The following is a 72,089-nucleotide window of genomic DNA, read 5'->3' on the forward strand; positions in this document are numbered from 1 at the left end:
ATAATTAAAGAAAAAGTGACATAAAGAATAACCGAATTAGTTAAATGTATATATATTTTCGATGTAAATAAAAACTGTTAGGGATAATGTTGCATGTACTCGTAAAATAATGGCATATATTAACAAAATATTCTCGCTTTATGAAACTGTTGAAGGAAAGTCTACGAAAACTATAAAAATGGCTTAAAACCCTGAGCAAAGGTAAGTTTTGTTGGGAACTCTATACTGAGACATCTTTTCTATTCAAATATTCATAGTTTGAATGCTCTCATTGACTTAATCGTTAGAGTGTAATCAACACGTGGAGCTCCCCTCGTTTTAGAGTACTAAGCGTCTCGTAACAACAACAACAAGTAAAGAAGCCAGTCCGGAGTCCACCAACAAATGCATAATAATATACAACAATTATATGCAATATCACAAAATACTATCATCAAAGGTGAGGAGAGAAGCCAAGGCAAGGTGGATCAAGTTCTTTCCGAAAGTGTTATGGTCTTAACACACGATAGTGTTGGAATTATAGGCCTTTAAACAAGGGCGGGGGGGTGAATTGTTTAATGAAAGATTTTCTAAAATTCTAGGCAAGAATGAATATTAATGCAAAATCACAGAAGAAGCAATCAGATAAGCCAATCAACAAAACGGTTTTAATTTGATTCCAGAAAATCAATCGATTGTTTATACGAATCAATCGATTGTTTTTATTAGCACTTTGAAAAATCACAGATCAAACAGTTTTATAAGTAGTGGGAGATAGAGAGATTGAACACAAGGATTATACTGGTTCACTCTTAACCTGAGCTACATCCAGTCCTCAGAAACCCCTGGGTATTTCACTAAGCAATCAAATACAGATTACACAACACAATCACCAAAGAGGTGATCTTGAACCCTTCAAGAACACTCACCTTCTTTGAAACACAACCACTACAGGTCAGAACACCCTCTGACTATAGACACCAGTTCCTTTCACTTTTACAAAATGAATTAAAGAACAACAAAGAATAGGAAGGATCACACCTGATACATAAATGAATACAACAGATCTTACTCCACTCTTAACCAATGCAAAACTTTTAACCATCTTGCAATCTTTGGAAAATCTCTTTGATCTTTTGAAATTTGATCTCTCTCATTAATTAGAGATTCAAAATCCAGTTATATAGCCTTAAAAATAGTTGTTTCAGACTATCAATCAGGGGCCAAAACATATTTGAAATAAGCAAAAACAATTTTAAGAGATTTAACCAATTATGTTATGTTTTCAAAAAAATCAATCGATTGAAAATGCGAATCAATCGATTGAAATGGCTTTGACTTTGAAGTCAACCAATTTCAGCTATTTCAAATCCTTTCCAAAAGTACTAAGTGTAAAACAACCGATTGAAACGAAAATCAACAGGTTCTTTTTCACTTACTTTAAAAAACACTTTTTCTTTAAAGAACATGATTGATTTAGTTTTGGATCAAGTTAAGAGTGGATTGAAAAATTCTAATATACCCATAACCCATGCCCATAAGCAATAACCTAGTCTTCAAGCAATCTTCATGGATTTGGAGATATCAAAGATTCAAGTTCAACAATCTCTCCCTAATTGATGAAGACAAATCCCTAGTTTGCTTGGGATGTTCTATTTGAATTTGACAATACCTACAAAACACAAAATTTGCAAATACCAAAGGTAATCCTTTTCAGATTTCATCAGCACCAAAGAACCACTTTTCACTTAGTGATTTCCACAAGGAAAAAGAACAAAATCAGTGTGAAAAGATAGTTAAAGAGAGGTGCAAATCATAATATTATGCAGCAGAGGTTTATGCAACAATTTTAATCAAAGTGAGAAGCATATAAATCAAGATAAAGAAGAAATAAGCACACAATACAAACAGACAAACCACATAAACTTTTCTCCTTATTTGTCTTCACAAATAGACTCAAAGGAGAGATAAAAAAAAAATATTTAAAATAGAGTTTGAGTCAAGAATTCCTAACTCATTTCTGAAAAAGAAGAACGTGTCCTTTGACAAAGGTTTAGTGAAAAAATCTCCCAGTTGCCTTTCAATTGCAATGAACTTCACCTCACAGTCTCCATTACTCACATGATCTCTTATGAAATGGTGTCGGATCTCAATATGTTTTGTCATAAAGTGCTGAACTTGATTTTTTGTGAAATAGATGACACTTGTGTTGTCACACAGTAGGGGTACTTTGCTGACTTTTAATCCAAAGTCTTCAAGTTGTTGTTTAATCCACAAAATTTGAGCACAACAGTTTCCTGCAACAATGTATTCTACTTCGGCAATGGAAAGTGCTACATAGGCTTGCTTCTTGTTATGGCAAGAGATAAGGCTGGAGCCAAGTAGATGGAAAATTCCATTTGTGCTTTTCCTATCCAGTTTGCATCCTGCAAAATTCGAATTAGAGTATCCAAGTAAATGTACAGGTGAATGAGAGGGATACCATAACCTAATAATGAATGTGCCTTTTTGATACTTCGGAATTCTTTTGGCAGCTTTAAGGTGTGATTCTTTCGGATTGGACTAGAATCTAGCACAAAGGCATACTGCAAACATAATATATGGTTTGTTGGCTGTAAGGTAGAGTAAAGAGCCAATCAAACCCCTATATTTGGATTGATCTACTGCAATTCCAGTTGCATCAGCATCCATGTAACAGCTTGTGGACATTGATGTAGTTGCCTCTTTACACTGCTCCATTTCAAACTTGTTGAGGATTTCCTTGCAATACTTGGATTGACTTAGAAAGATGTCATCCTTTGATTGTTGTTCCTACATTCCCTAGAAGAACGACAACTCTCCCATCATTGGCATTTCAAATTCTTCCTACATAGCTACCACAAATTCTTTACACAAGCTATCATTAGTAACACCAAAAATAATGTCATTAACATATATTTGGACTAAAATAATGGCAGAATTTGATTTTTTGATAAAGAGAGTTTTTTCAACTTTCCCTCTTTCATAGTCATGAGACAAGAGAAAGTTACTTAACCTCTCATACCACTGCCTTGGAGCTTGCTTAAGACCATACAAGGCCTTTTTCAGCTTGTATACATGTTTGGGATGTTGATGATCTACAAACCCGGGTGGTTGTGAGACAAAGACCTCTTTAATGATAAATCCGTTAAGGAAGGCACTCTTCACATCCATTTAGAACAATTTGAACCCGCTCATGCAAGCAAAGGATAACAGCAACCTTACAGCATCCAATCTGGCTATAGGTGCAAAGGTCTCGTGATAGTCTATCCCTTCTTCCTAATTGTACCCTTTTGCAACAAGTCTTGCTTTGTTCTTTGTTATTACCCCTTATTCATCTACCTTGTTTCTTAACACCCACTTGGTTCCAATGATGTTCATTTGATCTTTTTTGGGAACCAGGAGACACACATCATTCCTGATAAATTGGTTTAGCTCCTTATCCATAGCAGTAGTCCAATTCTCATCCTTGAGAGCTTCATCAACTGATTTGGGTTCAACTTGAGTGATGAAGGTCGTGTGTCTGCAGTAGTTTGCTATGGTTCTTCATGTAGAAACTCCCTTATGAATTTGCTCAATTATGTTTTCCACAAAGAGGTCTCTTGGAATCCTCCATTCCTTGGGTAGCTCTTCCTGTTATAGAATATCAATCGATTGATTCTACGAATCAATCGGTAATTTTTATTGACAAGTTTCCATATTCTTTAGAAAGATGTTATGTTCATCTTCTTTTGCACAATTCCTCTAGGAACTTTGTTCTGCAAGGTTAGTTTCATCAAACACAACATGTGTAGATTCCTCTACAGTCATGAGTCTTTTATTATAAATCCTATTAGCATGACTAGATAAAGAGTAACCAAGAAAAATACAATTGTCTGTTTTCTCATCAAATTTTCCAAGATTTTATTTACCATTATTCAGAATATAACACTTACATCCAAATACCTTTAGATGACCTATATTGGGTTTCCTTCCATTGAGTAGTTCATATGGAGTCTTCTTCAAGATAGGTCTGATGAGAACCCGATTCATCACATAGCACGCAATACTTACAGCATCTGCCTAAAAGTATTTTGGCAAGGATGATTCACTCAATATTGTCCTGGCCAATTCTTCAGCGATCTGTTCTTTTCCTTCCACCCCACCATTCTGCTGAGGTGTTCTTGGAGCAGAGAAATTGTGGAAGATACCAAGTTATTCATAAAAAGAGTTGAACCTTTCATTCTGGAATTCTCCTCCATGATCACTGTAGATAGCACATATGTTGTTGCAATATGTATTCTGCAACCTCTTAGCTAGCTTCTTGAATGTAAAGAAGGAATTGCTTTTTGACTCCAGAAACAGTGTCCATGTGAACCCTTTATCACACAGTTGGATTATACTGGAAAGATTATGCTTGAGTCCTTCCACATGTAGAACATCATGAATCAAGAAGTTGTTTTCATTTCCTATAGTGTCTTTCCCAAGAATGTTCCTTTGTTGTTATCCCCATAGGTAACATGACCTTCTTGTTTGAGGATGATGTTGACAAACTTGGATATATCTCATGTCATGTGTTTGGAACAACCATTGTCCAAGTACCACATATGATTACTTTTCATCAAGGAATCCTGCAAAAGACAACCTAACAAATTTGGGTCCATAGAGGTTAACTTGATTATTAGGAACCTTAGGATTCTTAGGAACCCATTTTAAAATACCCCTGGGAACATCGAATTTTACAGAACCTGACTGATTGACCCTTTCTCATACAGTAGAAGCAAGAAACAACCGGTTGTTTTGACTTTTCAATTGGTTATTTTTCTCCTATGGTTGAAAATGGTTTTGAAAAGCCACTGTTGTTCCTCTGTGGATTAAAACCAAGTCTAAATTTTCCAGAAACACAGTTTTGAGATGAAAGTACAGTCTCAAAGTTTGATTTTCCTTTAGAAATTTTATCCATAATTTTCACAAGATACAAAACTTTATTTTGAAGATATACACAGTTTTCACAAGAAGTAGAATCACACGTGCAAGAAGAATTTTGATAAATCATTTCCAAGTTTTCAAAATCAGTTTTTGAATTGTTTAATTCTTCTTCCAAGATTTTGACTCTGTTTTCCAACCAGTTGTTTTTACTTTTCAACTGATTGTTCAAAAGGGTCAACCTACAAGTTTCTTCATGAGTCTCCTTAAAAGCCTCAAGAAGTTTATAATAATTTTCATCATTAATGGAAGAGTTTGTACTTACACTGCTTGATGTAGATTTTGCCTTTGTCATCAGACACAGATTGGGTTTTGTAACTTTTGAAGATGAACCAGAAGAAGATGTCATTATCTTGCCAAACAGTTCCACTTGAACCTTCATGAGTGCTTTCAAGAGTGTCTCACATGTCCTTCGCTGAAACACACTTTGAAACTCTAAGAAACTCATTAGAATCAAGAGCAGATATTATGACATTTTTAGCAATGCAATCAAGTTTAACCTTTTTACTTTCGCTCTTAGTCCATTTGGACCAAGGTTTTCAGAAGAAACTTTATCTTTTCCACACATAGGCATAAAAGAGTCATTTGTGATAGCATCCCATATTTTTCTATCAATAGATTCAAAAAAAAATTTCATTCTCATTTTCCAGAGTTGATAGTTTCACAACAGAACAGAGGTGGTCTATTTACAGAAGCACCTTCCCCAAAAGTAGTTTGTTAGCAATGAAAAAAAGGGTTGAATCAAAACTTGAGTAACTTTCAAGAACCTACCTTTGATACCAATTGTTGGAATTATACACCTTTAAACAAGAGGGGGTGAATTGTTTAATGAAAGATTTTCGAAAATTCTAGGCAAGAATGAATATTAATGCAGAATCACAAAAGAAGCAATCAGATAAGCCAATCAAAAAACTGTTTTAATTTGATTCCAGAAAATCAATCAATTGTTTATACGAATCAATTGATTGTATTTATCAGCACTTTGAAAAATCATAGATCAAACAGTTTTATAAGCAGTGAGAGATAGAGAGATTGAACACACAAGGATTATATTGGTTCACTCTTAACCTGAGTTACATCCAGTCCCCAGAAACACCTAGGTATTTCACTAAGAAATCAAATACAAATTACACAACACAAGCACCAAAGAGGTGATCTTGAACCCTTCAAGAACACTCACCCTTTTTGAAACATAACCACTACAGGTCAGAACATACTCTATAATCTGATCTCTCTACATAAACTCACCCTTTGGAAAATCTCTTTGAACTTTTATAATCTGATCTCTCTCATTAATTAGATATTTAAAAACCAATTATATAGCCTTAAAAATAGTCGTTTCAGACTATCAGTCAAGGGATAAAACAAATTTAAAATAAGCAAAAACAGTTTTAACAAATTTAACCAATTTTGTTATGTTTTCAAAAAATCAATCGATTGAAAGTGCGAATCAATCGATTGAAATGGCTTTGGTTGTGAAGTCAGCCAATTTCATCTATTTCAAATCCTTTCCAAAACTACCAAGTGTAAAACAACCGATTAAAACGAAAAATCAACAGGTTGTTTTTCTCTTACTTTGAAAAACAATTTTTCTTTAAAGAACATGATTGAAGTAGTTTTGGATCAAGTTAAGAGTGGATTGACAAATTCTAATCTACCCAGAATCCATGACTACAAGCGAAAACCTAGTTTTCAAGCAATCTTCATGGATTTGGAGACATCAAAGCTTCAAGTTCAACAAAGAGAACAGTCAAGAACAAAAGAGACTGTTTTCATCCTGATCTACGGTAGTGACACGGTGTTACCCATCGAGGTAAAGTTACCTTCGAGAAGGATTTAGGATTTCTCGGAAAAAGGGGCAAGGGAAGGAATACTATTTCACTAAGATATAAACAAGAAATTAAGAAACAAAGCTAAAGTGCGAGAAATGACACTGAAGAGGAGGACAGAGGCAAAATACTTGAGTAGGGTAGAATCAATGGAATTCAGAGAGAAAGAGATGGTATTGAGGAAGTCGGGGGAAGCAAACATGGAAAGTAAACTGGCGCCAAAATGGATCGGACCTTATTGGATCAGGGAGGTAGTCAGAAAAGGGGCATATCGGCTAAAGATGGAAGGGTCCATATAGCAAGAAAATGGAACGTATACAATTTATGATTCTGTTACATCTAGTAACACATTCTAGTACTAGTTATTTTAAGCAACTTATATGCTTTTTTATTTTTTGGATTGATACAGTCCACTTTGGTTTTGGTTTATAAAGGAAGTTATTCAGGTTTTTTGATTATTTTTCAAATTTCAGTTTTGAATTTGTCTACAATGAAAAATCATGGAAGGGTCCTAACCCTCCCTGGTGTCGAGCATAACCTCAGTCCACTATATGAAGAAACAATCTTGGAAGGGTTTTAACCCTCCATGGTTCTGAGCATAACCTCAGTCCACTATATGAAGAAAAAACCATGAAACCCTCCATGGTGTCGAGCATAACCTCGGTCCACTATATGAAGAAAACCCCATGAAAGGGTTCTAACCCTCCACGATGCCGAGCATAACCGCAGACCACTATATGAAGACAAAACCATGGAAGGGTCCTAACCCTCCATGGTGTCGAGCATAACCTTGATCCATTAATGAAGAAAAAACCATGGAATGGTCCTAACCCTCCATGGTGTCGAGCATAACCTCGGTCCACTATATGAAAAAAAAAAATGGAATGGTCCTAACCCAAAATTCGTGCGGAGCATAACCTTGATCCACTATATGAAGGAAAAAAAAAACCATGTAAGGGTGTCCTAAAACTCCATGGTGTCGAGCAAAAACTAGGTGCACTATATGAAGAAAAAACCATGGAAGATTCCTAACACTCCTTGGTGCCAAGCATAACCGCAGTCCACTATATGAAGAAAAAAAACCATGGAAGGGTCCTAACCCTCCATGGTGTCGAGCATAACCTTGTTGAAAAAAGGTGCTTCGATGTCTCCAAATCCAAGTGGAATGCATGAATATCCTTACTTCTGGTTGTGTGTGTGTGTCTAAAAGTAGTTGAATTTTTTAATCCACTCCTTGTGATGATCCAAGGTCAAATGAATCTTAATCCTTTTGAAAAATATATGTTTTCTAAAGAAAGTGAAAATTGAACCTATTAAAATGTTGATTCAACCGGTTGTTTTACACTTAGTGGAATTTGTAAAGGATTTGAAAAGCTTGACTTTGTTTGACTTTGCTATCAATCCAATTCAACCAATTGATTTGTGATTTCAATCAATTTATTTTTGAAAACCTTAACAGAATTTTGTTAAGTTGTTTTAATCTGTTTTAAATGATTCAAAATGTTTTTGTTTCTTGAATTAAATGCTTTGACCATCTGATTGGAGTTTAAATAAGTTGTTTTATGCTCTTGGTCATTAACTAAGCAAGAGAGCTTAATCAAAAACAGTTTTTCATGATTTTAAAGTGCTTTTTGATCATTTTCAAGTGTGGAATAGGATTCTATATATTCTCTATACTTTAATCTTTGATTGTACATAGGTGTAATCTATTCCTTTCTTATTTTTTTATCACTGTAATTATGTCTGACCTGGTGTAATGCAGTTTCAAAGGTTGTTCTGAAAACTGTGTGTTGTTTGCCAAAGGTGGTGTTTGTTCTTGAAGGGTTCAAGATCACCACTTTGGTGTGTTGTTTGTAATCAAGGTTTGATTACTTAGTGAATTCTCAGTGGTTTCAGAGAACTAGATGTAGCTCTTGGTAAAGAATGAACGAGTATAAACATTTTGTGTTAATCTCTCTATCCTTACTCTCTTTAAAACTACTTAAGTTTTGATTTTATAAACTGCAGGTATAAACAACTGGTTGTTTCACAAAAACAACAGTTTTATATTTTGCAATCAAACTAAAAACATTTTTCTATTGGATGAACTAATTTCTAATTGATTGATTCTTCATTGTCTTTCAATCTACCTTCAATATTTGCAAAAATTTGTCATAAAAAATTCAACCCCCCCCCCCCCCTCTTATTTAAGGCCTATATTTCTAACAATTGGCATCAATAGTTGAGTTCTTGAAAGTCATTCAAGTTTTCAATCCTTAAAACCTTATTCATGGCCACAAAACTACCCTTTGGGAAGGATGCTTAAGTAAACATGCCACTTCTGTTTTGTGGTCTGAATTATCAATTTTGGAAGGTCAGAATGAAAATCTTTGTGGAATCAATTGATAAAGGAATCTGGGATGCCATTGTAAATGGCCCTTTTGTTCCAAAATTTTAAAAAGATGATGTTTTCATAGAAAAACCTTGGTCCCAATGCAGTGAGTCTGAAAGCAAAAGAGCTCAATTTGATTGTATTGCTAAAAACATCACCACATATGCTCTATGATCCTGCCTGTTGACCAAAACGTAGGAGCTTGCCTCGTCACAGGATCGACTTGCGCACCGCTTCAAACGTCCGTCCCTCTCCAAGATCCACTTCAAGAACCTGCAAAAGAACAGAGCGGCGCCGCTGCGGCCGATCGCCCTCCAACGCCCAAGTCAGTAGCCGAACCACCAAATACTAAGAGAACAAGAACCGTGCAAATTCTCTCTCACAGTGTGCTCTAGAACTCGCAGGCGTAAAGAGTATAATCTGAACGTGCGTACCTCAGAAAGTTCGTTGAGAACTCTTATATACCTGGTCATTTTCTCTCTCCTGGCAGTTACAGACTTGGACACGTGGCTCGCATCTAGTCGTACACGTGCCTTCATCTGGAGCCTCCTTGACTTGGGCGCTGCTTCTACTCTTGTTTTGCTAAGTTACCTATGCATGGTACTGCCCAATACATAGCAAACTTGGGAGTGCGATCTCTACTGGAACTGGCGAGTTAGGGTGTCTTCGTACACCTTCCCTGTGGTCTCGTCGGCCGCCTTCATAATCTGCACCACCTTCATCTCTGGCGATGTGCTTTCTCTAGCGATCTCCAGTCATTAGGTCGCCTGAGTGTACATTTGGCGACTTCATCTCTAACCTGGTGATCGCCGGTTCTGGTATGCTGGAGATCGGAACACGCCAACTTAATAACTGGCGACTTCACGAACCCCCCGACTTCCTTCCCTTCTGCCAACCTGGCGCCTTGTCAACACGCCTATACTGTAGCTGGATGCCACGTCATCACCTCCGACTACCAGGGCGGTACACTCTAAATTCTGATGAGTTTTTCAGGGTCTCACAATGTGCTTCAGCAAAAGAGATGTGGGATATTCTTGAAGTTACACATGAAGGAACCATTGATGTGAAGAGTGCAAGAAAGCATGCTCTAATTCAGAAGTATGAGATTTTTAGAATGCTCAAAGGGGAGACCATTAGTGATGTACAAAAGAGATTCACGCACATTGTAAACCATCTCATCAGTCTTGGCAAGATCTTGAAAGGGAGGAACTTAGCATCAAGATCCTCAAATACTTGGACAGATCTTGGCAGCCTAAAGTCACTATTATCTCTGCATCCAAGGATTTGACTACCTTGACTACAACCTTCTTGTTTGATAAGCTTAGGGAACAAGAACTTGAGATGAACAGGCTGAATGATCAAGAGCATGAAGAGAAGCATGTGAGGAGCATTGCTTTGAAAGCTATTGGTCATAGAGATGGTTAAGAATCAAGTGAGGACAGTGATGGAGAAACTTTTAACTTGCTTACCTGAAAATTCAACAAGTTCTTGAAGAAAAACAGCAACAAAAACCAATCATCAAATAGGTATAACAGTAAGAAACTCAATGATTTTAATTCTAACAATTATACATGTTTTGGATGTGGTAAATTGGGTCATATCAAAGTTGATTGTCCCAACAATGAAAGCAAGGAGAGGGGAGCAAGCAAGAAATTTGAGAAGAAGGGAAAAGCTAAAAGAGCCTACATTGCTTGGCAAGATAATCACGTATCTTCATCTAGCTCATTGTCAAATGGAGATGAAGAGGAAAATTTGTGCTTGATGGCAAAGGGAGAGTCAGAAACAAGTAGTGTAAGTTCCAACACCTTAATAAAGTTTGAAAATTATAGTCAACTTTTTTATGCTTTTAAAGAGACTCATGAAGAAGCTAATAAGTTGTCCCTTTTGAATAACCGGTTGAAAGGCAAGAATAATTGGTTGGAAAATAGAGTCAAGACATTGGAAGAAGAGCTGAACAATTCAAAAAAATGATTTTGAAAATCTGGAAATGATTTACACAAACTCTTCTTGCAATTGTGACTCTAACTTTTTTGAAAATTGTGAATCACTTCAAAAGAAGGTTCACTATGTTGTAAAAACTGTGGATAAGTTTTCAAAAGGCCAATCAAACTTTGAAACTATTTTTGCATCTCCAAAATGTGTTTTTGGCAAAGCTGGATTGGGTTTTAGTCCACACAGCGAGAAAAGATCAGTTACAAAACCATTTTCAACCTTCTTTGAAAAACAACCGGTTGTTTCATGTTTTTACTGTATGAAAAAGGGTAACTCTATTAGATTCTGCAGAGTTAGGAAACTTTCTGTTCCAAGAAGTGTTTTGAAATGGGTTCCTAAGAATTCTAAGGTTCCTAATGATCCAGTTAATGCCCATGGACCCAAATTTACTAGGGGACCAAATCTTATCTCTTGAATCTTTCTTGTAGGTACTCATGAAAGCCAAGAATCATAGTAGTGTGAAGAATGAAGCCTCAAGGGAAAAGATCTGAAGTAAAATCTTATGTCAGCAGTTCTTAATTGCACTGAGAAGGATTTCTTGAAAGTCAATTGACATTCTTGGCTCATGCATAGTGGTTGATTAAATCAAAAGAATACCTAATTTTTTTATTTATTTCTTAATTTGTGTGTGTGCCTCATATTTCACGAAACAACCGATTGTTTTACCATTGGCAACTTTGTATTAAAGCTATTTTGAATTTTTGTGCATCAATACAACTGTTTCTTTTCATTCAAAATTTTTATAGGTCAAATTTACATTAATTGTGACTTTGAATACGATCTTATTAGAATATATTCTGGTCATAAAGGAATATATTCCATGATTTCTTGGAAATTTAAGTGCCTTTTATGGATGGTCAAATCTGGACTGGTGTTGTCATTGATATGTCTTTTTGGGGCTGACGTATGGCATATTCCCACTGCAACAGATTCTTTTTCTATTGAAAAACAACCCACTAAATGTCAATGTATCTTCATTGCTTTTTCTCCTTAAATACATGTGCTAGTTCAACTGAGTTTTTTCACAAGATCAACCCATTGTTTTCCTCTGTTACGTTTGTTGAATCTGCGGAGTTCTCTTCTTTCTTTGAAAATTCACCTCGGCCTCATGGACTCAACACCTCCCTCATCAAAAAGGATGAAGAGCCCTATTGTACTTTGTTGTTGTGGTTTCTGGTGTTGTACTCTACTTCCATACTCTATGGTTTCTTATGCTAATGCTATATCTGTGATATATCTCTGATTTGCACCTTAATTAACCACTGTTTTCACATTGTTTTTCTGGTTTTTCTACTTGAAAAGCTTAAGCAGAAAATTGGTCTTTGTATGCTTGTTAAAACTGGGTTATCCTACTGCTATGTATGCCTTGTATATGCACAATTTATGGTTTGCAAGATCTATCAAATTCAAAAACGACAACACAAGAAAACCAAGGATTTGTCTTCATCAAATAGGGGGAGATTTTTGAACAAGGTGCTTTAATGTCTCCAAATCCAAGTGGAATGCACGAAGATCCTTGCTGCTGGTTGTGTGTGTGTGTCTAGAAGTAGTTGAATTTTTTAATTCACTCATTGTGATGATCCAAGGTCAAATGAATCTTAATCCTTTTGAAAACTATATGTTTTCTAAAGAAAGTGGAAATTCAACCTGTTGAAATGTCGATTCAACCGGTTGTTTTACACTTAGTGGATTTTGAAAAGGATTTGAAAAGCTTGACTTTGTCTGACTTTGTTGTCACGCCAATTCAACCAATTGATTCGTGATTTCAATCAATTGATTTTCTGAAAACCTTAACATAATTTTGTTTAGTTGATTCAATCTATTTTAAATGATTCAACATGTTTTTGGTTCTTGAATTAAATGCTTTGGCCATCTAATTGGAGTTTAAATAAGTTGTTTTACGCTCTTGGTCATTAAAGCAAGAGAGTTTCATCAAAATCAGTTTTTCAAGATTTCAAAGTGTTTAGGATTTACTTTAATATTTGATTGTACCCTGGTGTATTCTATTCCTTTCTTTCTTGATAACTGTAATTCTGTGTGACTTGGTGTTGTGCAATTTCAGAGGTTTTCTTGAAAACTATGTATTGTATGCCAAAGGTGGTGTGTGTTCTTGAAGGGTTCAAGATCACCACTTTGGTGTGTTGTTTGTAATCAAGGTTTGATTACTTAGTGAATTCTCAGTGGTTTCTGAGGACTGGATGTAGCTCTTTGTAAAGAGTGAACCAGTATAAACATTTTTGTGTTAATCTTTCTATTCTTACTCTCTTTAAAACTGTTGGTATAAACAACCGGTTGTTTCGCAAAAACAACAGGTTGATTTTATGCAACTAAAAATAGTTTTCTAATTGGCTAAACTAATTTCTAATTGATTGATTCTTCATTGTCTTTCAATCTACCTTCAATATTTATGAAAATCTTTCATAAACAATTCACCCCCCTCTTCTTTAAGGCCTATATTTCTAACAAACCTCGGTCCACTATATGAAGAAAAAACCATGGAAGGGTCCTAACCCTCCATAGTGTCGAGCATAACCTCGATCCACTATATAAAAAAAAAAATCATGGAAGGGTCCTAACCCTCCATGGTGTCGAGCATAACCTCGGTCTACTATATAAAAAAAAAATGCATCAAGGTACGACCGTTACAAATCCTTTTATTATGAGTAATCCTTATTTTTGGTATGCACTCCACCATAGTAGTTGCAAGTCTCGGGTTAAGGAATCTATGAAAATGCTAAATGCTATAACTAAGCACAATCGATTTCATATACAGATCATATTTGGTGGTTTAGCTTCCAAGTCCGTTGTTAAGAGTTAATACCATTAGTGTTTTAGGAAAATACAAAGAAAAAACGACAATAACAAGGTATCGAGGGATGTTTAGGTGATTACCAAAATAGACATTACAACTAAATAAATAATGCAAAGCCAAAATAGATATTATAACAAAACAAATAGTGCAAGTGTTTAGAATAGACTACATGTGCATATTACAAATTAAACTTTTAAGTTTTTGCAAAAGATAGGACATCGAGCTATATGTCACTCCTCATCAACGATTTTCCCACAACGCTTTTGAATGGGTTAAAGAGTGAGGTATCCACATCAGATTGCGCCACCTTAAACTGCTTAATGGCCCTATTAAAACCTTCGACGAAGGATTTGGAAATCTCATCTTTGGCGGTCTCCAACGCTGCATCCTAGGTTGCGATTTTATTTTTAAGCATGTTTTTGGTCAATTCCCAGGCCCGATTGGCGGCTTGACACTCCTCCCTGTGGCGAGCGTAATCTTCAATAGTCCTCTGAAGTTTGCCGAGAGCATCGTCTCAGTCTTGTGCCAGTTCTACGAGTTTGCTTTCCAGTTGGGTGTATTTGAAGTTGGCAGCCTCGAGTTCTTTCTTAACCCTTTGAACTTATTCAACATCTAGCTGAATCTGTTTCTGCACCATATGGTCGATAGTGGAAAGAATCTCTAACCATGATAACTTCTGACTCTCCAGCAGTGAGGCGTTGTCACCATTTTTGCAAGAGCGGGATACCGACGAACCTTGATGGTGTGAAGAGTTTTCTTCCAAGTCAATAGGTTCAGCTTGGGGGCAAGTTCCGGTAGGACGTTTTTTTTTCATAGGCATGGTCGTCATATTTTCAGAATCTGCGTTGGTTGGAGCAATGTTAGGTTTCGCCTGAGAACCCCTGGTGCGGCGGGACATCTCTGTCTTAGTTAAAAGCACGGTGTTCTCTAATAGCAAGGCATGTAGTAAGACATTAAGGAAAGCAGGAGGAAAACAATAACGCGGTAAAGATATGTACCAATGTAGTGTTAACACGAGAGAGAATGAGTGGAGGCATAGAGAGATAAAAGAGTAAAATATTCATATATTCACTTATGTGTAAACTGATACAAAGGTTTGAAATATATAGGCAAAGATACACTTGGAGACTAACTGAAACTAACTTAAGTAATTTGCTTAACATCCCCGTAAACTTATGATGGCTTTTTTCATAACCATAAGTTTAGGACGCACTGAAGTAAAACTGAGACCAGAAATAGGCTTTGTGAACACATCAACAAGTTGAAAATGAGCAGGTATATGAATGAGAGAGACATGCTTCTGTTGTACATGGTCACGGACAAAGTGAATGTCTATTTCAAAGTGCTTGGACCTCGAGTGCATGACAGGGTTAGCTGAAAGTAGAACCGCTCCAAGGTTATCAAAGTAAATTTTGGGCATGGTACAGGAGATATGGAGTTCAGTTAATAAAGATTGAAGCCATATAATATCAGCCAGAACAGTAGCAATTCCGCGATACTCTGTTTCAGTTCTGCTTTGGGAAACAACTTTTTATTTATGAGAAGACCATGAGACAAGATTAGAGCCAAAATACATGCAGTATCCTGTTGTAGACTTTCTGTCATCTATATCACTAGCCCAGTCTGAGTAACAGAAGCCCTGGATTGTATTATTGGTGTTGTGTTTGATAAGAAGCCGTAGGATCCGTTTAACTGCCTTCCAATGATGCTCTTGAGGACTGTGCATGAACTGAGAGACTTTATTCACAGAAAAGGTGAGTTCTGGACGAGTGATGAGCACATATTGAAGAGCACCCACTGTGGATCTGAATAAAGAGGGATCCGAAAAGGATGCAGAAGCATTTTGTGAAAGCTTTAAGTTGGTAACCATAGGGGTAGGTTGTGCATGGGACTCAAGCATTTGCGTTCGTTGAAGAAGGCTTTGAACATAGTGACGCTGTGATAAGTACAAAGATCCATCTTGGAAGGTGGAGACATCAATACCAAGGAAGTGATGTAGATGGCCCAAGTCCTTTAGAGAAAAAGCAGAACTAAGAGTGGAAATAAGAGCAATAATATTTGTCCCGACCGGTCCTCGGGTAGACCCAAAGGCTGACCTCAGACATTGTGCACCGATGCTCGGTGATGGAAAGGGGATACAAGGTGGACCCCAGACGCACTCACCAGGGGATTGGTCAGTCTTTGGGCGTTGATATTTTAAACCCGATGTTGGAGATCGATATCGGACCTCGCCGTAGAGGGAGAAGATCGGACATCGGTCGCCTGGACATTGTAGAAGGCCAGATGAGACAGGCCAAAAGGTTACGATAAGTTAACAGTTAAAGACGTGAGACATGGGAAAATCCTAAGTTGTGGGGGATCCATGCATGTGAGATGTATGACGCATGAAGGCGCAACATCATGGATAATCCTAGGAGGCGTAAGGCCCCAGTAGAATTAGGGTTTCCATGAAAATTGCATGCATGGCACGTGGGTACTTAGGGCACCCGCAAACAGATGGGTCTGGACATTAGGTGCACCAAGTTGGGACCTAGGCAGCCACACTGATTATCCGTTGCACTCCAGTTAAGGGAAGTTCATGTGTCAGATACGCTAAGATTACACAATAGCGGCATAGGGACACTTCCCAAGGAACCCTAGACAGTGGTAACAGAACAGAGGTAAACCCTAGTTTCAACCTATATAAAGGGTGTTAAGAACCCTAGTAAGGTACGCAACTTTTGAGACTAAAGTTATTTGATACACTTTATGTTTTTTGCCCTAATACTGACTTGAGAGTCGGAGTGCAAACGGCCGCTAGGGCGCCCCTTTGTCTTTGGAGGTGAGAGGTCTCTTGATCAAGAAAGCACAATTATCAAGCAAGTTCGGAGGGCCGAAACAGCTATTAGAGTCAACTGGCGAAGGGAGTCAATCGGTCAGAACATTTGGCGCCCACCGTGGGGCCCGTTAAAACAAGGTCTCACCCATAATCACGTGAGGAGTCTTAACTAACAGAATGAGGAGTACGAGACGAGCGGCAGCTAGATCAGAAGAGAGGGCACCCCCCGAAGGGGACATTGTAACCACGCAGCAGGTCCTGGATACGATGCGCACTCTCCAAGCAAAAGTAGCGTCTTCCCGAGCGGACAACACATAATTACGCAGAGTCAACGAGGCATTACGAAGAGGCTTACAACATGTAGGGGAACGCGCGACAAACGAGCGCGCACCGTCGATACCGCTTAGGGCACGTCCCATGTCGTTCTCGCGAGCAAACATGAATGTTGTATTACCAACAACATCTCTGGGTCCAAAGGTCTCCTTCACAGGAGTAGAAAACCCGGAGGCCCACCTTACAGCATTCCATACCCAGATGATGCTCACCGAAGGATCTGATGTCGTCTATTGCAAGATGTTGATGAGCACCCTATCCGGCGCGGCACTAGAATGGTTCATCAGCCTCCCCGACGGACACATTACTAGTTTCAATCAGTTTGCCACACTGTTTAGGGAACAGTACCTTGTCAACAAGGCCCCCACCCGACTTTCCTACGACATCTTTAACGTCAAGCAGTACCAGGGGGAATTCATGAAAGATTATCTGGACAGATTTGCGATTCAGGTGGTCCGCTTGAAGCCCACCGATGAGGCCATTATAGTCTAGCCTTTGTCAAGGGAATGCTACCTGGGCCCTTCAGCGAATCGTTGCTAATGGTCTACCCGAGGACGTTCACAGAGATCTGACGCTGAGCGTTAACACACATTGTCGCAGATGATCGCGTAACACAGAAGCAAGGCTACGTGGCCCCTATTCGGCCACGGGCAACCACCCGACCTCCGCCTATGAGAGTCCACGAAGCAACAGCAGAAAAGAAGGGGGCGGAGAAACCTTAAGAACGAACCCCAAGGGGCGCGCGCACGAGACGGGATCCTCCCCCAAAGCATAATTTCCGGGTGGAGCTTAAGGAGTTAATCGCCATCCCTAACATAGCGGCAAGACTGAAGGTACCAGTGAAGACCGATAGAAAGATGGGGCCCAACAAGAACGCCTGGTGTGAATTCCATCAAGCGAATGGCCACCATATACGAAACTGCCTAGCCTTGGCACATCAATTAGACGAGTTAGTGAAGAGCGGATTCCTGAAGGACTACTTGCAAGAAGAAACGGACGGTCAGACATTGGTGGCAACGGGAGTGGATCAAGGGCACGAGGTACCTATTCATGGAGAGGTAAACACCATCTCAGGAGGTTTCCCAAGAGAAGAATGTGCCTCCCAGGTGGCGGCGGAGGCGCGACAGAAAGATTTCGCTCCTGACGTCGACCTTGTTTTCACGCGAGCCGACCTCTTAGATGTCGTACCTCACGACAATGACCCGGTAGTAATCTCCCTAATCACCGTCAGGAAGAGGGTACACCACATCCTCGTAGATCAAGGAAGTTCGGCCAATGTTATGTTCTTGACAACCTTCAACCGTCTACGGTTATCCATGGACCAGTTAAAACCCTCCGCTAGACGTTTGTATGGCTTCGCGGGAAATGAAGTAGAAGTCCATGGGTACATCGAGCTAAGTACCACATTCACAGACAACCTGTCTTTGTGGACTACTAAAATTAGGTACCTTGTTGTCGACGTGCCCTCGGCTTAAAACATACTACTGGGAAAACCAGCTTTGAACAAGCTGGGGGCAGTTCCCTCCGCAAGACACATGAAAGTGAAGTTACCCTCCCTTGAGGGGGGAGTAATCACCATCGCTTCCGATCAGGGAGAAGCTAAGAAGTGTTACGAAAACAGTTTGCAGACAAAGGGAGGGGTATTCTCTGTCACGTCCAGATCACCAAGGGAAGACGGAATGACCCGAGAAGAGATTGTCCGAGAAAATCGACCCGAGCCTGTCGGAGGTGTGGTAGAAAGGGAGATCGGGGGCAAAGTGTTCAAACTTGGGCAATCCCTAGGCGGAGAGTTGCGAGATCAAATCTCTGAGGTCATAGCGAGGCACATCAACGCCTTTGCATGGTCCGTCGCAGACATGCCTGGCATTGACCCTGATTTCCTATGTCATCACCTCACCATGGACCCCAGCGTCCGGCCTGTCCGCCAAAGAAGATGAAAGTTTAATGAAGAAAAGCGATAGGTCATTTGAGAAGAGACAAAGAAACTATTGAAGGTTGGCCACATCAGGGAAATTCAGTACACTGAATGGTTGGCCAATGTGGTACTAGTGAAGAAAGCAAATGGGAAGTGGAGAATGTGCGTCGACTTCACAGATCTCAACAAGGCCTGCCGGAAGGATTCTTACCCGCTACCCAGTATCGATGCCTTGGTAGACAGCACTTCGGGGTGCAGGTTGCTCAGCTTCCTGGATGCCTTCTCCGGTTAACACCAGATCATGATGCATCCCAGGGACGAGTGTAAGACCGCATTCATGACTGAATCATCCTGCTATTGTTATAGAGCCATGCCTTTTGGGTTGAAGAATGCAGGAGCCACCTACCAAAGGCTGATGGACAAGGTACTAGCACGCATATTGGGACGAAAGGTCCAAGCATATGTGGACGACATGGTGGTCACCACCCAGCAAAAAGAACAACATGCGACCAACTTGGAGGAGTTATTCACTACAATAGCGAAATACAGGTTAAAGTTAAACCTGGAGAAGTGCGTGTTTGGAGTAGAGGCAGGGAAATTCCTCGGTTTCTTGCTCACCGAACGAGGGATCGAGGCGAACCCTGAGAACTGTGCTGCCATAATAAATATGAGAAGCTCGGTCTCGGTAAAAGAAGTGCAACAATTGACAGGACGTATGGCCGCTCTGTCTAGGTTCGTGTCGGCAGGAGCGAACAAGGGTTACCCTTATTTCCAGTGTTTGAGAAGAAACAGTAGGTTCATCTGGACCCATGAATGTGAGGAGGCTTTCGAAAATTTGAAGAAGTACCTAGCCAGCCCTCCGGTATTGTGCAAGCCAGAGTTAGGTACCCCACTCCATTTATACTTTGCAGTTATAGAAAGGGTGATCAGTTCAGTCCTATTACAGGAGCAAGACCAGGTACAGAGGCCAATCTACTTTGTCAGCAAGGTATTGCAGGGACCGGAGGTCAGATATCAGGCCTTAGAAAAGGAAGCCTTAGCAGTGGTATTCTCAGCAAGAAGACTCTGCCACTACTTCCAGAGCTTCATTGTGATAGCGATGACAGACCTTCCAATCCGCAAGGTTTTACAAAAACCAGATGTGGCGGGAAGAATGGCACGATGGGCGGTAGAATTATCTGAGTTTGATAAACGTTATGAACCCAGGGGCCCCATTAAGGACCAGATTTATGCCGACTTTGTAGTGGAACTCTTCTCAGCAGCCACCCATCAAAAAGGGGCAGATTTCAAATGGGTACTCTCGATAGATGGTTCATCGAACCAACAAGGTAGTGGGGCAGGTGTCATTTTGGAAGGCCCGGATGGGTTGCTAATCGAACAGGCCCTCTATTTCGCTTTCAAAGCCAGTAACAACCAAGCGGAGTATGAGGCCCTAATAGCAGGTATGCTGCTAGCAAAGGAAATGGGAGCAAAAGGATTGTTTGCAAAAAGTGATTCTTTGTTAGTTACGGGACAGATCACGGGGGAGTACCAAGCTAAGGATCCTCAAATGGCCGCGTATTTGGAATACGTCCAGGTATTGAAAGAATCATTCGAGGTGTTCAAGTTAGTCTATGTACCCAGAGAGCAAAATGCCCGAGCTGACTTGCTTGCTAAACTCGCCAGTTCGAGCAAGGGGGGACGACAGAGGACGGTGATTCAGGAAACTCTGAAGACACCTCGAACGATCACGGACAAAACGGCAGAGATCCAGCACGTTGGCACCTCGGAAGGAACGAGGAGGAATCATCGATCGTTGACGCAGGAGACAAGGAAGACACCTAGAGTAAGCAGGTACCCAGTTGCTGGAGTAATAATACCACAGGTACACCAGATCGAAGAAGGGGAAACTTGGATGACAACTTACCAGTGTTACTTGGCCGACAGAAGACTCCCAGTAGATACCGCAGAAGCCCGGAAAGTAAAGAAAAATTCAAGCAAGTACACCTTAATCGATGGAAAGTTATTCAGGCACGGGTTCACCCATCCCATACTAGTGTGTGTGGACGGTGAACAATGCACACGCATCATGGCAGAGCAACACGAAGGAATATGCGGTAGCCACATCGGTGGCCGATCTCTTTCGTCAAAAGTCCTCTGTGCAGGTTATTACTGGCCAACCATGAGAGAAGACTGCACAAGATACGCCCAACAATGCAAGCAGTGTCAACAACATGTTGATTGGCACAACGTGCCCCCAGAAGAGTTGAAATCGATATACAGCCCATGGCCATTCCATACGTGGGGAATTGATATTTTGGGCCCTTTTCCCTTGGCAATAAGTCTGATGAAGTACCTCGTGGTTGCCATAGAGTGCTTCACGAAGTGGATCGAAGCCGAACCAGTAGCACAGATCACGGCCCACAAGATCCAGCATTTCGTGTGGAAAAACATAGTGTGTCGTTTCGAGATCCCAAAGAGGTTAGTATCTGATAATGGTACCCAGTTCGCAAGCCAGCAATTGGGTAAGTTATGTACAGAGTTTGGAATAAAACAAGTGTTCGCGTCAGTAGAACACCCCCAGACGAACGGACAGGTCGAGTCGGCCAACCGAGTTCTGCTCAGAGGTCTGAAAAGAAGATTGGACAAAGCCAAAGGGACCTAGACAGAAGAAGTTCCTAGAGTCATGTGGGCCTACCACACTACCCCTCAATCCACAACTAAGGAAACACCATTCAATTTGGTGTATGGTTCAGACGCTATGATCCTAGTGGAAATCCAGGAGAACTCACCGCGTTTCCAGAACTTCGTGGTCAAAGAATCGAACGAAGAAAGAAAGGTGAACTTGGACCTACTGAACGAAGTGAGGGAAGAAGCAAAGATCAAGGCTGAAGCCTTGAAAATGAGGGTGGAGTACAAGTACGGCTCCAAGCTGAGACCTCGACAATTCCAGGTCGCCGACCTGGTGATGAGGAAGGCTCACCCGTACTAGTTAGAAAACAAGTTATCCCCCAAGTGGATCGGTCCTTTCCGAATAACGGAGGCCCTCGAAAACGGGGCGTATAGACTCGAGAAATTAGAAGGTGGCGCGATTCCTCGCACTTGGAATGCGACCAACTTAAAGTTTTACTTTAGTTAAATTTATAGGGACACTCTTTTTCCCGTGAAAGGGTTTTTTATTGAGGTCACCCGAATAAAGGTTATTCAGTTAAAGTACATTGCGAAATAAAAGAACCACTCCCGTGTAGTGATAAAGTAAAGAGCGGAAGAAATATGGTCTCCCGAGTAGACCTACCTCTTACCTAAGTTCACCAAGTCCGAGAATAATACGGTTCGCAGAAATAAAAGAACCTCTCCCTTGTAGTGATAAAGTAAAGAACGGAAGCAATATGGTCTCCCGAGTAGACCCCCCTCTTACGTTAGTTCACCAATTCCGAGAATAATACGGTTCGCAGAAATAAAAGAGCCTCTCCTTTGTAGTCATAAAGTAAAGAGCGGAAACAATATGGTCTCCCGAGTAGACCTCCCTCTTACGTAAGTTCACCAAGTCCGAGAATAATACGGTTCGCAGAAATAAAAGAACCACTCCCTTGTAGTGATAAAGTAAAGAGCGGAAGCAATATGGTCTGCCGAGTAGACCTCCCTCTTACGTAAGTTCACCATGTCCGAGAATAGTACGGTTCGTGAAAATAAATAAAACTCTCCCATGTGGTGGTAGTTAAGGGCAGAAGCAGTATGGTTCCCCGAGGGAATTTCCTTCTTGTGAGAAATCACCCTGTCCGAGAGCAATATGGGTCGTTAACGATAAAAGAAACCCTTTCCTCGTGGTGATGCTCAGAAAAGTGAAGGCAGTATGGACCTCCCACTCCGACAAATAACTAAGCAAGACAATAGCAGTTATAAAAGAATAAATGTTCGTAAAGTATCCACCCGAAGAAGTATGGTTGATTGTAAAATAAAATTACAAAGAGAAAAATCATCCTCGTGGCACGATTTGACCGTCCACGACGCATTTGGATTCATGAAAGAGGGAAGGGTCTGTTTCAGGATACGCGCAGCAAAATTGAGCGACAGCGTCTTGGAACCCCTTGTCGTAGGCCGCAGCAACTTCATTCATGAGTTCCTCTTCAACCCCCCACCCCCCCCTTGAAAGACTCAGTCTTCTCGGCCAGCTCGTTCTTCAGTTCGGCCAACTCACCCTCGACCTTCCCTAGAAGGACCTCGCGTCGTGTGCTCCTGCTCTCCAGGTCAGCCATCTTCCCTCTAAGCTCGGCCACCAGGTTATCCAGCTCGACATTGCGGGTACGTAGAGGAAGAATCTTGGCCTCCAATTCGACCGCCGCCAGGCTCTTGTCTTGAAGGGCCTTCTTAACATCTTTTTCAATCTGACGAAGGTTGACCACCTCCAAGTACAGAGCAGTCTCGCGGTTGGCAAAGACTTTGGCCCTGGCAGCAGAATCTTCGTCAAGCCTCGAGACTTTGGCCTCAAGGTCCCTAAAGGCTTGCGTTCTGGCGAGAGCCCAATTGGAAGCAAACAAAAGCGACCCCACAAACTCAGCCATGTGATCCTGGAGGAGATTCTCGTCTACACCTTCGATCTCGCAGCCTTAGAAATAATTAAGCGCCTATCTGAACAACGGAGGGAGGGTCGTGGGGGAGTCAGTCTCCTGACTTCTAGTACAACTCCCTCCCCCACCCTCTGAGGCAGTAGGAAGAGAGGAGGCACTAGGAGGATGGTCTATGAAATCCGGAGCGCCAACCGAAACTGAAGCTAAGGGCACTAAAGATACGCCCTCCCTCGGTCGCTTACGGACCAGGCCAGTACAGGTGTCCTCGTCGTCCGATTCTATCGCCAGTACCCCCTTGAGATCACTGGCGATAGGGGCTGAAGTGATAGGCTGCGGGGCCGGGATAGTTTACGTAGACGGAGCCAAGGGTATCAGAAGACACGTCCCAGTGGCGACCGCCCTTTGTTTGGCCAGAAGATCTGCCAACTTTCTCTTTTTATCGTCGTTGAGACGCATACCTGTGTAGCAGAAGCAGGTCAATAAAATTAAATAAGACAAGGGTGCATGCAAAGACCGAGAACAGAATGAGAGGCTTAAAGCGAAGGAGTACCGATATTGCTCTCAAGACCTTCGGGGTTATACTCTCGTTTGAGCAGCTCCGAGCTGCTCAGAGGGGCGGTAAACCTGGACAAAAACTCACAAACGTTTCTCTCCAAGGCAGAAAGATCTTCATGACACCGGACCCTCCGGAGATTCGGCTTCTCCGTCCAGTACAAAGGGAACCCATCCAAAAGAGAGGGGTCCCTCTGGTTACAGCGAACCTTGAAGAAGTTTTTCTTAAAACCCTTATACGATTGTTAGGGTAAAGTTGGGCGGGGGCCACATTTAATTCCGTCAGCAAAGATCGCTCAAAGGGGGTAAAGGGCAACCGGAACCCTAGCCTTCGGAAGAGGGTTGAATATGCAAAGCATAAGGGACCCCCGGGGTCAGAGGCCTCGTCAGCGCATACCGGTTCCCCCAAGCGGCAAGCCACCACTCGCACAAATTTGTCGTGGTCTTTGCCAAAGACGTGCGACAGGTGACACGATTGTCTCTTCCTGTAAGCAGCTATGCTTTTTAAGGTAGTAAAGACAGACGTCTCTCCCAAGAGGTCCGCTGGAGCCCAACAGTATAAAGACTCATAGAAAGAAGCCGGAGGGGGGGGGGGGGAACTGAGGAAAGTGGAGATGCGGAGGATGAAGAGGAGGTTGAAGCCAAGTCCGAAGGAGAAGCTGGTTCGGAGAGTCACCTCGTTTAGTCATCTTGACAAAGGAAGCTAAAGAGGGAAAAGGGAGAAGAAGCTTTAGGGGAAAGGCAGTGTAACTTGACGACGCCAGAAGAAACCCAGAAAAATGAAACCCGAAAAAATATGAACAGGAAAAATAAATGCAACAGAGATGCAGAAATCATAAACAGACCCAGGCAGATGTAACCGTGACAAGAACGATAAGCGGCAAGGTAATCGGAAAGTAAAAATCATACCTTTCGAGAACAGAATCCAAAGACCTGAACAAGGGATAGGAGAAGAGAGTGCTTTCCGCACAGAGAGCTGAAAGGAGGCTCGTTGAAATGAAAGTGATGAAACGATAGGCGGAGCGTAGGGGTTAAGATGTTCGAACCGTGCGTGGGGAAGTTCAAGCACCAACGAGTCCCAGCCATTGATCTTGACACGTGTACATAGATTACGCAGAGAATGATGGAATGTCACTTTGGTGTACTATTGACACTCGATACCCAGTGACACGTAGGTCGCGCAGCGCGATCACTTAGTCTCTTTAGTAGAACGAGTTACAGCTCAAGACTGGGGGGTTTGTGTCCCGACCGGTCCTCGGGTAGACCTAAAGGCTGACCTCAGACATCGTGCACCGATGCTCGATGATGGAAAGGGGATACAAGGTGGACCCCAGACGCACTCACCAGGGGATTGGTCAGTCTTTGGGCGTTGATATTTTAAACCCGATGTTGGAGATCGATATCGGACCTCGCCGTAGAGGGAGAAGATCGGACATCGGTCACCTGGACATTGTAGAAGGCCAGATGAGACAGGTCAAAAGGTTACGATAAGTTAATAGTTAAAGACATGAGACATGGGAAAAGCCTAAGCTGCGGGGGATCCATGCAAGTGAGATGTATGACGCATGAAGGCCCAAAATCATGGATAATCCTAGGAGGCATAAGGCCCCAATAGAATTAGGGTTTCCAGGGAAATTGCATGCATGGCACGTGGGTACTTAGGGCACCCGCAAACATAATAAATATGGACATTAGGTGCACCAAGTAGGGACCTAGGCGGCCACACTGATTATCCGTTGCACTCCAGTTAAGGGAAGTTCATGTGCCAGATACGCTAAGATTACACAATAGCGGCACAGGGACACTTCCCAAGGAACCCTAGACAGTGGTAACAGAACAGAGGTAAACCCTAGTTTCAACCTATATAAAGGGTGTTAAAAACCCTAGTAAGGTACGCAGCTTTTGACCTAAAGCTATTTGATACACTTTATGTTCTTTTCCCTAATACTGACTTGAGCGTCGGAGTGCAAACGGCCACTAGGGCGCCCCTTTGTCTTTGTAGGTGAGAGGTTTCTTGATCAAGAAGGCACAATTCTCAAGCAAGTTCGGAGGGTCGAAGCAGTTGTTAGAGTCAACCGGCGAAGGGAGTCAATCGGTCAGAACAATATCAGTAGGTACAAATCCATTAATAATTATATCATCTACATAGATGAGAACAAACAAAGAAGAAGAATGAGTAAACCTAACAAACAATGATGGATCACTAGTATTGGAATTAAAGCCAAGACTTTGAAGAGTGATACCATGAACGAGGTGCTTGTTTGAGACTATAAATAGCTTTGTTAAGCTTACACACTAGCGGTGGATTGGTAGAGATAAAGCCTGGTGGTTGTTGCATGTAGACATCATCATGCAGATCACCATTTAAAAAGGCATTATTGATTTCGATTTGATGAATGTTCCATTAAGCAAACACTGCATGAGCAAGCACCACTCTGATAGTAGTATGTTTGATTACAGAACTAAATGTCTCTGAATAGTCAAGACCTTCAGTTTGACTATATTCCTTGGCCACAAGTCGTGCTTTGTGTCACTGAAACGTGCCATTTGCATTATACTTATTCTTGAAGATCCATTTACAGCCAACAATGTTTGCTCTTGGTGGTAAAGGAGTCAAAGTCCAGGTTCTATTTTCAATCAGAGCACGATATTCATCTTGCATGGCTTGATTCCATTGAGGAGATTGGAGTGCAGCTTTGAAATTGACAGGTTCAGAAGGCACAGACACAAGAGATGCAGTATATATTTTGGGCTTGGAAATACCAGACTTAGCCTGAGTAGTCATAGGATGGACATTTTGATTAGATAAAGGAACCAAACAATCAGTAGTGGTGACAGCAGGTGAGGATGTGTGATTGTGTAAAGGTGATGTGGGTCGAGTAGTGGAATCAGAAATAGGAATGGAAGAAGGAGAGGAAGAGATCACAGTTAAAACAGGAGGAGTAATTTGAGACACAGGGGCAGCATCAGTGTTAGGTAAAAAACCATATTTTGGAATAGAATGTGGAAAAATATCTTCATTAAAAAATACATGCCTAAAGATATATATTCTACCATCAGGTGAACGACAGATGTAGCCTTTATTACATTGACTATAGCCAAGAAATAAACAACAAGTAGACCTGAAATTTAATTTATTAAGATTGTGGGAACGAATGAGAGGATAACATGCATAACCAAAACTTTTAAAAGTAGTATAATCAGGTTTCTTGTGAAAAAGAAGTTCATGAGGAGTCTTACCTTGTATGACAGAAGATGGAAGAACATTGATAATCTGACTAGCAGTGAGAAAAGCTTCACCCCAAAAATTCATAGGAAGAGAAGTCGTAGAGAGCATAGACAGGCCCATGTCAACTATATGACGATGCTTCCTTTTAATGGCACCATTTTGCTCGTGTGTATGTGGACAAGTGAAGCGGTGTTGTATACCAGATTCATTAATAAAAGATTTAAAATAGTGAAATTCTTTTGCATTATCAGTCTGAATAGTTTTAATTTTAAGACCAGTTTGATTTTCAATCAATAATTTGAAGGCAGCAAGCGCTTGTGATTTAGAGTGTAACAAATACAACCAAGTGAATTTGGAATAAGCATCTAAAAACGAAATATAATATTTTTCACCATTCGTAGCATGCATAGAAGCAGGACCCCATATATCAATGTATATCAATTGTAAAGGATAAGTATAAACAGTTGTAGAAGAGGAAAAAGGAAGTTTATGAGCTTTCCCTTGAACACACTCATTACAGAAACCAGATTTAGAAGTACAAGCAATATTACATTGATTTAAAATGTTCTTGACTACATTAAAACTGCAATGACCAAGTCTGTTGTGCCACAACTGCAGAGCAGGTTTTTCAGATTTAAAGGATGTGTAATTAGCAGAGTAAGGAGTGGATCTTAGAGCAGGAAAAACGTATAGACCATCTTTAATGATGCCTTGAAACAGAATTTGCTTGGTTACCTGATGTTTAACATAACAAGAATCAAAGTAGAACTCAAATAAAACATTATTATCTTTGGCAAATTTGGAAACGCTTAACAAGTTTTTATTGAGAGTAGGAACATGTAAAAGGTTTTGTAAAGAAAGAGCAGTGTTAGTAACAGGAGAAACACAAGATGCAGAACCAATATGAGAGATAGACATACATGCACCATTACCAAGTTTAACATTTGCAGAGCCTTGATATTCTTGATTATCAGTAAATAGAGTTGAGTCATGTGTCATATGGTGAGAGGCCCCACTGTCCGGATACCATAGTGGGTCTTCGATAGTGGAAGGTGTGCCAAGAATCGATGGTTCACCATCATCAAGAGATAGAGTAGAAAACTGGGATTTGTTGGCAGTGACCGTGGAAGAAGATGGCTTACCAGTCCAATGCCAACATTGAAGCGCATGATGACCACTTTTTGAACACAATTGACAGCGAACCCGATTAGGTTTCCAGGATCCAGAAGGAGAGAAGGTCCAAGAATCACGGTGAAAAGGGCGAGGTCCATTAGATCGAGAATACATGCTTGAGGGTTTATGCAGAAAACGACCACCACGGGAGTATTGATTGAACGATGGACGAAAGGATGGGATTTGATTATATTGAGAATGAACAGAAGTAGCATTAGCTTGAAAAGAGGAGTGAGCAAGTTTATACCTCTGAAACTGTTCTTCTTGAGCAAGTAAGAGGGATTCAATCTCATTGATTGAGTAAGGATCTGTGTGTGACGTAACAACAACAATAAATGCATTGTATTCTTCTGGTAACCCTTCAAGAATACTTTCAATGTGATCTTTAGTAGTAATTGGGGAGCCGATTGCAGCAAGCATGTTGACAGCCTTTTTAATGTCATGAAGGTAAACAGAAATCGTTTTTTCATTCTTGGGAGTCTTGAGCAGCAACTTCATCTTCTGAATTTGAGCATGCGTATGAGAGGCAAATTTTTCTTAAGACATTTCCAAATTTGCGCCGAAGAATCCAAGCCCACGACTTTTGTAAGAATCGGTGTAGTCATTGAAGCAAGAAGCCAGGCGATGATAAGTTGATCTTGTTGTTGATATTGAAGAACTTCCTCTGATGGTTAAGAATGAGAAGATGAAGGGGACAAAGAAGGAACCTGATCTCCTTCAAGAAACTTCAAGAGTTTGAGACCACGTATAGTGGCAAGAACTTGATGACGCTAGAGAACAAAGTTGTCTTCATCAAGTTTGAGGTTTATGAGAGTGGTGAATTGCTGAACAGAGGCCATCGGAGAAGAAGATGAAAGGAAAATAGAAGAGGAAGAAGAGGAGGTTGGGGATGAAGACATGTGTCAAAAAAATAGGCTCATGATACCATGTTAGCAGGAAAGAGAATGAGTGGAGGCATAGAGAGATAAAAGAGTAAAATATTCATATATTCACTTATGTGTAAACTGATACAGAGGTATGAAATATATAGGCAAAGATACACTTGGAGACTAACTGAAACTAACTTAAGTAATATGCTTAACATGTAGACTTTAAGGTCACGGGATCAGTACTCTAGCTCTAAAAGGGTTGGAGTTTCAAATACGACTCCTAGTTCATCGAGTTTTTTTGCAGTCATTAAGTTCACTACTATCAAGATCGTTGGGGGATCGAGAAGGTTGACATTGAGGAACGACTAGTATAAAGGATGCCCTTCTAGCAAGGTGGGATTATGGTCGGATTGTTGGAGTTTTATAAACTTGCCTTTAAAGGATTTGTACGATGATTGGAATAAACGTAGCAAACCTCGGCCTTTCACCCTGCTAACGAAAGCCCACGAGGTTCGTTTGAAGATTTTATATTCAAAAAAGTAAAAGAACATGTTAGAGCTCGGTAGAAAACCGAAGTCATTGTATAAAATATAAAAGGCTCATACGAAAGCCTAGCAATTAAGATGAAGTTGTGCAAGGGCAACATTCATAGTGTTCAAAATTTCTTTTTCAAAGGGACTTAAAGGCAGGCAAACACCTAGCCCGGTAAATAAAGTTTCGTAGAAAAAACAAAAAGGGGTTTCATTTATGCAATATTTACAAACAGGTTCCTCAAGCGTATAAGGCACAACCAAAATGTCTTTTTCAGAACCAGTGTGCTAAGAGATTGAGCATGACAAAGCTTTCAAATTCTTTTAACAGAAGTAAAGGTGGATACTTCACGAAGAATGTCAAGTTTGGCCCAAGGATACATGGAGTAATAATCCATGAGCATAGTTTAAAAGGGTAAACAAGAGATGATATAAGCAGAGGGAAATGTCGAAGGCATACCTAGGAGCGGGGTTTGTGTAGAATGAAGAAAAGTGAGGAGTGTTGTTGAACCGTTAGAAGCAAAGAAGAGACAGGGGTGTGAATGAAGAGGAGATAAGGAAAGAAGAAATGCCCACGAAGCCAAGTAGAGGAGAAGAAACATCACGGGAAAAGTGAATCGCCACATCCCAAGCATGACCAATGTAAGGAAGACATGTGGAAGGCCAGGTACGGGGAGGGACAGTTGATGCGACGCATAGTAGAAGATAATAAATGGGGTGTGTGTTCCCGTAAAGCAGTCAAAATTGGGAAGTGAACATAGTGTGAAAGTTTTCAAGCATGACTTCTCAGCCTCATAGGCGTGGGCCTAAGGCTAAGGGGTTGTAGCGTCATGCGTTGAGCCCGATGTTGTGTATAAGTGGGTCGTCTCCCCAAAGGTCTCCTAAACAATCAAGGTATTCAAGGTCAGAAGTTAATCTTAGAGATAGGAGGAATGTTTCAGAGCTCGATTTCTTAGTCTCATAGGCTTGAACCTAAGGTTAGGGGGTTGTAGCGTCATGGGCCGAACCCGATGTTGTGTACAAGTGTCAATTTTTTAGGATAATATCAAAGGCATTTATGCCGTATCAAGGCGAATCAAGGGATAGCAGACAATTAACCTAAGTAGGAAAACGCGCATTTATTATTGAATGAAGCCGATAACAAGATCGAATGCAGAGGAAGCAAGAGGGGTCTATAGTATATATCAGAGGACCGCATCAGGAAGAAGGACGAGACACATAAGCATAAAAGCACACTTGTTCTTGACTACTTTGAATATTCTAGGTTTGATGTCGCCTATACTCTTGTCTAGAACATTAATATTATTATTATTATTATAATTACTACTAATATTAATATTATTACTATTAATAATAATAATATTATTGTAATTATTATTATTGATATTATTATTTAATTTTTTTTAATATTTATTGTTATTATTATTTTTAATTTTAATAATAATATCAATAAAAAATAATAATAATATTATTAATAATAATAATAATAAAAAACTAAAATGAAATCAAATACAAAATAAACCTTACCACTACATAAAAAAAATTACAAATACAAATAGAAACTAAAAAAACAAAATAAAAACTACAAAAAAAATTATAAAAAAAATGATATTTTAACCACTCTTTTTAATGTGATGGATTTAAAAATAAATTTAGAATTAAATGATATGAAAAAGTATTAAAATAATAAATGTGATTGTATAAAAAAAATGAATTACATCATTATCATTATAAAAAATAATGTAAATAAAAAATAATGTTAATATCTTTGTAGGTCCACAAACTATTAAAATATTAATAGTTTGGATCCCACTCTTCCATTTGAAGTAACCGTAATGAAATACTTATTCCTATCCCTGGAAAGCTTATCACTGGGACAGTGTGTAGCCATTCATCAATATCTGCATATGGAGCTCTTCTCCTTCCTTTTCCTTGCCCTTCTCTTCACTCTCTATCTCTATTTTGCTACACAAAAACCCTGTAAAACCAACACCAAAGGCTTCAAAGACTACCCTCTCATTGGAACCTTACCGGAATTCCTCCAAAACCGCCATCGCTTCCTCGATTGGACCACCCAAGTCCTCCGCGACTGCCCAACCAACACCGCCGTCTTCTCCCGCCCCTACAGCTCCCATGGCGTCATAACGGCCAACCCTGACAACGTCGAGCACATGCTAAAAACCCGATTCGAAAACTACCCAAAGGGCGAACGCTTCATCAACCACCTTCAAGACTTCCTCGGCAACGGAATCTTCAACTCCGACAGTGAACTCTGGAAGTTGCAGCGAAAAATTGCCAGCCACGAGTTCAGCACCAAATCACTTCGTAACTTCATTGTCAACACCGTCACCACCGAACTCCAAACCCGGCTTCTTCCAATTCTCTCCAAAGCCTCCCAGACAAACGGGCTCCTCGATTTGCAGAACCTGTTCGAGCGCTTCGCCTTCGACAACGTCTGCAAGCTAGCTTTCAACGTCGACCCCGCCTGTCTCGGCGGTGACGGCACCGCCGGTGCAGAGTTCATGAGCGCATTCGAGGACGCCGCCGTACTGAGTTCAGGGAGATTCATGAGCGTGTTACCCTTCATGTGGAAAATAAAGCAGCTGCTGAACATCGGAACAGAACGGAGACTCAGAAAATCAATCACTACCGTGCACGTGTTCGCCGACTCCATCATACGGTCCCGATTGGAATCCAGGGAGCACACCAGCGACGACGAAGATTTACTTTCACGTTTCATCAGAACGCAGGAAAGCTCGCCGGAGTTTCTCCGCGACGTTGTGATAAGTTTCATTCTCGCTGGGCGTGACACGACGTCGTCCGCACTCACCTGGTTCTTCTGGATTCTTTCTTCCAGACCTGACGTTCGGAGAAAAATTCACGACGAAATCGCAAGGGTTCGGTTCGCGACGGGTGGCGTTGGCGCGTTCGGGTACGAGGAGCTGAAAGAGATGCATTACTTGCATGCGGCGCTTACGGAGACGATGAGGTTGTACCCGCCGGTGCCAGTTGACTCGAAGAAATGTGCGGACGACGACGTTTTACCGGATGGAACGAGGATTGGGAAGGGGTGGTTCCTATCGTACCACACCTACGCTATGGGGAGAATGGAGAGCGTATGGGGAAAAGACTGTGCCCAATATAATCCCGAAAGGTGGTTGGAGAATGGCGCATTCCGAACGGAGAGTCCGTTTCGTTTTCCGGTGTTTCACGCTGGTCCACGAATGTGTCTGGGAAAAGAAATGGCTTATATTCAGATGAAGTCCATTGCAGCTTCGGTGATGGAGAGCTTCGAGATCGAGGCAGTGGATAAGGACACGTGTCCAGAACATGTGCTTTCTTTGACGTTGAGGATCAAAGGAGGGTTGGCCGTCAGGTTAAGGACAAGGGATACGCAAAGTGTCCACCCTAACACCAGGGTCTAGGGCACAGGTTGCAATTTCTACTATTTTCGATTTAAGAAAAATTGCAATATAATATGTTTATTTTCCCCGTTAACTTTCTAAGGGGTCGTGGAATATTTATATATGGATGGAAAATATAGTTTAAAATTTTAGGAGTGTATACGTGAGTTTAAAAATAAATATATATAATAAAATATAAATTTGTAATTAAATAATATGAAAAATAATAAAATAATAGTATTAGAAGTTGTAATATGATTAAATAAAAAATTGAAATTGTGGATGTATCATTATCTTTTATTTATATAATGAGAAACCAAGTGAGAAGAGAAAGGAATTGAAATGGGTAGGGAAAGGAAAATGATATTTAAATAAAATTGTTTAAGAGAAAAAACATAAAAAAGGTACATTTATGCAATGGTATCTTGTACTCTGTCTTTTTTGTTTTCTAGTAATTGTCTTATATTTAATATGTATTAGGTAAACTTTTAAAATTCTATTTATAAAAAGGGTTTAAAATATTAACTATACGCTTTTTTCACTCTAAAATATCTTCTACTCTCAATGTTTTTATTTTTTTGGTTTTCAATTAATTCAAGAATCGTGATATCGAAACTTCTCCATTTTTTCTCTTTCTAACCATTTATATTTCTACTGTGTTCTATTATAAATAATTTTATTATTTGCTGATAAAAAAAAAACTTTTTTTATGGTCAGAAATTAGAAGAGGTATAAAACTAATTAGAGAGAGTTTCGTAAAATCTCTTACCAGTCCTAATAATTAATGATAAACATCAAGAAAATAATAACTTGCACAACCATAAGAGCTTGTTTAAGGTTGCCTATTGATAAAATAAATAATCAATGCTTCTCCTAATTATAGAAAAAAGGAGCGAAACTTGTTAATAATTAGAATTGATTTTAAGCATAAAAAACACTAGAATCAATTTTTCCTTTTAAAGGCTAGAATCCATTTATTTAAAGAAAATGCATGCCTTTGAACCAAAAGATTAAATATAAAAATAAAATTTGAGATTAATCTTTTAGCCAGAGATTTCTCATAATTATTTTTTTATCATTTATTTTCCAATATATTTTCTTGGACAAAACATGATTTTTAGTCCTCTTTAAAAAATGTGGTACTTTCATTTGTTATCTTTAAGATATTTTGTATTTTTAGCACAAATGTGTTATAAAACATGAAATAATTTATCAAGATTTAACGAAAAAATGTATAATATTGTTGCCTTAGAGTTAGTTAATATTGTGCTTTGTATGTTTTGCTTTCGCTCCAAAAGTTTATCAATAGAAATATCATTAATGTTGTGATTTGGAATATAACGTTCATTAATGTTAGCATCCCAAATGTTTATATTAATAGATTCAATAAAAAATTTCATCATCCTAACTTTTCAAAATATGTAATTAGTCTCATTAAACATAAGTGATATATTAATAAAAACACCTTTTAACAAAAGGTAACATTTTCTTAACCATTTTCTTGAAAAACAAATTAAGGAAATACCAATTGTTAAGAATATAATTTGAGTTCAAGAAAAGGTGAATTGAAGATTTTGCAAATGGATGACTATTTTTTGTTGAATCTAATGTACCAAGTAATAAAACAAGCTTCTTAAGAATTTGAGATATTATTTAATGTTCTTTAAGTTAAAAAATATGAAATGTGAGTAAGAAAATTAAAGAGATGAGAGAGAGAGAGAGAAATACTAAAATTTATATTGGTTTACTAATGGGAAAGAGTTATATTTAGTTCCTCATTTACCTTGACCATTTTTCAAAAATTTTACCAATCACAATAAAAAAAATAAGAAAAAAAAATACCATAATACTAAGATTTTAAACTCTTAACAATTCCTTGTAAAACCCTGTCACGAGAACATCTTGATCTCTCTAATAAAGCAATATTAACACACAAAAATACAAAAGAACTAGGAAAAGGTCACTTGAAAATTGAAAAACTGATATATGTAGAAGAGAAAGAAATATGATATCCTATGTGAGCTATTGAATCAATGATCATCCAAGAATGCTTCAAGAATTAGTGATTATTCTTTATTATATATTATCTAAAATATATATTCAAACAATCATTTATATATATGGTAATATATTAATAGAAAATTTGGGGATAAAGTGAGTCATTTGTATAAGAAGACGACCAAATAGTCTAACACCCATTATCCAATTGATAAAGGAAATCATTAAAACATAATTATCCTCATTTTTACTTACAAAATCAATTATTAATAATAATCTTTTTACTCTAGTAATGGGCATCTAAAAATAATATATCTTAATCAAATAAAGTGTTTATTTCATACAATGTTTATACATGTCATATTGTATATTGCACCTTGCTTGCATTAATTCATCATAGATAAAATAAAAATATAAAAAATATAAAAACAAAAAACAAGACCTCCTATATATAGATGTAAGCATAAACCCTTAAGATAATTAAAGTAATTTTACACATCAAGATTGAAGAGATACAATATCAAAATTACAAGAAAGAAATGAAATTTTAAGATTGCTCTATAGTAGTGATAATTTGAGCAACTATAAATATAAGATAAAGACACTCACAAAAATCACAACTACATTATATTCTATGGAAAGCTTTCAAGCCTACATTCTTTTCTTAGGAAAATATAATGACTTGATTAAACCAAGAGGGAGGGGTTGAATGATTTTTAAAATCTTTTTTCGAAAATCACACTTTCTTGAAATTCTTTTTCAAAACCCTTTTAAGACTTAAAAACATAATGCAAGTATTATGGATCAAGATTGATTCAAGAGTATGTTACAAAACTAGAATGCAGTTAACTTTGTGAAACAATATTGATACAAGATTAATAAAAGATATTTATAAGATTCATAGTTTCACAATTAAAGAAGATAAAACATGATCAAGAAAACACGAGAGGATTTATATTGGTTTAAATCCACCAATCCTACATCTAGTCTCGACAATTCAACTTTAGAATTGTTGGTACCACTATTAAATCAAGTTTGTACAAAGCAATTTGCTATTACAAACTTAAAAAAACAACAATCAAATCTTGAACATACTCAAGAGGATATCAGCTACTAGAAGATACCGACTTCTATCAACTCTTGCTCACAAAGAGAATATATGCTTACCAATTCTTAATAAACCTTTAGAGGATCTTAGCCTTTATCAAATCTTTAGTACTCAAGAAGATATATGCCTTATCAACTCTTGTTAAAAACAATAAAACAAACACTAGAAACACTCTAGCAATAACAATAATTACAAAAACACAACTAGAACACTTCAGCATAAACAATAAGAAAACATTTACCAATCTTTTTCATAGCAAAAACATATAAAAGATTCAACAACACAACCTTTGACAATCAAATCTTGAAAGTCCAAAAAGAATGAAATAAACTCTTTGAAAAACTCATATTATATTGCTTCAAAGTGTATATCAATACTTTTAAAATTTGTATAAAAATATTAATCCAAGTGCTCTATTTATAGAGTTTCAAAATCACAAATTAAAATTAAATGTGATGTTTTTAATCGATTATATCAAGTATTAATCCATTATTCTATGTAAATCTTTTGAAAATAGTTTTAATTAATCGATTATAAAGAGTGTTAAGTCGATTAAATCAGTTCAACAATTAATATTAAAGTATATTTAATCGATTATTTCACTAACAACTCTAAAAATATTTAAAATGGTTCTCTAATTTAATCTATTATTACTGAGATAATCGATTATCCTATTTTGATCATCATCAATAATAATTTAATTGATTAAGTTAAAATGTAATCGATTATTTTGTTCTAAAAATACTTTAAACAAATTTTCTCTTTTCAAAAAACATTTTAACTCATTTTAAAGGGAGTTATATGTTGATCTTATGAATAGTTTGTGTGGGAAAATCATATAACAATTACGCATAAAGCTAAAACATTCTAGACACGTCTACATCATCTTCATCTCCATCTTCATTATTCATCATCAAAACATCATCTCTTTGGGACTCGAGCAACTTCAAGTCTTCAAGTCTAATATCCTTATCCTTTATTTTTTGCCTAAGTAGCAAAGATAAACAATATTATGTCCCTCACCTTGTAAAGTCATACCCTTATAAAGGATACTTGATTGTATATCCTTCTAACTAGTTATTCTTAAGTTTCATCTTTCTTTATCTATAGCCAAAAAATGACAAAGAATATTTAAGATTCTTAATCTCAATGAGAGATTAGGGAGGGATGGCCAAGAGTGGTTAGATGTACTTCTGTTGTTGAGAGTGACACTATGTACTTAGTTGTAACTGAATTTTATTATAGTGGAACACTTTAAGAATTTCTTAAAAGCGATTTGGACATAACCCAAATATTGGATGAATAAGTATAAACATTTTATGTCCTTTTTGTTGTATAGACTGTTTGCTAGATGGTCTAGTATTATTTGTAAAAAAGTCTTGTGCTCTATTCAACCTCACTTCTAAAACCTATTTTTTACTTTGTTCGGTATTGAAGTTAACTTCTTGGGGTTAGTTCTTGAAAGAAGAAGAAGAGAATATCGTATGAGATTGATAGAAAGATAAATACACGTTATGAATAGACCACCCTGTTGAAGATGGGAGCTTTGATGTATCAAATCCATATGAAGCCTGAAGTTGTGCTGCTTTTTGGGTTTGGGTTTAGATTAGGGTGTTTAGAATATTTGTAAGATCAGTTCTAATTCCTATACAAAGCTTGATTAATCAATTTAAAAAGAAACAAAGTGTTTTTCCATGCAAAGAGAAAACAACTGGTTGAATTGTCGAGACAATCGGTTGTTTGTCACTTAGCTGGCAATGAGGTTTTGAAACTGTTTTTGAATTAGTTTTGCAACTGCCTAACCCATTCAACCGGTTAAATCATGGTTTCAACTAGTTAAATGAGTGTTGTGCTAACATTTTTTTGAAAACCTGTTTCAACTATTTTAAATGAGAACAAAACAGATTTGACTTTGTTATGTTGCCTTAAACGGCTAGATTTCAAATACTATAAATATAGCCTTCTTTCAAAATTTTTAGAGAAGTTTTTTTTACACTCTGATTTGAGATCAAAAAGAGAGTTTATGATCTGTTTGTGAAAGAAGTTTTCCAAGATTAGCAAGATTGCTTTTAAGCTTTGTTGTGGTTCAAGAATTGGTCATAGGGCCTCTGGTTTTCTATAATTCCAGGTATTTTCAACCCTTACTTAATTTCTTGTAATTGTATTATGATATTGTAAACGTGTTTGTAAAATCTTGTAAAGTCAGTGTGAGTCTGGCTTGAGGTGTGTGTTGGTGCAAAGAGGGTGAGTATAAATGCGGCTATGGTAAACAGTCGCATTCGTTGAATGTTAATTCTCAGTTAAATTGACCTATTCAATTATAACCCAGCCAGAGAAATACATAAATTCAGAGAATCAAATTTTATATATTGATCAGAATGTATTACAAACACTAATAACATATCTCTATCTATCTATCTAATTCCTACATTATTCATCAGTTATCCTAGAGTTATAAAAATTTATAAAATACGTGGACCAAGTATTTCTCACATATGCTAAGGCTTCAAAGACATTGGTCGCTCATCCGTGAAGTACTGCATTATAAAATAAGGCTCACATAAATTAGTTTTAAGATACATATATGTTAAAGAATTATAAAAATAATTAACAATCATGTTACCTCATGCCAATCACTTTTAAGGTCTAGTCTTACAATGGTAACCATCCATTGCATAATATAATAGCCACACTCTTAGCTTCCTGGTTGTTTATTACATTATAATTCAATAAAAAGTGAAAGTTAAAAATAAACAATGAAAAGAGAAAGAAAAAAAAATTACAAACCTTTAGTTTTATCTAGCTCAGATTTTGAAAATTTGAACTGGATCAACCTTTTAGGATGTTATATCCACGCCATGAGCTGATTAATACAAAAAAACGTGTTAGTATATGCTTAATTAGTAACATACGGAAGTTTATAATGTACTTACCTATCAATGATATTCTTAAGAGTTGGGGATATCTCCTTGTTTAGGGAACATAACCACACAATAGTTTTATCAACCATTGATAAGACAAGTAACTGCCAATGATCTCTATCATCCATTAAAAGAGTTGGTAAATATTTAAAACATGAAATAGTAATAATTGACGACTTATAATTAAACTTACTCATTAATATAAGGGCATAAATAAATTTCTTTTCCCTCTTTTTCTATGGTGTTAGTGTTGTATGATTGGGTTTCATTTTCCTTTATTCCAATGGGATTAGTATATGCAGAATCTAAGAATCCTTACACATTTTCCTTCCCCTTAGTGAGACAGACTCCATTAAAAAATCTACAAGTTATTAGTTAAAGCATAATCAATAATAATTTGACATAAAGTAAATTGAAATATATGTAAAGATACTTACATCATAAAAAATTGAATTATACTTATATTGAGCTCCTGATCCCCAACTACAAATTCTAAAAATTTTCCATGTGTATATGTACATGGCAGTTCAGTTTTTATTTCAAAAAGACGTATATCCCAGGGAACTTCCAAAGGTTCTCGACCAATCTTTCTAGTAGCTACAGCTAAGGAAGCTATAGGATTGTCAACCGGAACCTCATGCTTCTTTTTTGGACTTGGTTTCCGACAAGGTTTCTACAAAATAAAGAACAATTGTATTAAATTAGATGTAATATATAAATATAAATTAATATAATGAAATAAAATTATTACCGAAGGTTCAGGCATAGTTCGAATGAGGTTTCTGGCCAGGATATGAATGTCTGAAATGCATCGGCCACAGTTGTCACCTCATCTTAAAGTAGTGGAACACGAGCATCAGGTACTCGTACTTTTTCAACTATTACCTTCCGATCAATCTCCTTTCTCATCTCCTCCATTAATGTTTGACGTATCCTACTCGTCAGAATTGCCACAGTCATATCCTTGAAAAAGCAGAAACTCACTTAGTCTCTCATACCATTGTCTAGGTGCCTGTTTTAGTCCATATAATGCCTTCTTAAGCTTGTACACATGTTCTGGATTTTGGTAGTCTTCAAACCCTGGAGGCTGAGATACAAACACCTTTTCATTAATGTAACCATTCAGGAATGCACTCTTAACATCCATTTGAAATAACTTGAATCCTTGTATGCTGGAAAATGCTAAGAGTAATCTAACAGCTTCAAGACGTGCTACTGGTGCATAGGTTTCACCAAAATCTATTCCATCTTCTTGGTTGTAGCCTTTAGCAACCAGCCTTGCTTTATTTATGGTGATAGCCCCATGTTCATCCATTTTGTTCCTGTACACCCATTTAGTTCCTATGATATTCATCTCATGTGTTCTTGGAACTAACGACCATACTTCATTGTATTCAAACTGGTTCAGTTCTTCCTGCATTTCTGCTATCCAGTTGCTATCTTGTAGAGCTTCCTCCAGATTTTTAGGCTCTACTTGTGAGACAAACGCCATTGTCTTGCATAAATTGTTGAGAGAATTTCTGGTTGAGACTTCTTTATCAATTTTCCCAATCACATTGTCAAGTGTGAGATTCCTGGGAGTCTTCCATTCTTTAGGAAATCCTACATTCACAATAGATTCTTTGGCAACATTTGGATTAGTTGCATCAAGATCACTAAATTGATTCTTTTGCAGAATGGTTCTTAAATCATCCATACCAGGTTCATCCATAACAGATTTAGGCACAGTACAATCTGTTTCATCAAGAACAACATGTATAGACTCTTCCACAGCAAGCAATCTTTTGTTGTACACTCTATAAGCATGTCCATTTATAGCATATCCAATATGTATTCCTTCATCAGATTTAGGATCAAATTTGCCCATATTATCTTTACCATTATTCAGAATAAAACATTTGCAACCAAAGACCCTAAGATGACTAATGTTAGGCTTCCTACCTTTATACAATTCATAAGGAGTTTTCTTAAGAATAGGTCTAATCAAGGTTCTGTTAAGCACATAAGAGGCAATGTATACTGCATCTGCCCAAAAATATTTAGGTAAATCAGATTCATTTAACATGGTCCTAGCTAATTCCTCTATTCATCTATTCTTCCTTTCAACTACACCATTTTGTTGGGGTGTCCTAAGAGCATAATAGTTATGTGTGATCCCATGTTTTTCACAAAACCTATCAAACTTTGCATTTTGAAACTCTCCCCCATGATCACTATGAATCTGTTTTATGCTATTTCCATTTTCATTATGCAGAACCTTAGCCAGTTTCTTAAAAGCTTTATATGCATCATTTTTAGAAGCAAGAAGCAAAGTCCATGTATATCTTGAGAAATCATCAACAATTACCAAAGCATAGTAATTTCCAGCTAAGCTAGCAGTCCTAGATGGCCCAAACAAGTCCATATGCAAAACATCCAAAGCTTTATTTGTAGAAACCACATCTTTTGATTTAAAGGGGTAACTCTAACTACGTGAAAGTCGGCCAGAACATTACGTCTGCCGAGCTTCCTTGGTCCACCAGAACCCTGTGGACCTTTCTTCCTGCTGTGATCAACGAGATGACTATGGGATCGTTGTCATGAGGCACAACGTCCCGAAGATCTTGCTTGGTGAACGTAATGTCCACATCCGGCGAGTGGTCTTCAAACATATCCACCGTCATCACAGACCTCGCATACCTCTTCCTCTGTGATGCGGTGCATCCACCACCTGAGAAACCCCCTGCAATGGTGTGGATTTCCCCTTGCGTAGGCATCTCGTGCTGCTGAGTCTCTCCACCTGCTGGTTGGGAGCTCGACGCGCCCCCCGTCCTTCTATCCATCAGGTAGTCGTTTAGGAACCCGCTCTTGACCAGATCGTCGAGCTGGTATCCTAAAGCCAAACACGAATCCACGGTGTGGCCAAAGCCCTGGTGAAACTCACACCAGGCGTCTGGCTTTGGTCCCAGCACCTTGTCGCCCACCTTCTCAGGCGCCTTCAGCCTAGCGGATATATTGGGAATGGCGATCAGGTCCGCCAATCCCATGACAAACTTGTGCTTAGGCGGGCGATTGTACTCCCGGCGTGCTGGTTGAGGGCGTCCTTGGCCCCTGCCCTTGTTCTTCCTCGGATCATAAGGATGGCGAGTCCTCTGATCCCTTCTGGTCGCCGCTGTCTCCAGCACCCTCTGTGGCTGGATCCTGGTCTAGGCGCGTGGCCTGGCGGGAGCCACGCTTCCTCTTTTCTCAGCGACTTCACTCTCATCGGCGATGTGGGCCACCGCAAGTCGCCTAACCCCAGCAAACGTGGCAGGGTGAGCCCTGATCAAGGCCTCGCAGAATGGTCCCGGCAGCACGCCCTTCTTAAATGCATAGACCAGCATTTCTTCATCTTTGGCCGGCGATCGGACCATCTGCACCCCAAAACGATTCAGGTAGTCCCTGAGGGACTCCCCCTAATACTGCCTTATGTCAAACAAATCATAAGACACCCTGGGCGGTGCCTTATTCACGATGTACTGCTCAATGGAGATTTTCGAGAACTGTTGGAAGTTGGTTATGTGACCTGTAGGCAAGCTCACAAACCATTCCAGCGCCATTCCCTGGAGTGTGCTCACAAACATCTTGCAGTACACGGCGTCTGACCCTCCTGACAGCATCATCTGCGTATGGAACGTGGTGAGATGAGCTTCAGGATCCTCCACGCCAGTGAAAACAACCTTCACAGGTACCACACTCGCAGGGATAGGCGTGTCGGTAATCGCCTGAGCGAAAGGCATAGGAAAAACACGAGGCGGCGTTGACGACGTGACCTCCTCAGCGACTGGACGCCCTCGCTGCTCCTGAAGAGCTTGACGCAGCTCCTCAGTCACTTTGCTAAGCTCATCATTCCTGGCCCGAGAGGCGACCAGGTCCTCATGCATTCTCGCCTGTTCTATGCGCGAGGCTTCCACAGTTGCCTGCAACGAACGCATAATCTCCACCATCTGCGCCATGGTCATGGCGCCGGCGCCTTCAGCAGCAACGGGCGCAACTGGACTTGAACGATTGCTTCTCATTTTTCTCATGAAACTTGACGAATCACAAAGTGCAATGAACAACACTTCCTTCAGCGACAATCGATTCAGCGATCAATCGGTCAAAACTGCGCGAAACTCCGAAAGAAAACTCAAGAACACAGAAAACTCTCCACAGAAACCTGCGACTCCACTAGAAACCACCGCTTCTTCCACGAAAAACCAAACAAGCCAAAGAACTCAAATCTCACCAAACAAAACTCGCGCAATCAGCAGAAAACTTCACCTCACCGAACAAAACCCCAAACGAACGGTGGAAAACGCGAGATCACCGAACAAAACTTAGATGATCAGCGAACAGTGGTTGTACCAGCACACAGCCACACAGAAAACTGCAAAAACCTCCAAGAACTCACGTTGTGGATGGGAACAGGTTTTACACGGCCCCACGGTGGGCGCCTGATGATCCTGCCTGTTGACCAGAACGTTGAAGCTTGCCTCGTCAAACTTGGATCGACGTGTGCGCCGCTTCAACCTCCGTCCTTCGTCACGATCCACCTCAAGAACCTGCAAAAGAACAGAGCGGCGCCGCTGCGGCCGATCGCACTCCAACGCCCAAGTCAGTGACCGAACCACCAAATACTAAGAGTAACACTCAAGAACTCTCAAGGAACCGTGAACCAGTTCTCTCTCCGTATACTCAAGAACTCGCAAGCGTAAAGAAGACAATCTGAACGTGCGTACCTCAGAAGTTCGTTGGGAAACCCTTATATACCTGGGCACTTTCTCTCTCCTGGCAGTTACACACCTGGACACGTGGCTCGCATCCAGCTGTACACGTGCCATCATTTGGAGCCTCCTTGACTTGGGCGCTGCTTCTGACTCTCCTTTGGCTAAGTTACTTATGCATGATACTACTCAGTGCATAGCTGTCCTGGAGTGCGATCTCTACTGGATTGGCGAGCTAGGGTGCCTTCGTACACACCTTCCCTGTGGTCTCGCCGGCCGCCTTCATAATCTGCACCACCTTCATCTTCGGCGATGTGCTTGCTCCGGCGATCTCTAATCACTTGGCCGCCTGAGTTTACATCTGGCGACTTCATCTTTAACCCGGTGACCGCCGGTTCTGGTGTGCTGGAGATCGGAGCACGCCAACTTAATAACTGGCGACTTCACGAGCCCCCCGACTTCCTTTCCTTCTGCCAGCAAGGCGTCTCGTCAACACGCCTATACAATAGCTTGATGCCACGTCATCACTTCCGACTACCAGGGCGGTACAAAAGCCATCCATTCTAACAGTCCCAACCATCGATTTTGACACGTGTACGTTGATTAACGAAAAATGATGAGATGTCTCGTCGGTGTACTATTCACGCCCGTTACCCAATGCCACATAGGTCACCCAGCGCGACCACCTAGTCTCTTCACTGAAACAAGTTACAATTCGAGACTGGGGGGCTTGTGTCCCGACCAGTCCTCGGTCATCGACCCAGAGACTGACCTCAGACATCGCACACTGATGCTTGGTGATGGGAGGGGGGCCACGAGGTGGACCCCAAACACACTCACCAGGGGATTGGTTAGCCTTTGGGCATTGGTATTCTGAGCCCGATGTGGAGATCGATATCGAACCTCGCCAGTAGAGGGAGAAGATCGGATATCGGTCATCTAAATGTTGCAAAGGCCCACGTAAGGTGGGCCCTAGAGTTTTGTTAAGATAACAGGTAAAGAAAAGAGATATGTGGGAAGCCTAAGTCACGAGGGATCTATGCACGTGGTGTGTATGACGCATGAAGGCGCAGCACGTGTGGATAATCCTAGGAGGCGTTAAGGCCCATTAGGGTTAGGGTTTCCAGGGAAAGCTACATGCATGGCACGTGAATACTTAGGGCACCCACGAAGCAGATGGCTCTAGAGAAAAGGTGCACAAGTTGGTACCCAAGCGGCCACTGGTTATCCGTTGCACTCCAGTTAAGGAAGGTTCCATGTGCCAGATACGCTAAAATTACCTAAATAGCGGCACAGGGACATTTTCCAAGGAATCCTAGATAAGGGTAACAGCATAAATGTAAACCCTAGTTTCAGCCTATATAAAGGGTGTCAAGAACCCTAGTAAGGTACGCAGTTTCTAAGACTAAAGCTAATATACACACTTGGTGTTTCTTTGCCCTAATACTGACTTGAGCGTCAGAGTGCAAACAGCCGCTAGGGCGCCCCTTTTGTCTTTGTAGGTGAGAGGTTTCTTGACCAAGAATGCACGATTCTCAGGCAAGATCGAAGGGCCAAAGCAGCTGTTAGAGTCAACTGGCGAAGGGAGTCAATCGGCAGGAAATATATATATATATATATATATATATATATATATATATAATTAACGTGGGTAATGTTTATTTATATTTTAATTAATTTTAATAATCTAAATTTTAATTTTTTAAATATTAGTTATATTTTTATAAATAATTGTATAATAAATAATAAAACATATATTTATACAATTAATAATGTGTTAATCTTATTAACTTTTAATTATATTTTAATTGTTAAAATCATGATGTCATTACTAAAAAATTATTAAATATTAAATAGAAACACTTTTTAGATACTAAGAATAATTAGTTATTATATTAACTAAATTAGATATTATTTTAGAGACTGATTAAAAAAATAATTAAAAAAATTATTGGTTTCTAAATTAGTTTTTATTATTGATAAATATTTTTTAAATTGGTATCTAATTAGCTACCAAGATTTTAACTACCAATTATTTAGATTTTAAATTTGATAACTAATTAGATAAACTATTTATCAATAATGGAAACTAATTTAGAAATCAATAATTTTTTTAATCTCTAAAATAATACCTAATTTAGTCAATATATCAATTAATTATTTTTTGTTTCTAAAATTGATTTCTATTTAATAATTTTCTTGTATTGTGTCTCTAATGGTTTAACAACAATATAATATATTTATAGTAAAAGTACATTTTTGGGAGGAATACTCATGAAAGTATTAATTTTTTTATTCTTTTGTACATGCAAAGTAATCCTCTAAGAATTTATATATAGTTTGAATGAATTCTTTAGATGTATAATTTATGTCATAAATAGCACTTTTGTATAAAGTAAATTATGCTTAAAAATTATCTATCTCTTATTTATTTAAGTTCACAATAATATTAACTATTATATTTAAAAATAAAATAAAATGTTTTGATTATGGAATGTCCTTATTTAAATAAGTGCTTATGTATATTACAACAAAATTCGTCAAACATAATTTATTTATTTTTAAATAATTAATATTATTTAATTTATTAAATTAAATCTAAATAATTAACACGAAAACATAAATAATATTTTTGCTCAATAATATTGATCACAAAAATTAAAAACATTTTGTATGAAAATATCTCTTATTACTCGCACTATTAAAATAGTATTTTAGAATAATTATTAATTAATTAATATAATATATATATATATATATATTAATTAATGAAGTTGTGCACGTTAAAAAAAATAGAATACATCAATATGAATTGTTAATATAAAATAAAATAACAAATTAGGATTAAGAATAACTCATTTTAGTCATTTTTAAACAATTAACTATATCTTACCTTAACTTTGTGAAATTTATAACACTATATTTGCTCACACGGGTGGAACTAAGACCATGGCAAGAAAAAGAGATGAAATGGTGACAATAATACATATGTTCATGTTAAATTTATGTTTTAATCTCTCTTACACTGTGTCATATAATTTTTCATCATTTTAATAGGAAAAAGAGTGTGGTCACAAGGTTAGTAGAGGAGATATATGGATAGCTATTCATAAGCATGCTAATGGAGCATTTGTGAGTAATGAAGTGAAGGAAATTGGTGTAAGTTTAATTCTAATAAAGTCTATAATTGTCAATCACACTTAATGTAAGTTTAATTTATTTTTTCTTGTGTTCTTTGTAGGAAAATAATTGAAGCATATGAATTAACCTCATCATCATTCATATCTAAAGAAATATCAACAACCGATTCCTTAGCTTATGTTTTCGAAAGCCGGAAACATTGTGAAGGTTCATTATTTATTACTTTTATTCATTTTTTTTATTTGGAATGTGAAGTTCAGCAGTGGCAATGTGGCAACTGTTATATATGAGTGAAAGTAGGTTGATTGTTACTCTATCAATTTTTTTTCTCTTGTATATTTGCACACCAGTTCCCTCACCTTCATTCTTAATATTAAGCTATGCACTAACTTTTTTAAAAGATGGTGGTAACTTTGATTGAAATATCATATTAGAGACTTGTATTTGAGTCCTGTTAAAGACTTGTACGTTTTTGGAGTTAGCCATATGGACAAAGTTGGTGAGTAGAAATTAAGAAAAACTAAAAGTTTTGATACTAAGATAAGAGAGTATTGTTGGAGTCCCTCACTAATGAATGTAGTATTAATAGTGGATGGAAGCATTGTCGTAGTGATTGACCTGCTAAAAAGAAAGAATTAGGTTAACAATTATAGAAAGAATATATTAACACTATTTCCCCTCCTATAGCAGAATCAGTAATACTTTCTCTGTCCAATTTTTTTCAAGCACATACCAGTCAGCCCCAAAACTCATGACTTATATTATTAAAATGGCCACTATATTAAAGATTATACAGATACAAGATTCATGAGTTATATAAATGCCTTGAAAAAGAATGGCCAAAATTTAAAATGTATCCACAATTAAAAATCAAAAGGAAAAAGTCAAACACGCATTCACCATTAATTTAAGCTATGATTAACAATCAAAATTCAAAAGTCAGAATCCATTCCTCATACCATGCTCACATTTTAGTGTTTGAGATTGAACACACTGCAGTCCTGCTCATTTCATTCAGAATTAAAAAAGTAGAGATTGTGCCAAATGAGGTTCCTTGTATATTATTATATTTTAATTTTTATTATGGTGTTGACCGATTTAATTTGGAAACAATATTCTAATGGCAAGTGATTAATTTCATTGATTTTGTATTCTAAATTAGGTTTTTATATTGACATCACAAGTCAATGAAATGAAAGCAATGATGACTTTTTTTTAAAAAACTATTCAAGAGAGTTGCCTTATGATTTTGCTACGTTTCATGCATCACCGGTAATCTTTATTAAATTAATATATTTTATATTATAATTAGAATGCTATTTATTATAATTATTTTTATATATTAGGCATTCGATCAAGGAAGTGTTCCTAATGATGAAACAAATGATCAACATCAAGAATCATAGTCGAAGAATATTATTTAGTAGAACTATTTTATTATTCACTTTGTGAGATTTCATAGGTTTTAGTTATTTGTGGGCACTGTTTTGTTTGTATGGTACACAAAGAAAGTTAACAAGGAAGAGAAAAATTGCTACTTTATTTTCTCTTCCATTTTACAAAGTCACCTAAGAGAAAAATGTGACAAAAACCTCAATTTTCTTTTTTTAGCTTCCCCCTAAAATTCGTATTTGCTTCTCTATTTGGCGAGTTACTTAATTATTTCGATCGTCCTTTACTGGTAACTTTAAGGTCAATAATTTATGCCTATTTTTAAATTGGTGAGTAAGCATGGTTTCCTTTAAAATGTTAGTAATATATATTTAAAATTTTATATTACTTTCTTTCTGGCACTATTGTTATTATTAAATAAAAATTTAAATTAGCCATTAAATAATCTCTACAATTTAGTAAATATTATCTAAATAATAGGATAAATATTACAATTTCCTTATTATAATGATATTATCGAAGTGTACATAGCAGGTTTATTTAACAACATGGCTTGTAGAGGAAAACCGTTGGGCTATTTTGGTTTAGCATTTTTACTATTTGTCACCTACTTTTTATATATGAACCTCTTAAAAGTAATGGGGTTTTCAAACTGTCAGGAATAGCGGAGGTTTTCAAACTGCCTAGAATAGCGGGGGTTTTCAAATTGCCAAAAATAGCGAGGGTTTTCAAACCGCTGGAAATAGCAAGGGTTATCAAACCGTCGGGAACGCCAGTAATCAGTTAGCGACGATGGATCTTCCGGTGGAAAAGCAAACCCCGGGTAACACACTTAACGGAGGTTAAAACCACCGGTAGTGTCAAATATAACCCCATTAAAAATAATTTTTTTTGTAGTGAGTTTCTCCTTTACCACTAATTGAAAAAAGTAAAAAAAAGATTAATTTTAATTTTTTTTCATAAACTAAAAATAATTTATATATAAATTATCTTAGTTTTTTTATAGAATTTCTTTAATTTTATTTTTAATTTGTACATAAAAATAAGTGGATTTTATATTATTTTTCTTTTTCAAGTGTTTTAGAAGAAACTCATCTAAGCATAGGATAAATTATATGCCACAACATGCTTAATTGGACTTTATGTATGTTTTACCTTATTAAAGGTGCATAGATTGAAAATAATTCAAATTTTCAGGCATGGATCTACCAAAATATTGTAATATTGATTAATAGGTAGCATTGTCTTCAAAATAAATAATTAAAAGCTGAATCCAAATTTGTACATGTGAATGAAAACTCTGGAAGGACTTTTATGTAAATCCAACACCTTCTATCTATGTTTTTTTTTTATTATTATTTAAATGCATTTATATTTTTCTATTGAACAGCAGTTTGTATTGAAATGCATTTTTATTTTTGTATTGTTTTTGCATTTAAATGCATTTAAATGCATTTATGTTTTTGTATGAAGTTCAGTTTGTATTGATATGCAATTATATTTTTGTATTAAAATGCATAAAACTTTGGGTTTAGTGTCACTAACCAATCCCGCCTGTCTATCAAGACATTTTTTCTCAAATAGTATTATTTTCACTTTTATTTCTCCATTCAACACTCTTTTGTTTTTATTTCTCTATTCTGCATCACTTTTGACTTTTTTTTTCCTTAGATAGCACTATTTTCACTTTTAAATATTTACAAAAACTTATAGTGAATTAAATATTTATAAAATTAAAATAGAAGAAATTTTGAAATTTGAAAATTAAAAATTAAATATATCAAAATTTATAAAAAAATATCCATACAAAGAGAATGAAGTATAATATTTTATAGGTATTTTGATGTAAGTAAATATTATGGATAAAATAAATGTAAACATTAAACCCTAATCCAAAACCCTAAATCATAGACTCTAAACCCTAAATCGTAAATCTTAGATCATAAACCATAAACTCTAAATCCTAAATCATAAACCCTAGATCACAACTCTTAAACCATAAACCATAAACTCTAAACCCTAAAAAATTATAAAAAATTATAAAAAATATTATATAATCATATTTATTATTAATTATAATTTATGACATACATTTATATATAACTCATTATTTGCATCATCTTTCAATTTAAATATAATTTTTTTCTTAATTTTTATATTAAAGTTATAATTTATACATTTATTTTTTTATTAAACCTAATAATAAATTTATTCACTTATTTCTTTTATTATTACATACATATCATCAATAAATAACTTTATTTTTATTTATAATTTTTTAAACCATTCCGTTAATATTATTTTATAAAATATCCAAAAAAAATTATTTAATTTTTACTATTACTTATTTTGATATCTTTTAAAATTTTCTTCTATTTCAATTTTATAAATATTTAAATTCACTATAATTTTATAAATATTTAAAGTGAAATAGGTTTATCTCAAGAATAAAGTCAGAAATAGTGTTAAATAGAAAAATAAAAATAAAAGAGGACTCAATTTCTTTTATAGCACTATTTACACTTTTATTTCCTAGCACCCTTTTATTTTTATTTCCTTATTTAACACCCTTTGTTTTTATTTCCCTTTCTAGCACCAACATGATGGCATCTTGAGCTTCTTCCTTGGTGTTGAATTTTTGCCCAACAAAAAGTGTCCCTAGAGGATACACTACTGTGTCGCGGTCAAAGGCATTACCAAATGATGGGTCATGCATAGGTGGTTCAGATGAAAAGTGCAAAATATGCTTCGGTGGGACATAGGATGAGTTATGTTCATGTTGTTGATTGTTTGTATGGTGTGCATGTGGTTCTTCTAGCTTCTCATCATTAGCAACTGCTTGTATTTTGTCTTCATCCTCACTAAAAGGATCGAAGACTTCATTGGGAAGACCAACAACCTCATGCTCTTGTGGTGGTTCTTGAGAGAGTTGTTGATTTTCGTGTTCGCCTAGGCTTATATATGGGCCACTTAATAGTTGGGTATATGACTGCATGTCATTTTTCCATTCCCCAAGATGTTGATGGGTGGGTTCATTCATATCTAATGAGAAAGGGTGTGGTGCTTCATGGGACAATAGTTGTGATAGGTGGTGGTATGAAGGTTGAACTTCTTGTGATGGTTCAAAATGAATGTTTAGTGAATGAGAGGAGTGTGTGGGTTGACATTGTGTTGATGAAGATGCAAACCTCTCAAATGTGACGTACATTTCGGGTCTGGTTTGTAGTTGAATAGAGTCGTAGATGCCAAAGAACGCCTCAACATCATCATCCTCAGTCATCTCGATGGCGGTGTAATGACTTACCCCTCCACCAAGTCTAGTCGGGTAGCGGAAGTGAATTGTTGTGACCCTTTCTTCTGCTTCCCTATGCAGTTTTCCGAGGATGACTTCTTTCATTCTTTGTAGGGTCATTTTCCTTTTGATAGCAACAACTTTTGGTGTCATAGAACTGAATGTACATCCTTCAATGGGACATTCTTTCATTGATCTGTCATAGTGAACAATGATATATAATGAAACAATTTGTTGACAACAAACCAAATGTTGGGTGTGAGATACAAAAGGAAAGATGAGAAAACAAAGATATTGGGTGTGACATACTTATTTAGTATCGCCTTATATCTCTTATCTTTATCTTGTTTAGATTTTTATTTTATTTTTTTATATCTTTTATCTTTATCTTATTTTGTTTTGCCTTTATTTTATATCTTTTTTGTTTTTAGTTATTATTATTTTTTCTGTCATTCTTTATTTATTTCTGTTTTTTTTATTGTTGTTGTTTTTATTTTCTATATTTATTTATTTTTACATTTTTTTTCTTTTCATTTTTCAGCATTAAGTGTAGCATTTGCATTAGTTTTTTTTTTAGGATTTTTCATTTAGGGTAGACACTTCAATATTATTTGTGTGTCCACTACTAATTAATACTAATTTACTAATTAATACTAATTGAATTTGATTTTTTATAATTATGTCCTGTATTTTTTACTTGAAATTAACATGATTACATCATCAATAATAATAAAAATAAATACTTATTTATGTTTATAAATTCAATTTTTATGTTATTGTAGGGTTTAATTTTTTATTTTCTTCATTCTTAAAAAATTTAAACTAAACATTTTTAATTTATTACTTTTTTTTTATTTTGTAAAAACTCATTTCTTTATTCATTAATAACTTTTTTAAATATTAAAAATGTTTATTTTTTTAATGCATTCAAAATTAAAATTTTTTATTTTTTTATTTTTTTTTAAATTGTTCTTGCCGGATGACTCGCTCGTCGGTTGACTCTAACGACGATCTTACGCCCGTTTGTCTCCTCCCAGATTCGCGCTTTCTTGGATCAAAGCACTCTCACTTCGACACTCAAGTCAATACTAGGGCAGAGAAAACAGTATGCGTGTGTAATAATTCTAAACTTAGAAACTGCGTACCACTTTAGGGTTTTTAACACCCCTTATATATGTTGTAACTAGGGTTCCTGAGGGAACATCCCTACGCCGCTATTACGCAGTCTTAGCGTAATCTAGCACGTAGAACTGCCCTTAACTGAAGTACAACGACTAACAAAATGGCCACCAAGGTACCAACTCATGTACCCACCCTCTGGGGCCTTTGTTCTTTAGGTGCCCTAAGTATTCACGTGCCATGCATGCAGCCTACCCTTGGAAACCCTAACCCTAATGGGCCTTAGAGCCTTCAGCGGTTCTTTACTTGTGTCAAGCCTGAATGCGCTATTCACACCACACACCTGAACTCTTCGTGACCTAGGGTTTCCCCTTATCTCTGGGTGCTTTTACTGATAACTGATATGTTCTTCTAGGACCCACCTCTCGCGGCCCCATTTGCTATGTCAATGCCCGAGGAGTCGTCGGTCCTCATGCATGCCCGACGACTCTTCGGTGGCCCTTCTTTGTGGTCGACATCTGAGGATTGGTCAATACTCCCTGGTAGTCGACGTCTGAGGACTGGTCAGTTTTCGGAGACATCTTCAGTCTCTCTGCTATGTTGGGAATAGCGATCAGCTCCTTCGGTTCTACCAGGAAGCTGTGCCTGGGGGCGCATCTTCTCTCACACGCGCTCTGGTCTGGGCCTTCCTGATCTCGTAGGGTTGTTGCTTCCCTTCGGCCTTTTTCTCTTTCGTCACGTCGTGTACCCTCATGGTTTGAGGTCGACTTGGTCCTCGTGGCCGGACGGGGGCGATGCTCCTGCGCTTCTTAGTGACTTCCCTTTCTGTGATGATATGGGCTACCGCTCGACGTCTGATCTCACAAAAGGTTTTGGGGCGACACCTGATGAGTGACTCACTGAAGGGTCCTGGCAAGATTCTCTTCCTGAAAGCATGCACCATCATATCCTCGTCCTTGGTGTGCAGCCTCACCACCTGTGCCCCGAATCTGTTGAGGAAGTCCTTCAAAGACTCTCCCCAGTACTGCCTTACGTCAAAAAGGTCGTAAGAGACCGGCGGGGGAGCCCGATTGACGATGTATTGCTCCCTGAACCGCGTAGAAAATTGCGCAAATGACATTACATGCCCGTCAGGGAGGCTGACAAACCAGTCTAGCGTTGTGCCTGTCAACGTGCTCATGAACAATTTGCAATGCACGACATCAGAGCCTCCCGACAGCATCATCTGGGTATGGAAGGTCGTGAGATGAGCCTCTGGGTCCTCCAAGCCTGTAATGGCGAGCTTAGGACCTACGAAGGTGGCCAGTATCATGGCGTCCATGATCATCTGCGAGAACGGCATAGGGAAAGCCCTGGGTGGTGTAGGCGGGGCTCGCTTGTCCACCACGTGTTCCCCTGCCTGCTGCAAATTCCTACGCAGTCCCTCATTGGTCCTGCGCAGCTCTGCATTCCTTGCTTGCAACGCAACTAGGTCAATCTGAATGCGTTCCTGATCCATCCTGGACGCCGCCACCGTCTCTTGAAGGGCGCACATCGTTTCCATGATTTGTTGCATGGTGATGTGTTTCCCCTCTTGTTGGTGTGACAGACCTTTACCCCGTGTTCCTCATATTGTTGGATCTCTTCTCTATACTTGTGAGTGGGACCTAGTTTTATCGGGCCCCACGATGGACGCCAAATGTTCTTGTCGGTTGACTCGCTTGCTAGTTGACTGTAACGACAATCTTACGCCCGCCTGTCTCCTCCCAAATTCGCGCTTTCTTGGATCAAAGAACTATGTACCTGCAAAGACAAAGGGGGCGCCCTAGCGGCCGTTTGCACTCCGACACTCAAGTCAATACTAGGGCAGAGAAAACAGTATGCGTGTGTAATAATTCTAAACTCAGAAACTGCGTACCGCTTTAAGGTTTTTAACACCCCTTATATATGTTGTAACTAGGGTTCCTGAGGGAACGTCCCTACGTCGCTATTACGCAGTCTTAGCGTAATCTTGCACGTAGGACTGCCCTTAACTGGAGTGTAACGACTAACAGAATGGCCACCAAGGTACCAACTCATGTACCCACCCTCTGGGGCCCCTGTTCTTTGGGTGCCCTAAGTATTCACGTGTCATGCATGCAGCCTACCCTTGAAAACCCTAACCCTAATGGGCCTTAGCGCCTACAACGGTTCTTTACTTGTGTCGCGCTTGAATGCGTTATTCACACCACACACCTGAACTCTTCGTGACCTAGGCTTCCCCTTATCTCTAGGTGCTTTTACTGATAACTGATATGTTCTTCTGGGACCCACCTCTCACGGCCCCATTTGTTGTGTCAATTTCCGATGAGTCGTCAGTCCTCCCGCATGCCCGACGACTCTTCGACCCTCCTTTGTGGTCGACGTTTGAGGATTGGTCGATACTCCCTGGTAGTCGACGTCTGACGACTGATCGACACACTAGCTTATACCGCTTGTGAGACCCAGCTTACGTGACCCTCCATTACTTTCAGTACTCGAGGTCCGATGACTGGTCAATACAGAAATGGTGCTAGATAGATAAATAAAAGCAAAAGGGTGTTAGATAGGGAAATAAAAATAAAAGGATGTTAGATGGGGAAATAAAAGTTTAAATAGTGTTATATGAGGAATTGAGTCAATAAAAGAGTGTTAGATGGAAAAATAAAAGTAAAAATAATGTTATTTAAAGAAATAGTTTTACCTATCACTTATAATTTAGTTTTTTTTTTAATATAATTTTGCACGGAAGTTACCATAATACATAGATTTTAAAAAAATACAAAAATTATTAAGTCCTACTTGAGTAACACAATTTTACTCTGTAGAATTTCTCACTGTGGAATATAACTTTGCTGACAACTGAAAAATAAAGATAAAAATTCAATCGAATTCATCACAAATTACAACAACTTTAAAGATAAAAATAATACACAAATCATCACACTCACCACTTTTGTGTATTATTTTTATCATATCATTAACCACTTCACCTTTAAAAGCATTCATAAACCCAAATCAAGATCATACTGAACATGACTTCTTCAATTAATTTCTCATAAGGAAAGTCATCTTTAGACCACAAGTTTTTTGTTATCTTTTAGTTGTCAACAAAATCGTGTCCTCTACTTTTAAATAGTGAAATCGTTCTATTAAAACATGACTAAAAGTATGTCCATTCTAATAAATTTTTGGTGCAAAATTACACCACTCCTGTTAAATAAAAGAGCCTAAAAGTGATATCCATTTGTTTACATACTTTAATCTTGCTCTTCAATAGGTGCATGTAGAGTCTAAATTATATACAAAAAAAGTAAGTACAATTTCAAAATGTATTATGAAATCCAAAATGTATCTAAAAATATTAATCCAGAAATTATTTCTAAATATTTCAATCCAAAATATTTTTTCAGATTTCGTTATTCAGAAATACATTCCAAATTCACATTTCTCCATTATATAATCCAAAAAATCAAAATACTTTATCAAGATTTAAAAATCATTATGAATTTCACAATCCAAAAATCGAGAATGTATTTATGGATTCAAAAATATATTATAAACTACATGCAAATTCAGAATGCATGTCCAACTCAAAATATATTCAAAATTTCTCTACTAAGCAAATTCAGAATGCATGTCCAAATCAAAAAATATATTCAAAATTGTAAATCCGAAATATATTCCAAATTCCACAACAAAATCTAAACCATGGATAATATACATTCTTGTAACACTCCCATAAAGGTACATGGAGAAGGAAACATGGGATGTAGGAAGAAATTGTCTACCAACAGTTACAAGTGTTTTTGAACAGGTGAACAGCTTAAACACTTGTTACTGGATTCAAAGGGTATCCAGAATTCAACTTCCCACTTCCCCTCTTCCAAAAGAAACACAAAAAAGCAAAGCAAATAAATGAAGCAAAAGAAGTACATCAATCATTATTTCATTGACTACATACACTCTTGTATCAACAGGTTGGTGCCTTTCATATAGTAAATAAAATCCCTAAATTAAGACATACATTTGAAATTGTTCACCTACCTTTACCTAGAATTTTTCTGGAATAACAAGGCATGACATCTACTTCATATTATACATAAAACTTCCAACATGAAAGACTAAGCTCCATTGCTAATGGCTGCCTCCTCCGTCTTCACCCTCCGGTAAAATAGAACATAGGCAGCAGCAGTGTTAACCTCATCCTCACTTATCAGAGTTATGTGGCTGTCATCAAAATTGTACCACCTGTTCTCATCTAAAAGCTGCATTTGAAAAATATGAATCAGGCTGCAACACTTGCTGAAAGGAAGAGTATTCTAGGTGCTGAACCAATGACAAAAAATCAAAGCAACTTCAATGGATTGAAATTTCTGACTTACCTTAATATGTGCAGTGTAATGCCCGCTACCCATACTACCATAATGATTTGTAAGGGCATACAGTTCGTACAGTTGTCGGCGAGAGTTGTTTTTGTTGGCTATGTAATTAGTTAAATCAAAATCATGGATGGGAAAGTTAACAAAAGTCTCCAGTTTATGCTTCATTGACCTGCTGTATGAAAACCTCTTCAAATGAATTACCAAAACCTCTGGGAGCCTCCACAAATCAAGCTTCTTGCTAGCTTGTCGTCTCTCTTTGCATTTAGGACAGTACCTGTATCAGATTCAGATAAATATAACAATAGCCATTGCGATTAAAGTATTACTTTTATATATGTAAACAGAGAAATGTTTTCAGTAAGAGCTATTTCTGCAGCAGTAACAAACTTTTGCTTGACGTCAGAATTTTGTTGCAATACAAGATCAAGCACGAAAAGCATGTGAACAACTGAAATACAAAGAGACTAGTATGAAAATTCCTTTATTCTAAAGGTTGAAATTGCCATGAAGACATATAACACTAAGAATACAAATAAAGAATGCACACATAGAGCTAAAAGACAGTGTCTCGTTTGGGTGTTCCAATGATTTTATGATTAAAGTTTCGTGCAGATTTTCTTCCGTAGTTTTTTTTTTTGGGTTAAAAAGAGAACCAGATTATAAAGGCAGATTATAGCTCACATATTAAGGAGGAGCTTGCTCAGCTAAAATGCTTTCACAAGGAATGTAACGTCTCAAATATTAGGGTAGAATATAATGATTTTATTGCTAAGAATACATCAAACGTATATACAAGATTGGAAAACTAATTTAGGAAATACAATAACAGAAAATATGTAATCTTTGATTCAAGGATATTTCCGTTATATACTTTAGTTATAATCTGCTAAATATGGAAGTAATAAAGTGTGATTGCTGGCATTCCCACTCAACCTAGTGAGTATGTATTTTTCATTCCCAGCTTTGGACAATCCTCTTAAAGTTGGTGCTATTCAGCCCTTTTATTAGAAGATCTGCAAGGCTTTCTTGTGAGGAGACATGGAATGCAGATTTGACCATTGTCTAATTTCTCTTTGATAAAATGTTGGTCAATTTCAATGTGTTTGATTCTATCATGTGCACCGAATTATCACTATGCTAATAGCAGATTTTTTATTAAAATAAAGTCTCATTGGTTTATCCTACTTTATTTTCTAGTCTTCCAAGCTGATCCTCAGGCATAGTACTTTATATAGATCCCTTGTGCTGCTGCCCTGAACACTATTTCAGCAGTAGATCTTGCTACCAAATCTTGTTTTTTACTCTTCCAAGTTACAAGATTCCCACCTAGTAAAATACAATATCCAATAGTCGATCTCCAATTCACAATTGATACAGGATAGTTAGCATTTGTATATACTTTGAGATTTACATTCTCATTTCGTTTGAACAAAACTCCCTTGCTTAGAGTCTCTTTCAGATATCACCCTAACTGTATTCATTTTAGCAACTTGAGCAAATGTTCCAAGTAATCCACTCCATAAGTTTGAGTGAATCCCTTGGCAACTAACTTTGCCTTGTACCTTTCAATGGACCCATAAGCCTTGTATTTTATAATATATACCCATTTGCATCCTATGGCTTTTTTCCATTTGGTAGAGTAACCAATTCCCAAGTACTACTCTTTTCTAGTGCCTCCATTTCCAGGTCCATGGTCAGTTAATGCCTCAGGTAGGAAGGTAGGTGTTGTGGTAGTGTTTAGGCTTGTAAGGAAGGCTTTTTGAGTAGGTGAGAAGTGTTTAAAGGAAAGGATAGGTAATTGGCTAAAGGGTATCGTGGTTGGTGGTACCTTTTCTAGTCTCTTTCCTAAAGGGCAATTGGAATCTAGGTCCTCATAGGTTGGTCTCAAATTGGATTCAGGTTCTTACGCAGTTGAGAAATCAGAGATTGATTCACTAGAGGTTACAAATATTGCATTAGATTCATGGACATGGACAAAATCTAGAATGGCCTCTATCTTCTTTGTATAAATAAGATTTTCCCAAATCTTACATCATCCCCATCTTTAGTGGATTTAGTGGGTTCAGTGGGTTGAACCTCTTTCTCAGAATTTGTTTCCCTTTCAATCCTTGTTTTTTTGTCAAAAGTCTTAAATCAAGAGGTGGTAGGGAAGAATCATTTTCCTTTTTTATAGTCTTTCGTTGAAGATGATCCAAGTGAAAGTAACTTTGTTACTCAAAAAAAAAGTGACTTCTGTAAACACAGAATTCTTTGGTTGGTAAGTGATAGCATTTATATCCTTTGTGTGGATGAATATCCTACAAAGACACATTTTAAAGCTCTAGAAGTTTTCCACTAGCACCACTATGGACATGCACAAATTGTTGCATAATCAGGAGAATTATGCTGTAATGAAGTGCAGATTCCATTCTATATTTATTAGGACAGATTTGTTAGTGATTTTATTTTATTTCATTTGTACAGCTTTAAACACTCATTTTGTATGGCTTTCATTACCTATTATTTCTTTACTTAATTAGATTGTAAAACAGTCTATAAATAGAGACTATAAATAGAGACTGTAATCACATTTATCAAATACATCAGAAATACATTTCATCTATTTTTTTTCAACTCAAATGATACACACCAAAATATTCTTGAAACAAGTTTATTTAATGCAGTCACATTTGGATAGAAAGAAGACATAATTTCCACAGGACTTTTTTTAGGCTAGAAGATAACATGTGGCATAAGAGCAACCTCCCTCCAAAAAGATTTAGGAACCTTACATAGAAAAAGAAGACCCTGAGTTTGGTCAAATAAGTGCCCATTTTTCCTTTCAGCAATTCCATTTTGTTGGGGTGTTTTGACACAAAATGATTCATGAATAATACGGTTAGATATTTTTTATTTTTTATTTTTTTTTGTAACTGTAGTTTTTATTTGTTTTTTCTGTTTCAATTGTTGAATAAATCTTTCAAAGTAGCTGTTCCTAAACTTTAGGCAAATACTTTAGGCAAAAACATTTAAGAGTCAGTTACTACAAGTATTATAAATATAATTGCTAGCAAAGATAATGGTTATCTTGCTTTGTTTTGTTTCACTTAATATATTTTTCTATTTCAGTATTTTATTTCTTTTATTTTGCTGTCTACCTTTTATTCCTCAACACCAACAATTGGTATCAGAGCTTTCTTCTTAAGGATCTGTGAGGACACTAGAGTGCATCAATGGAAAGCGAGTCAAATTTTTCAGCAATGGCACCACCAGTCTTCGATGGAAAAAACTATCCGATGTGGGCAATTCGTATGGACACCTACCTAGAAGCATTGGATCTATGGCAAGCTATAGAAGAGGACTATGAAATTCAGTCCCTTCCAACAAACCCTACTGTGGCCCAAATGAAATCACAAAAGGAGTAGAAGACGAAAAAATCAAAGGCAAACGCATGCCTATTTGCAAGAGTATCTCCCACCATATTCACACACATTATGTCTCTCAAATCAGCCAAAGCCATATGAGACTATCTCAAAACAGAGTATGAAGGCGATGACCGAATTAAAAGTATGCAAGTGTTGAACCTCATTAGAGATTTCGAGTTGCAGAAGATAAAGGAGACAAAATCCATCTACGAATATTCTAAAAGGCTTCCGAACATTGCAAATAGAGAAAGATTGCTTGGGTTTGATTTTAAAGACTCCCGTATTGTTGAAAAAATGTTGTCACTGTTCCTGAAAAGATTTGAGGCTACCATAACTACCTTGGAAAACATCAAGGATTTGTCCAAAATAACCTTGGCAGAGTTATTCAGCATAAGAGCAAAGAAGGTCTATGAGGGAATCAGTTACTGTTGAGGAAGCTTTACCAGCCAAACATGAAGGTGGTTGGAGAAACAAAGGCAGCAAGAACAAGCATAACCAGCAAGAAAATGGAGAAGTTGTTACATAAAATAACAAGAGCCAAAGAGAAAGTTCCAAAAAGAAATTATCCTCCTTGTAAGCATTGCAACAAGTTGGGTCATCCACCGTTTAAGTGTTGGAGAAGACTTGATGCTAAGTGCAGCAAGTGCAATCAACTTAGGCATGAAGCAATCATTTGTAGAAACCAAAGTGAGCAACAAGATGTAGATGCTCAAATTGCAAATGAGGAGGATGAACTTTTCGATGCAACTTGTTTCTCCAACAATATTTCAAGTGCATCTTGGCTAATTGATAGTGGATGCACAAATCATGACTTATGACAAAGAACCTTTCAAAGAGTTGAAGCCTTCAAAAATTTCAAGGGTCAAGATAGGCCATGGGGTCACATTCTAGTAAAAGGAATAGGAACCATTGTTGTAGCAACACATTCAGGTACTAAAATCATTATTGATGTGTTATATGTACCTAACATAAACCAAAATTTATTGAGTGTTGGTCAGTTGCTACAAAAAAGATTCAAGGTGTTTCTTGAAGATAACCACTGTTTGATGAAGGTAAAAGTTTCTCATTAGATCCATTTTAGGAGGAGAAGACAGTATTTTCAACAAAGAAAAATACTACTGAGTTACGGCACAATGGACTTGGTCAAGGGTTTCTCAAGATGCAAAAATCTGAAATGGAAGATGTTCCACCAATTATCAATGACCCAAAGTGGAAAAAGGCAATGGAGGAGGAGTTGTATATGATTGAGAAGAACAAAACTTGGGAGCTTGTTGGCATACCTCGAGATAGAAAGGTACATCAAATGGATGTCAAGTCAACATTCCTAAATGGATTTCTTGAAGAGAAAATTTATAAAGGTTTCATTATGGAAGGAAAAGAAGACAAAGTTTATAGGCTGTCTAAAGCTCTTTACGACTTAAAACAGGCTCCCAAATCAAGGTATAGTCGAATAGATGATTATCTTCTCAGTTTAGGCTTTGACAAAAGTCTTTCAGAATCTACACTTCGTCAAATCCAAAGTTGTTGAATGGAGATTAAGCAATGCGAGGATGAGATTTTTATTTCTTAAAAAAATAAAAATAAATAAAAATAAAAATATACATATATATAAGCAAGTGAGATAAGAAATATGGAGTTTTTGTTCTTGTTTATTGCAAAACTGAAAACCAGGTTGCAGATTTGTTTACCAAGCCACTTCCAGCTAGCATGTTTGAGTTCTTAAGACATTAGATTGGAGTTTGCAGTTCAAAAATCAAGGAGGAGTGTTAGATATTTTGTTTTTTGTAACTATAGTTTTTATTTGTTTTTTCTGTTTCAATGGTTGAATAAATCTTTCTAAATAACTGTTCCTAAACTTTAGGCCAAAGCATTTAAGAGTCAGTTCCGGTAAGCATTATAAATGTAATTGTTAGCAAAAATAATGGTTATCTTGCTCTGTTTTGTTTCACTTAATATATTTTTCTATTTTACAGTATTTTATTCCTTTTATTTTGATGTCTACCTTTTATTCCTCAACACCAGCAGATACCTTCCTTACTACAAAAGAAATTAAGCCCATGATTAAAATAAGCTTTGACATTATTAGATCTAATAATCTAAATGTTAACACCGAACTGATTTTTTATCATTGGGAAAAAACATTGAACAACAGAGTTGACTTTGAATTTTTGTTTTAGAAGGAACATCCATGTAAACCTAGTATAATCACATATGAAGATAATGAACCAATGCGCAAAAGATACATTTGGGATGTTTGAGGGACCCCGCACATCATATGAATAGAAGGGAGAAGTGTTCATTTTATTACTAACTGCAAAAGGAATCTTTCCACACATACCTAAATATGCTAAAGAATAAGTACATGTTGGTTTATCCAATTTGTTGAGGAATAATCTCATTTTCTCTATTTCATCTTAATTGAGTTCAATTAGATCTTATTTGTTTTCTTCCTTAGTTTCATCATCAATGTGTTTCTATCCTCCCTTTCTTATGTTGTCTCCTTTCTTTCCCCACTCCTTGTCAAAGTTCTAGTGAGCCCAATCTAGGCTAGGTGGCTTTCCATGCCTTACAACATTTTTCATGAGTGATGAGGTTTGTTGCAATATGTACATTGCACTCCTTCACCTTTGTTCTCCATATTGGTTATTCCCCCCTTTTCTAGTTTACCATCTTGGTCGAGGCCCCTCTAGCTATCATAGCTAAGTTTTCCACAAATCGAGTTTCTAGCATTTATTCCCCTTCTACTTTCTTCAATTCTGACCATAGCCACTGCTTCACTAATTCTTGGAAATTTTTCTTTTACGAGAATCTGAAGTCTCACTTGATCAAAATTAGACTTAAATCCCACCAAAAATTCTTTGGAAAATTCTATCCTGCTTAACATATTCTTTGAGCATTGTTGAATCTACTGAGCATTTGGAAATTATGACCTTGTAATGGTCTAACTCCTCCACAATGATTTCAATTGATTGGCATACTCTGTAACAGTCTTGTTTCCTTGTTTTGCAGCCATAGTCTTCACCTTCACCTAATATATTTAGGCAACATCTTTAGCTTTAGAGTACCTCTACTCTATAGCTTTCTAGATCTATTTTGCAAAATTAAGAAACATACAACTGTCACCTATCTCTAGGATCATTGAGTTCGATAGCCACACCATGATCATAGAATCCTCTTCTTCCCATTTTGCAAATTTGGCATCTTCCTTGTGAGGGGCATCATCATTCATGTGGTCAACTTTCCTTTTACCTTTTAAAGTAGTACAAACAAGCTAAGACCATTTCAAGTAATTTTTACCATTCAATCTGTATACAGTGTTAAGATTCTAAAGCTCTCCATGAGTTTGGGATTTATTATCCCTGATTTCAGTTGTTTGGAGAACTGAATCCACCATGGCTGCAGAAAGGCTAAGTGCAAGGAATGACAATCGCAACAGCAATTAAGGCTACCTCTAAAGAGATGATCGACAACAATGAAGGTTGTGGTCTAGGGTTTTAGATCTAATAGACAACAATAAAGGTTGTAGTCTAGGGTTTTAGATCTAAAGCTCTCCATGAGTTTGGGATTTAATATCCCCTATTTCAGTTGTTTAGTGAACTGAATCCACCATGGCTGCAGCAAGGCTAAGTGCAAGGAATAACAACATAAATCAGAACAACAATTAAACCTACCTCTAAAGAGATGATCGACAACAATGAAGGTTGTCGTCTAGGGTTTTAGATGCGCAGTCAGAGGCTGCTCTCAGGATTTGAATGCTCTAATATCTCAAAATATTAGGATAGAATAGAATGATTTTATTGCTAAGAATACATCACACATATATACTAGATTGGAAGACTAATTTGGGAAATACAATAACAACAATTATGTAATCAGATCCCTATGATTCAGGGATATTTTTGTTATATACTTCAATAATAATCTGCTAAGTATGGAAGTAATAAAGTGTGATTGCTAACACAATGTAAAAAAAGAGAGAAACAGAGCTTTGATAACCCATAGTTACAGCCTCGTTTCATCCATAAATGTTGAAGTCCTTGGGCTTCTCAGATGTGGACAAAGGTTTTGAGCATACTTAAATATTTATTCATGTTTGCTTTCTAGTTAAATTGTCTTTGGAAATTAGAAATTTTTGAGGCTGAGTTATTTCAATAAGCATTTTTTAGCAAAATTATGGGTTGTTTTGCTATTAAATTTTACAATTTAAAGCTTAGAGAAGACCAAAGAGAACATCAACTCACATGGTGATCATTACTTCTTATCATTGATTCCCCTCTCAAAACTAGGAATGGTTATGTCTTTGCATTTACTTTTTAATTGCCTTGTCATTTGTTCTTTAGAATTTTCACTTTCAAATTTATTCTTGCATTAAGTTATGGTAGTAATTGGTCGGCAGTTGACACAACACTTAGCGTGTTGTTTGCCATGCATACTTAAGTCTTAACAAGCATATATTCAAAAACCATCAAAAAAATCAGACAATCTATAAATCAGGATGCAGAAAATTCCATTTGGACAAAATATTGTATTTGCATAAAGCACTTAATGAAGTTCAAAGTCCAATTCCAAAATAAATGTAACACAATTTCAGATCTAAAGCCATAATAACTTAAAAATATTAGAAGCTAACCCACACATAGCTCAATGAAAACACCTAGATCAGAATTCCTCAAAGATAATCTAGGTTAACTGCTCCGCGGGGTGACCATATAAAGGACAGTGGCACCTCATGCTAGAAAATTCAATGTCATTGATCATAAATATTTGCATTTACTCTTAATCCAATACAAATAACCCTTCAAATAAGAAGCATGTTACTAGTCAAAACCAATTGTTTCTCTTAGAAAGTAGATTATAAGTGTAACACACTCACTTATATATTATAATTTGATTATAACTTTAGTCAATATACGATCTCCAACACATCCCCTCATGCCAAGGACTGAACATCTCAAGCGTGAAAATAGAGAAGGCCCAATATCAAGTGGCACAATAGGAGCAACAAACTTTAATAGGATAGGCTTTCATAAACTTTGATATCATTTTAGAAAGTAAATTTTAAGCGTAATTCAACCACACAAAATTGACTTGTAAGATAAGGTTTGCACCTACAAATAATTCCGTCATATCTCTAGTCTATGTAGGATCTCAAACAGTTTCATTCTCTTCAGTTAGATTCTTTTATTGTACAAAGTAGTCATCCTTTTAGGAAACAGGTTATTAACAGATCTAGCAGACAACTATTAATTATATTCCATTTCAATGCTTGCTAGACAAGATTAAGAAAGATATGAAGAAAGAATAAAATGAGCTGCATGATGAACTAACCACATATCTTCAGGCACCAGAGGTTCTTCGCGCAGAAAAGCTTCCAAGCAGGTGTACAAGGAGAGAGGTTCAGTACGAGCTTTCTTGGTTACAGGCCCATATTTTAAAACTTCAGGCAAACTCTCAATTGGATGAGTATCATACTTCTCCAGAAGCTTCTGAGACCAATCAATATACACTAAAACTTTTGGGGATGACTGAGGCAGTTTAACCACTTTCTCCTCGCCCATTGAAAGATCAATGCAAGCATTGTTATCACCTACCAAGAGAAGAGGTAACGTTGGCATTGATGGTGCCTTTGAATTGGTAAATTCTTTATTTAATGAATTTGACACCATGTTGCCAGCATATGCATCATCATTAGTAAGACTGCATTCATCAGGTGCTGCTTTTGGGATGCTTGCTTCAGAAGTAGTAGCTTGTTCTACATTACCACCTCTCCTTAGCAGAGGGGAAAGAATACGATTAACTATTACTTGTATATCACCTCTTGTGACTGTATCATCACATGAAATCAAAGAAACAATAGGTGTTCCGTATGGTTTCCATCCTGATATGACGTGTGAGTCACTACTCCTAAGAAAATTACAAGCAATGTCAGAAAGCAGAGTAACAAACAACGTAGAAAATTGTGCCCAATTTGATGTTTTAAGGCCCACATGGCATATGATACCATGGCCAAGCAACTGCTACTTAAATATTAATGGATCCACACCAAATAGATAAGATCAAATCGAATCAGCACTGCCTAATAGTCAAAATACCGCATTGTGATTATTAACCATGACACTGTGTTCCCAAATCCCAAAAATAGTAAAAGATAAGTTATAAGGAGACAAAAATAAGCATCATTACAGGTACTAATATGACAAAGCAAATTCAATTCTTTGGCAAATATAACAACTGTAAGCATATCATGTAAATTTAAAAATCACATACTGCTCTCTTCGGCGATGTATCAACTGGAGATACTTTGTGTTCTTGTCTATCTTTGGAATTTTGTAAGCAGCAAGGCGCTCATCATCTTTAATAGTAGACAAATGAACAGGATCTTCCAAATATCTATGGATCAAATGGCTTCGTATCTGTTAATAGCACATCAATATCACACACTCAATTAGAATAAAATATATGCAATAATTCCAATAAATATATTTAACTTCTATTCTAGTATGGTGCCTACCTCCACAAGCAATAGCCTCTCATTGTGCTTCAATGAGCAGGCATTGCTAAGTGCCTGGACGAGATCTTTGATTCGGCCCTGCTTAGGGACAGTTACTGTACAAGGAGATGGAAGGGCAGCCCCATCACAAGAAAAGACTGTCACTGTCATGGTTCTACTGGCAGTGGAGGATTGGAGTGGCAGGGAAAGGTACATGAATGGATCAAATGTGACAGAGACTTTATTGCAAACTGGACAAACCAAAGTTGACTTGTATTGTCCCTGTAAAATGAATTATCAGAAACATATCCAAGTTAGTGAACTTCATCAGGAACGACATAAAATGTAAATGTATATCATGCATAAACAATTACAAAGGGATAATCAGGAAAGTAAAGTTGATATTATGGACAAATATTAGCATCATTGAAAATTTATAGGTACAAGAGAACTTCTCAAAGTTTAGAAGAAAATAATTTTTCTCTTATTCAGTCTCATTACTTACATCTTATATATATATATATATATATATATATATATATATATATATATATATATATATACATACATTAATTGGATAAATTTGGAAACAGTACAGCCTATTCTAAGAAACAAATCCCTGTGATTGTGGGATTGATATGCTAGTAATAAAAACAAGATACAACCAATATATAGAATTAAAAAACAATAGCAATCAAATCTGAAACTTTCTAAAATATATTGACACTCCCCCTCATGTTGGTGAATAAGTGGTCTCCATTCCCAACTTGAATATAATTCTTTCAAAAGTTACTTCTGTTCAGCACCATGGTAAGTATGTCTGCAAGCTGTCCTTGAGTAGACACATGGAGTGCAAATCATGTCATTGTCAAGCTTTTCTTTGATAAAATCTGTCAACTTGAATATGTTTTGTTATATCATGTTGCACTGGGTTGAGTTATGTTGATTGCAAATTTATTATCACAATATATCCCTTTCTTGGAACGAGCAACTTCAATTCCCAGAAAATAGTTCAACTTTCCTGGAGTCTTGATTTTAAATTCTTCGGCAAGACATTGACTCAACCTTCATTGCTCCTTTTCATCATTTACAGCAACAATAATATCAATCACATAGGCCAATAGAACCGTTACTCTCCCTGAATCAGAATTCTTGATAAACAAAGTGTGATCCCCTTGACTTTGTTTGTATTTAAGGCTCATCATGACTTTGGTGAACCTCCCAAACCATGCTCTAGGCGACTGTTTAAACCATATAGTGTTTTTCTTAGCTTGCAAAATGTGTTGACCTTGGTCTATTCTATATACCCAGGTGGTACTTTCATGTATATAGATCTTCTTTAAGATCTCCATGCCAAAATGCATTTTTCACATCAAATTGATGCAAGTTCCAATCATGGTTTGCTGCCAAAGACAAAAATTACTCTAACCGTGTTCATTTTTGCAACTGGTGCAAAGGTCTCCAAGTAATCCACTCCATAAGTTTGAAAGAATCTTTTAGGCACCAGCCTGGCCTTATACCTCTCAATAGTCCCATCAGCCTTGTATTTGACTGTGTAAACCCACTTGCACCCAACAGGTGTTTTTCCAGGTGGTAGGGTTGACTAGTTTCCAAGTATTGTCCTTCTCCAATGCCTCCATTTCCAAATTCATGGCTTGTTTCCATTTTTTGACAATTAATGCCTCATACAGAAAATGGTATGGTTGTGGTATTTAGGCTTGTGAGAAAGGTTCTATGGGTAGGTGAGAATTTTTCAAAGGATAGATAATTTGCTAAAGATTAAGGTGGTTTAGTGGCTCTAGTTCCTTTTCTAAGAGAAATTGGGAGATCTATATTCTAGTCTACCAATCAATAGGTTCTAAAGAAAGGAGTTCATTACTAGTAAGATCATCACAATTAGTAGAATTAAGATTTATAGGGTCAAGACACATTTACCTCACGTAATGAATAGGGTTGAACTCTTGAACACGAGTAGATCCTGGAATGACCTTTCATCTTCTGGTATACACCAGATTTTTCTCAAACTTTGTTCCATCACATGGTTTAATATGTGGTCCTACATATTCAGAATTTTGACCTGAAGATTTAGGATTTTGATCCACCTCTACTCTCTCCCTCTCTGCTTCAGTTTCAATGGGATTGCTCTTGTGAACCTTATTTTTTGATCCAAAAAAATAGATTTGGGAATATAAAAGGCTCATCATCTTCCTCTATTAAACTCTCCCCTGAAGATGAAGATGATTAAAATAGCTAACTTGCTCATTGAAGGTTGTATCTCTTGACAATTTTTTGGAAGGAGGATGAAAACATTTATACCCTTTTGTGTAAAAGAATGAGATTGTAAGAGAGGGAAGTTCATTCTCTAAAATCCTAATTCCTTTGTATTATTCTCAAGTGTCAAGAAACTCATTTATCTCACCATTACTAAGCCAGGCCTCTCTTTTGCAATTCGAATTGTTAGTCAATTGATATAGGCTCCTCATTTTGATCATTGGAATGTTGTGATATGCATTTTTAGATACGTAAAAAAGGCACATGGACAAGGATTGTCGTATGAAGATAAAGAAAGTACCTAAGTTTATGGATATTATGATGTTGATTGAGCAAGAGGTCCTATGAACAAACACTCTACTAAGGAATATTTTGTATCCATAAGAGGAAATATTATTCCGGGAAAAGTAAGAAACAAAATGTTGTTGCCCAATTTAGTACAAAAGTTGAATATAGGGATATGGCATCAGGTACATGTGAACTTATGGGGATCTAACAACTCCAATTTGTGAATTTCAACAGATGAAGTTCCAATACCAACTTGCAGACATTTTAACTAAGTTTTTGAGAGGACCCAGAATTCAATTTGGTAATCCTGCATTTCTAACCAGTATTTTCACTTCTTACCAAGAAAAAAAGATAAACATTCTTTCAGAATATCTACAACACAAAATCTTTCAAATAGTAAATAATAGTCCCCAACAGATCCTAATTATGCTACTTTAGGATCAAGGCAGTTTATAACTCATTGTAGCAACTAATAAACATTAGAAGCTGAATGAATCAGACATAAGAAAAGGTGAAATGCAAAGGAAAATATTGAGTTTGTGAGGGTATGATTGTATTTAACTTAAAAAGTTAGTTGACAGAATCATGAAAAGTTTCTAAAATGTTGATATGTAGACACTAACGCACCAAATTTTCAGAATACTAAGAAAGATTATCTGAATGGATAGAATATGAGACCTGAAATTATATCTAGAAGTGACAAAGATACAGTTACAAAAAGGGTTGATATAGGATTGAGTGGCATGAGAGGATCCATATGCAGGATTCAGATTAGCTGTAAGCAAATATTCAAGCAGCCAACAATCAGTCTCGGGATACAAGATATTTACCAATTGAATGAAAATCTAATTTAGCAACATGGTGATTGTAACACTGCTTGCATGTGCGGGCAGACACACATGTTGAATTATCTTGATTACAAAGAAACAAAAAAATTCAGTTAAAAATCATATTTAGACAGACTGAATGATTTATATTAATATTTATTACATGGCATTCTATGCAGCATTTCCAGTTAACCATGCAAGTTAAAATCTACTGATTACTCATTTGCGTTACCTGGCATACATCAACAATTATGGAATCATTACGAGAAATATGATTTGCCCAATATTCATCAGCCACTTCTTCATCAGGTCTGCCATCAGCATCTCGAGACTTTATATATGGTTTGTGCTTTACTCGATTCAAGTCTTCATGAAGACCATCCAGAAGAAATGCTAAAAGCTCCTAAAAAATAATAAAATAAACATTACCACAGACTACATCACAGAAATTGGAGGGCAAAATTTCAGTCATCGAGCAAACCTGAGAATCATGTTGATTGTGTCCACTGAACTGAGGCGCAAAGCGAACAAGCTTGGTTTTAAAGGGCCGAGGAGCAATTGGGGTTCGTCCAGGAGCCCATAGCTTTCGAAGCAACTCACCAAATGCTAGGGCTAGTTCACCCTACACAGTGAAAACTTTCTTTTAGACCAATACTTAATAAACATAACACATTACCATAAGGTAGACTAAAAATCATTTCCTAAACAAACCTAGTCATTGAAGGATGGAACAGTCATGCACAAAAAGTTCAATCCTATCGTAGGCATTCAAGCAATATGAAGACAACCCAAAATAATAACTGCATCAACAAAGACCATATTTTCATATATGTTACCATAGACTACAAGTCAAATATTCTTCATTTCAAAATAACATGAAATATAACCCAAAATAATAGCCTCAATGAATAACAGAACAATAGAATAAAAAAAGCATTTTCTTGTCACTTATACAAGTCAAATAGGTGTCTTGTCACATATACAACCCAAGATAATTACTCTCTTCTAAATGGTATCAATGGAGATCATTATTTTCATATATGCTACCATAGACTACAAGTCAAATATCCTTCATTTCAAAATAACATGAAATATAACCCAAAATAATAACTCAAAAAATATTACAGTGGAGCCCCTTATAATCCTAGAGAAAAGCTCTTCAAATATGACATAAATTCTCTCTACCCAACCCTTACCATGTATTTGAATCCAGAATTTCACAATTTCAAGGAAATCAAAATACAATTTGAATTCAAATTGTTTCATTTTTCAAATGTTTGGTTTAGAAAGAGCAATTTCAATTTATTGCATTTTAATTGTATTGTTTATATAGATTATTTCAATTACCACCAAATACAAAAAAAAATATTTTAACATTAAACAATATTTAATAATT

At 37.3% G+C, this 72,089-nt stretch overlaps 4 protein-coding genes across 5 annotated transcripts in view; 3 read left to right on the forward strand and 1 right to left on the reverse strand.

Moving 5' to 3' along the window:
* Window positions 1-17,974: 17,974 nt before the first annotated feature.
* LOC137815850 (uncharacterized) lies at window positions 17,975-18,592 on the forward strand. Its single transcript, XM_068618962.1, has one exon. The coding sequence runs from the start codon at window positions 17,975-17,977 to the stop codon at window positions 18,590-18,592; it is 618 nt and encodes a 205-aa protein (XP_068475063.1).
* An 855-nt stretch (window positions 18,593-19,447) lies between these two features.
* LOC137815851 (uncharacterized) lies at window positions 19,448-21,903 on the forward strand. The gene is made up of 2 exons (XM_090296360.1): window positions 19,448-21,492; window positions 21,768-21,903. The coding sequence occupies exons 1-2, from the start codon at window positions 19,448-19,450 to the stop codon at window positions 21,901-21,903; spliced, it is 2,181 nt and encodes a 726-aa protein (XP_090152486.1).
* Window positions 21,904-31,640: 9,737 nt separating this feature from the next.
* CYP94D2 (cytochrome P450, family 94, subfamily D, polypeptide 2) lies at window positions 31,641-33,483 on the forward strand. The gene has a single exon (XM_068616361.2). The coding sequence runs from the start codon at window positions 31,768-31,770 to the stop codon at window positions 33,355-33,357; it is 1,590 nt and encodes a 529-aa protein (XP_068472462.1). The 5' UTR covers window positions 31,641-31,767; the 3' UTR covers window positions 33,358-33,483.
* A 23,464-nt stretch (window positions 33,484-56,947) lies between these two features.
* Window positions 56,948-72,089, reverse strand: part of UBP5 (ubiquitin-specific protease 5) — a 19,970-nt gene continuing 4,828 nt past the window's right edge. Inside the window, exons 7-14 of one of the 2 annotated variants that reach the window (XR_016520729.1) lie at window positions 71,175-71,315; window positions 70,926-71,096; window positions 70,545-70,641; window positions 67,329-67,589; window positions 67,085-67,230; window positions 66,146-66,721; window positions 57,414-57,687; window positions 56,948-57,296 (exon numbers count right to left, since the gene is read on the reverse strand). Coding sequence is in view for 1 of the 2 variants with exons in the window: in XM_068616362.1 (XP_068472463.1) it covers window positions 57,153-57,296; window positions 57,414-57,687; window positions 66,146-66,721; window positions 67,085-67,230; window positions 67,329-67,589; window positions 70,926-71,096; window positions 71,175-71,315 (1,713 nt within the window). In the remaining variant the exon portion in view is untranslated. The remainder of the gene's footprint in view (window positions 57,297-57,413; window positions 57,688-66,145; window positions 66,722-67,084; window positions 67,231-67,328; window positions 67,590-70,544; window positions 70,642-70,925; window positions 71,097-71,174; window positions 71,316-72,089) is intronic. The other variant, XM_068616362.1, reaches the window with a different exon arrangement.

The sequence above is a fragment of the Phaseolus vulgaris genome, chromosome 1, assembly GCF_051622355.1.
Source record: "Phaseolus vulgaris cultivar YP4 chromosome 1, ASM5162235v1, whole genome shotgun sequence".
Taxonomy (NCBI): Eukaryota; Viridiplantae; Streptophyta; class Magnoliopsida; order Fabales; family Fabaceae; genus Phaseolus; species Phaseolus vulgaris.

Bases quoted from the DNA above. Each gene is read 5' to 3' on its own strand.
- LOC137815850 (XM_068618962.1), top strand. From the start codon at position 17,975: ATGGGGCCCAACAAGAACGCCTGGTGTGAATTCCATCAAGCGAATGGC.
- LOC137815851 (XM_090296360.1), top strand. From the start codon at position 19,448: ATGGACAAGGTACTAGCACGCATATTGGGACGAAAGGTCCAAGCATAT. The intron at 21,493-21,767 runs GTTAGTATCTGA...TGTATGGTTCAG, and splicing joins CGTTTCGAGATCCCAAAGAG to ACGCTATGATCCTAGTGGAA.
- CYP94D2 (XM_068616361.2), top strand. From the start codon at position 31,768: ATGAAATACTTATTCCTATCCCTGGAAAGCTTATCACTGGGACAGTGT.